Raw genomic sequence first — 70,635 nt, forward strand, 5'->3', positions numbered from 1 at the left:
TACTAAAGGTGTTGCTCTAGTCAAATGTGAATATTCGTTTGTTATGAATCTCACTGCTCTATTTGGTGACTGTGAGAAATTTTCCGTGCTGCCTTTAGGCGCTCAGCAAGCACGACTCAGCTCGAGTAGGGATTCGATAGGTAGTCAAGTGTTTTCTTGGCACTATTTTAAGTATTTCAACTATTTAAAGATGTTCGCGATAACTAAAAACTACCAACGGAAGAGCTTAACAAATTTGATTCCGCAGTGCACCAACATAATAATAGAACCATAGACATAAATATTTATGTTTATGAATAGAACTTTTACAAACATAGCTCATCAACATTGCACCAACATAATAATAGAAGGTTTACAAACATAGCTCATCAACATTTCCTTCATTCTGTACACCGGTTGCACCAAACATTTTGCTATTTAAGGATTTAGCTACATAGATGAAAATCTCCAACTGAGAAATGAAATAGCAAGCAATGATAACGTCTTTTAAAAAATACGGATTATCTCCCAAACTGGAGGGGAAAAAAAAGCAGCATTTCTTCGTCTCTATGAATTTACACCATGTAAATAAGAATTAGGCTTGCTGACTGAGCTCCTCGTTGTGCACTTAATAAGGGGTGTGTGGCAGAGTGCATATACCGCTGCTGTATTAAAAAAAAAACTACTGTCATTCAATAAATATTCTCATAATTAATTCAACTTTGAATATATTTTATTTTATATTTTCAAAAATTACATACCGACTCAACATTGAAATAATTACCGGTATAGCCTTTACTATAGTAGTTGCATGTTATCCAATACGGTACGTTTTTTTTTTTTTTTTTGCTTTTTTTTGTTTCTGGTGAAATATAGTGTTTAAAAGTATCTGAAAGCCAAATATAGCAGATAACAAAAGTAACTTTACATTTACAAACTTAGTCAGCAATTACAAACATTTCATTTTACCAGATGATAGGCCTATACAATTCATAATTTTTCTTTACATTTTTTAAATTGCTGTTATAAACATATAAATCGTCTGATGTTGACATAGTTAGCAAATCTGTTTAACTCAAAAATTATTTATATTTAGATCAGTAGCGTTTAAAATGTGCTCAGTAAAAAAAATGCATTGACGGTGTTAGACCAGTAAACTGGTTACTATTTCTAAGCACATACAAAGGCAGCTGGTACCTTTATTTGAGACCAGAAGTAAAAATTTCGACCTATGAAAGGCGTAACCAGAGAAAAGAAAACTTGAATTGACCTTCTGCAGATCAATGGCTTTATCATCGTTCAATGTAGTACACATAGAGCGGAGGAGCCAGGGGAGATAATGCACTTCTTCCTTAATCTACAGATTCGACGACAAGCCTTTATTACTTTAATATAAGCTCAATATTGATGCGTATTTCTTTCGTAGCAACAAGAACAATCATTAAGTTGTTTCAAACTGAAATTGTTTACCATATTTGTACAATTATACGCTAGAGGAAATGCTTTCATTCACCTCCAAAAGTCAACGCGTTATTTATATCTTTAATCTAAGAAGATGCAGTCCCGTCATTCGTGACACATAGACAGGAATTATACTTTTCTTCCTTCGCTGTGGAACATGGTTTTCTTGCTGTCTTTAACACTGACCAAAGTGTCTGATCGCTCGGTGAGACTTGCGTCTCTGGTACTTTGTTTTCTTGTTCCTTTGATTGGCTCTTCTTTTCCATCTGGCCCTGGAATCTTTTTCAGCACACTGGAGTCCCTCGACATGACCCGGAGCTCACTTCTGCTCTTTGACTGTCTCTGAGAGCTGCCTCTGGATGTGTGGCTTAAGGACCTTGTTGGCGGCATTGAATCACTGCTCGATTTGTTGGCCGTAGACACCGACCTATCAAAACCAACCGTACGTTCACGCGAATACCCGGATCTGTCCATTTTGGCCGCTAAGGTTTTTTCACGTTTAAGACACTGGCTGCAGACGTTTTTGACAATTTTTTTCCATTGCTCATTAGGCATCAGTCTCGGCGTGGGGGTCTCATTGGAATCTAGATCCCGGCCATATACGCTCCTATCTAAGAGTCCGTAAGAGTCAAATACGTCCGTGTCAATGTTTGATTTGGCACTTTTCGTTCGTGCAGAACTAGACACTAGCCCGGATTCTGATGTTCGCCCCGGCGGCTCTGCGTCAGTAGCGTCTTTACTTTCTCCGCGACTTGCATCCAAGACTGTCGGCGAGGATGGTGGGGAGACCTTGGTGTAGAACTTCTTCTTGAGAGGCATGTGGTGAATGTAGCATCGGTGGCAGATGACGTCATCATTTTTTTCGGCTAAGTAGTTTTTCTTTTTTCTCTGAAATATTTTTAAAAAATATGTTGTGCACTAAAAGGAACAAATAATATACACAAAAAAAAAAGTTTTTTTTTACAAGAATCAATTCCTATTGATTTGTTTATTCTTTTCATTTCTATCAATGCTTCACGAAGAGCAACGACCTTTCCTTCCTCTTTCAGATCTCGACTACCAAAGTTTTCACTTTGTGGCCAATTAGCTAGTGATTCCCCCCACCCCACCCCCCAAAGATATAGATAAGCTTTCAATTTCTAGAAAAATCGTTATGACCGTTTTTGAAACACAAGACATTTTTCCTTCCACCATTTTGTTCCCCACCAATGAAGAGATTTCAAAGTAATAATAGGAACTGCAAAAAAAAAAATTGCATATCGAGGCCAAATACTTTGTGATTCAGCCTATTAAAACACTGCGTCAGAAACTCTAGATTAAGAAAGAAAGAAACAAATACTTATTCTGCTTTTTAGGACATGGAGCATTAAAGAAAAACTAAAACATCAATAATAAATTAGGCACTTTTTAGTTTGAGACCCTTCAAATCAAACATGAAGAAACCAAAAGAAACCCGAGCCGTGAGGTATCTAACAATGAAAACTCAAAATTAAGGTTAGAGTTAAAATTAAGGTTAGAGTTAAAATTAAGGTTAGAGTTAGGATTGGGATAGAAGACTAATATGAACAGTAGAAATAATACATAAAAGGCTAAACCGAAACTTACATATGTAATAACAACCATATAAAAATACTTCGACACAAAAATATACATTTCAAATACCATATACTATAATCCTATCAGTAGGCCTACTCTTGTGCAATTAAAGCATGGAACGGTTTGCCCGTAAAACCAATGACTTGGTAGAGTTTGAGTCTATGTTGAACATGTACGACTAGATTAACACACTGGGCGTATTATCTCTCTTTTTTTAAAGCGAGAAAGCTTCTATTCTACTTTGTAGTCATCCAAAGGCCTGAAAAGAATAAATCCGTTTGGTATGAAATAGTATGAATACATAATAAGTAGCATTAATAGTATTATTTTTGTTTCTTTTGTAATAAATGTAAGACTGTATCAGAAGTTATACAAGATGTATACCTTAAATTTTCGATGGGATGTTGGTCGATCTGTACCACGGGGGAAAAACTGTTCATCAAAATCTCGGATCCGCGCCATCGCTGGGAGAGTTTGTGAGATTCTGTTCAAATCTTTTGCAACTCTTGTTTTCTCCAACAGAATAATTCTTTCAGCCTCGTTCCTGGGAATCCAAAGTTAGTAATATTGTTGCATAAATAAAGGGAAATGACTCTATTACATATTTTGTACAGATTACGTAAGATTTCAAGATTTCAACACATCATTAAATAATGTTCAATTATTGGTATATTTATGGTTGTACATTAAGCGGGTTTATTTGATAACAGTGAACGTGTTAACGATAGCCCACTATTGTGTTGTAAGTCCGACTGACGACATGATAGCACAGGATAGGGAGATTTATTCATGCTCTTATTAATACATTGTTAATATTAATATGTATTCAATGAACTGATAGTTATAAAGTTCAATGTAAACCTGGCCTGGTGCTATTGAAGGAATATCTGACTGATGTGATTTGTAAAGGGCTGAAGAAGGAAACATTTCTCTGGTTCAATGTGAAGGTATTTTTCGCGAAGTGTACCACTTGTACCACATATTACATGAATTTTTCTCTTTAAAACCAAAAAAAAGTAATCATTTAATTTAATTTAAAATACAATTAGCTTGATACAATTGAAAATACTTGATTTAGTAATACAAATTTATTTATAACATTATTTTAGAAAAAAAAAGTTTTTAATATTGTGTTTATGAAAATTAAAAAAAAAACATTTTCCTTATTAGTTGTTAAAATAGTGTAGTCTTTTTGTGAGAAAAACTGCTTGTGAAGTTAATTTAAAAAATATTTTTTTAAATTTCAGAAAAGAAAAAAAGTAGCCGTTGCAGCAGACCTTTGGAATATCTAAAATATTATGATATCGGATTTTCAATATCTTTTTTTTTTAGTTTTTGAGATTTTGAAATGGACGGCCGAACAGACGTACAGACCACACAAAACTATAAAACAATTAGTGACAATTCACCTTACGAGAGGCACTAAAATGCTTTAAAAAAAGCTTATACTGAATTAAATTGATTTATCACTATGAATCAATTATATGTGTACCATGGGCGGGGGACACGACAATTCGTTCACTGACATTTCGTTCACCGACAAATCGTTCACGACTTTTCGTTCACGCGACTATTCGTTCACCAGACATTTCGTTCACCCGACAATTCGTTCACTCGACTATTCGCTCACAGACTATTCGCTCTCAGACAACTTGTTCACCGACAACTTGATCACCGACAGTTGGTTCACGACAAATCGTTCACGCGACAAATCGTTCACTAACAATTCGTTCACAGACAAATTGTTCACTGGATATTTTCAAAAACAAAAAATTGCTACAGATCGGGCCTGATCCGAAATTCTTTGTAAATGTTTGTTTGTTGTTATGTATGTGATAAAAAATTATACTTAAAAGAATAAAGTGATCTTACAAGCAAGCTGAAACATTTAAATGGGACCTCACTTTACTATAGGTAACATGTTTACTTTCAACATGTAGGCCTTCTTTTACACTCATGGTGTAATGCACAAATTGTAAGACAAATTTCCTTACGGATAATAAAGATTATTATTATTATATTATTATTATTATTATATTTGCTTATCTTCTTAATAGCGGTCCAGATGTTTAATTAACATACCCATTTTATTGATATCTTATTAACAAAAACAAATCTTATCTTATATAATACAGACGTTTCTTCAAAAAAGAAGATGATTACGTCCTACGCGTCATGCATTCTGCCAAGTCACTGGTTTTCCTGGCTAGCTCAGACACACTAGTATTTTTTCCACAATCCTTTCAGTGTTTTTACGAGAGATAATTTAGACTTTTAACAAAGGTACTAGATTTGGTACAATATATGGTTTCACTGTTCAACTCTGAATGTCACATACTAGATACAGATCTAAGATTAAAACTTATCAATTAAGACATCTAAGAAAAAAAAAAAAACTAATTACATATACAACACTAGGAAATATTTTGGTTCCCTATCAAAAAATTATAATTTATCGCAATACAACAAAATAAAATTGTTTCAATAAATTTGTTATTGAAGTCCAAGCAATCAAATTAGTCTACCAATGGGTTGTCACATATAGAAACAAGTTAACTAAAATTAAAATAAAATAAAACTTCTTTTAAACTTGATGGAAAGTACTATACTAGTGTCTAGTAGATATTTTCAATGTTAACAGATTGAACATGTGTATAGGCAATGTCCAATAAAGTTGTATTACTTCCAGAGGAGCCAGTCTGTCTTGCACTCCACTAGGTGTTAACTAGAGTATCCAGATGAATGGGTAGATTCCCAGTAGATGAAAAAAAAAGAGGGGGGGTGTAAATATATATTAAAGGTGAAAGTAAAAATGTTACCTATAGTAAAGTGAGGGCCCGTTTACATTTTTCAGATAGCTTGTAAGATCTCTTTTTTTATATATTTTTTTATTTTAAGTATACTTTTTACCACATCCTGTCCTCACTAACAAAATATTAACAACAACAACGAAATTAAATAAACGCGGATTAAAGCTGATCTCTATACATTTTTTGCATTTGGAAATAATAGCTACAAAGGTTTTAATGTAAATAAATTAAACACGCGACGAGAATATATAATATTAACAATATGTTACTATCCAGTGAACGATTTGTCTGTGAACTATTTGTCCGTGCCGTGAACGAATTGTCGCGTGAACGATTTGTCGTGAACCAACTGTCGGTGAACAAGTTGTCGGTGAACAACTTGTCTGTGAGCGAATAGTCCGTGAGCGAATAGTCGCGTGAACGAGTTGTCGGGTGAACAAAATGTCTGGTGAACGAATAGTCGAGTGAACGAAAAGTCGTGAACGATTTGCCAGGATTTTTTTTTCGGGGGGGGGGGGGGGTTAGGGGGGAGCACTATTTCTGGTATTGAATGCCAACAAGATGCATATTCTGAGGTATATACAGTGCATTTTCCTGCTAATAAAAAGTCTTATTTCAAAAACCTAGTGTGTTATTCTTACTGACTTAGACCCTCCCGCACCGTTCGGCGCATTTGCCGTCAAGCTGTTTCCACAAAAATCTGTCACTGGTAATGTCTGAAGCTTCTTCCCACCTGCTCTGAGGACCTCCATGAATGTGTGGCGCCAAGTTGTACTAGGATGTCATCCCATTTCTTATTATGCATAATTCATTTTGTCGGAGAACATGTGCCGCAAACCTCATGCGACGCTCTGTCACAATCTTACTAAGGGGTCGACTTCCAGTTCGGCATAGGATTTCCTTGATTTAGACCCGATCTCTATAACTGACTCCTAAAATCTGTCTTAGCCATCTTTGTTGAGCCACATTTAGTGTTTTTCAATTTCGGCAGATGACTATTCACTGCACTTTATTAATGGAGCTGGTAGAAATGTGTAACCTCTCTTGAATACGCTCTTGGAATTAGGTGACTGTAGTTTGCTTTAGATTTTTTATCGTCAAAATCATCTGTTTGGGGTTTTAAACTAAAAAATCTCAGGACTTACTTGTATTTTTAAAAATTCAAAACCCCATTTAGCTACGATCATAGTAGTTTGCTTTAGAATACTTTTGAAGATCGAGATTTTCCACCTCAAAACGCTCTGTGGGGGGATTTTAAACTCAAAACCATCTGGAGGAGAGGAGCTTAAACTCAAAACCCCCCATTGGCTTGGCTACGCTCAAATAATTTTAGTGTGTAATTTGCTTTCTTTTATATTGAAGAAGTATTTTTTAGCATCAAACCCTTCTGAAAGGGGATTTAAACTCAAAACCCCTTTAGGCAACGCTCATAGCATTTTAAGTGCGTAATTTGCTTTTTTTTTTACATTGAAAACTCAAAACCCCTTTGGCTACGCTCATAGATTTTAGAGTGTGTAAATTGCTCTTTTTATTTTTTAGCTTCAAACTCCTTTGGAGGGGAGTTTAAACTTAAAACTGAGTCAAAACCCATTTAGCTACGCTTATAACATTTTGAGTGCATAATTTGCTTTTTTTTTCATATTGAAGAAGTGTTTATCGTAAATTAAATTTTGGAGGGGTTTTTAAAATCAAAATTTTTTTTAACTGTGCTCTTGGAATTTGGGGATAGTCGTTTGCATTTTTTTTGTTTTGTTTTATAGAAGAGGGGGATTTAACTGCAAAAACCCCTAGTAGGGGGTTTGAAACTCAAAACCCCTCTGGTAGGGGTTTTAAAATCAAAACCCCCTTGGCTGCGCTGGGGCAAGTGATGGTTTAGCATTAAAATCTCACCTAAAATAAACAAAATCAAAGCAAAAAATCAGTCACTAAAGTCCGTCTCCCCCCCCCCCCCGTGGGAGGGAATTTCATTTCGGAGGGGGGGGGAGTTTAACCTCCAATTCCCCCCCCCCCTGGCTACACCCATGATGTGTACACATTTTCGCAAGTTACTCTCCTGGTCCAGCGACTTTCAAGCGTCTGCTGTTTTACATGTTGACAAGAGCCACATTCGCTCTTTAAAAGGGGGAGAGGCACTGTTCAATTGCTGCCATAGCTTTCATAATTGCAAGGCTTATCTCCCGTTACCTTAGCGTTTTCCAAATGAAGCTTATTTAATTACAACTACTTACTTAATTAATTGGTTAATAAATAAATCAATAATTGTGCAAATTTTCAACTTGATCCGAGAATGGGAAGTGGGAGAAACAACGTCCAAAAGATTTTGACCTTACAGACAGACAGACAGACAGAGTTGATATAAGCTCGGTAAACACACCTGTATTTGTTGATGATTTTTTCCTCGAGAAGTAGCCGCATGGCCAACTGATTGTTAGCCACTCTGGTTCTCTCGATGACCTCCGCGTCCAGCTTGTTGTATATGTCTGGCTGAAGAGCGTTGTTGACTGGCGGGGCTGTAAAACTATTCAGGTTCATCTTCACTTCTGCGTCAGACAAGAGAGACAACTTTAGACAAATCTCACAAGGAATCTTTTTCAGACACGAGAGACAATTGGGACAAATCTAACACATAGATAGACCTATATAGCCTATAGATCTAGATCTATTTATTTTTTATCTTAGATAGACCTATGTAGCCTATAGATCTAGATCTTTTATATTTTCTCGAAATAAAACAAACAAAATCAACATTTTTATATGTTTTCATTTGTGTTTGTAAAAAAAAAATAAACGTCTTTTTTTTTGTTCTATGCACAGTTTCAGGTAATAAACAAAACAGTTCCGAAAACCTGACATTCCATAACCCGACAGTTCCGATAACTTTTTCATTCACTAAGGGAGACAAAAAAATATGTTGGCACTTTATTTTTATTTGCAGATACAACTTTATGCCTTCATAGAGGTCAATTACTGAACACTTAGTTCTGTAGTCAATACATTTTCATGTGGCAAAGCTCAACACCATAACCGATAACACTAATTCGGAAACTCTGCGATCCACATTATGCAGACTTATCGGGACAGTATTTTTACAATACCTCTATTCAACACGTACCCTCATAGAACCTTCCTGGGTGGAGCCCGAACACGGCTCTCGAAAACGACTCTAACGATTTTCCAAGAAATTTGACAGTTGATGTAGGCTCTAGGCCCTGTCGTTGGGAAAAGATTACTAGTCTAGCTCGTTAGACACACTGGGGAAACTCTAGTTTGACCGTTATATTTTTTCAAAGTATAAAAAGAAATACATTTAAATTTGACTAGAGAACGAGAAAATAGTTACTTTGAAAGGGATAAAATAGATGCTATCTTACTAGATTTTTCCAAGGCTTTTGACAAAGTTAACCACCATAGTTTGCTTAAAAAAATATAATATTTTGGCACTGATGGTCCATTGCATCAGTGGATTAAAGATTTTCTGATAGGAAGAGAACAAACTGTATAATAATTGGCTCTAAATTAACACCAATAACAGTAAACTCAGGTGTACCTCAAAGAACATTCTTAGGTCCACTACTATAGAGCAGTGAGATTCATAACAAACGAATATTCAAATTTCACTAGACTAACGTACAACTTTAGTATAATCACTAAATTTAGAAAGCCTTCAAGTTAGAAGACTTAGAAGCGAAGAAGCAATAATATATAAAACACTGAACCATAATCTTCAAATACAAAAACAAAATCCAATAAAATACTCAGAAAAGACACAAAGATAAAGGCACATTCCTCGTTCCATATGCTAGGACAAACTTTTACAAATGCTCCTTCTTCCCTAGTGCTATTAGAGTATGGAATGGGTTACCTGAGACATGACGCGTAGGACGTAATCATCCTCTTTTTTGTATCATATGCGTGTTCTGGTATTTTCGCATGTGAGTACTATTGATATATTATTCAAGCGTTTAATAAATTGATGTTCAGGAACATTTCACGCATCTTCTTCTAGGCCTAGATCTAAAGATCACAACAACGTAATAGATTTATACATTTGCTTAAGTTAATCAGCATTTTTTACTCGGGGGGGGGGGAGCTTGGTAAAATAATTTTACTTTAAAAAAAATCTAACATTTATTACATAATTGCTCTATATAAGTTGTATAAAAGAAGTATTGTATTGTCTTTTTAAAAAAAAGTATTATTTTTAAAAAATTGTTTTTCTTGTTATTTAACTTAGTGTCGAAGACAAAATATTGTCCTTTATATACGGTTGCATTTTAATGCATCGGTTCTAAAGATATTTTGATTACATGACCTTTGAGGACCGCTGTTTTAGACACAGCCAGTAAATACATGGCATCATTTTTAAAGGGACAATACAATCGTCTGCAGAATGAATAGTTTACTTAGTAGAACTTGTTGACAATATCGACCTAGTGACGTGATAGCTGATCAATAGATCAATACATTTGTTGTAGGTCTATATTCAGTTGATGTTTGAAGGGTTAAGCCCAATGATTATATGGCTGTGCGTTTGTTGTCTATGAGGCTGATATAGTTCTTTGGGTGCATTGTGAGGGATAGATTGATAGATAGATAGATAGATAGATAGATAGATAGATAGATAGATTGATAGATAGATAGATAGATTGATAGATAGATAGATAGATAGATAGATAGATAGATTGATAGATAGATAGATAGATTGATAGATAGATAGATAGATAGATAGATAGATAGATAGATAGATAGATAGATAGATTGATAGATAGATAGATAGATAGATAGATAGATAGATAGATAGATAGATAGATAGATAGATAGATAGATAAATAGTGGAGTGAGATTGGAAATTGAAAGCGTGGAAAGAGAAGAAGAGAAGAAAGAGAATGTACGACAAGGTGAACAAAGAGAACGATAGAGAGAAAGAAAAGAGAGAAAATAGAAAGAACGAGAGAAAAGATAATGGAAAGAGTGAGAAAGGAGAGAGAGATCATGGAGATGAAAAGAAAGAAAGAGAGAGAAAGACGAAAGAAAGACACGCATTTGCAAATGATTGTTAAAGCAGCGACATCCATTGAAATGACTTATACTATACAGTAAATAAATAAAACGTCTACATTACAGAAATCACTTGAACACTTGAAGCAATGACCAGCTAAGTTTTGTATTTGTACAATTCCTCTACTCGGCTTGCAAAATCTTCATTGGAAAAAAAAAACACAAAAGGTTGGAAGTAAAAACAAAAATCTGGGTGGACACAGTTCTCGAAAACAGCTTTAACGATTTTCCTAGAAATGTGACAGTTCATGAATATGTTGGTGAACTCGAAATGTTCTTCTGCACAAAACTTCAGTGCAAAGCCCTCAGCCGGCGCCTTCGATGACAAAGGTGGTCATCATCGAGCCACGATGGACGAACTATAGGCCTATAATAGTAACACACATACGTCAGTTGGTATTCCCGCTTGTCTTCATTAAAGAGTGATACACAGAACTAGACGTTCAGGAACAGTTTGCACACCATCTTCTAAGTCTGAATCTAAAGGCCTTGCACACCATCTTCTAAGTCTGAATCTAAAGGCCTTGCACACCATCTTCTAAGTCTGAATCTAAAGGCCTTGCACACCATCTTCTAAGTCTGGATCTAAAGGCCTTGCACACCATCTTCTAAGTCTGAATCTAAAGGCCTTGCACACCATCTTCTAAGTCTGAATCTAAAGGCCTTGCACACCATCTTCTAAGTCTGGATCTAAAGGCCTTGCACACCATCTTCTAAGTCTGAATCTAAAGGCCTTGCACACCATCTTCTAAGTCTGAATCTAAAGGCCTTGCACACCATCTTCTAAGTCTGAATCTAAAGGCCTTGCACACCATCTTCTAAGTCTGAATCTAAAGGCCTTGCACACCATCTTCTAAGTCTGAATCTAAAGGCCTTGCACACCATCTTCTAAGTCTGAATCTAAAGGCCTTGCACACCATCTTCTAAGTCTGAATCTAAAGGCCTTGCACACCATCTTCTAAGTCTGAATCTAAAGGCCTTGCACACCATCTTCTAAGTCTGAATCTAAAGGCCTTGCACACCATCTTCTAAGTCTGAATCTAAAGGCCTTCAAACTAGAATCTGTCTTTTAATGTTGCCATATTAAGAGCAAATCAATCGCTCTTACAAAAAGTCATCAGCTTCGTAAAGGAGGAATTGTTTTTAAATATTTTTTTTTATATTTAGTTGTTAAAGAAGACAAAAGAAAATCTTAAGCATATTCTTCATTTAGTATCAAGACCTTAAATAAATGAGCAGTGCATTCATTTTCCTAAGAATGCTAGTATTAACACGACCACTACTTCAACTAGAGATCTAACAGGCTGCCTTACCGTTTAAAATATAAACTACTTCAACTAGAGATCTAACAGGCTGCCTTACCGTTTAAAATATAAACTACTTCAACTAGAGATCTAACAGGCTGCCTTACCGTTTAAAATATAAACTACTTCAACTAGAGATCTAACAGGCTGCCTTACCGTTTAAAATATAAACTACTTCAACTAGAGATCTAACAGGCTGCCTTACCGTTTAAAATATAAACTACTTCAACTAGAGATCTAACAGGCTGCCTTACCGTTTAAAATATAAACTTTGTCCAGAGTTAATGTGAGCTACAAAGACGGTGTCGCGAGATTGACGTCCTTTGTGCGGCGTTACTAAGTGGCAATGCAAGGACTCGATGGCTCAGTTCAGTTAACACGTGGGACCATTACTGCATGGTCCTGTCAATTAACGAAAGCTGGGAACCAATAGAAATGCTGCCGTGGACTGAATGAGACTATTACGCCCTCTCTCGCAACAGTTAATTAAGCAACGCCGTTATTTTGTTTAGCGTTCAACATGGAACACGATGGATCTCAGACAGCATTCTAAAGCCCCAAGGCGTTCTAACAAAAATCATGGGTATGTCCAGTTTGAGTAATATGGACTTATGACGTATGTGTTTGTATGATCATGATGTACAAAATAGATTTTAAAAGTTTGTTTCATATTTGTATGTACGAAATCTGTTTTGAAAATCTCTTTGATATTAGGCCTAGAAGTTAGAAAAATCTAATTTTTTAAATCACTTATGCAAGCAGTTTTCATAAAAATTCACCACTTTTACAACTATTCACTATTAATAGTAACAGACATGGGAGGCTCTTTAGTAGGGGAGACTACCATTTACCAAATTTTTTACACATTTATGCAAACGGTTTCGTTTGTTTGTTTTTTTGTCAGAAAAATTATTTTACAACTGCATTTCAAAGTTACTGGTAAGTAAGTTCTGTCATACTACTACATTTAAAAAAAAAAATTAAAAAAAAAAGATAAAATCCATTTAGTATGCATATAAGTGGAACATAATTTAAAACAATAATTAATAGGTAGTTTTTCATGTTATCACATGAGCTGGAGAGGGTACAGTCACACATGAAGCACATAACTAAAGGAATTTTCGGAAATGTTTTTTTTCGTAAGGCTTTGAATAAGAGATTGACTCTTTGCAAAACAATTAGATCAATTAGATAATCATTATAACACATCAGTTAGGCCAGGTTCAGATCCAACTTCACATTCATTTTCCCATATTCCTTGGTCTGCTGGACCGTCGGGGCACCACACATGATCTGTCAACCTTCTTTCTCCCTTCTTCTCTGTCATTTGTCTTAAAAAATAATTTTATTCTGATATTCTTTCTGAAAATATTGAAACCTGCCTTTTTACCAGCCTGGGTGGACCACTTCGGGGGCAGATTTTGAGTTTGTGTTTCCACACAAACTGTCTTTGTAACCTTGTTTTAATTGGCATAGCATTTCAACAGTAGACCACTCCAGCTGTTATTGCTTCTAAGCGATCTCACAAAATTTATACGATGATTGATTAGGAAGGGAGGGGTGACACCTGACAAATTCTCCATTTGTATAGGGTATCAGAGCGGTGTAAATCGGACCAGGTTTGTTAATTAAATTTGCCAATCAATCAATGATTGAGTCTTAAACGCTGATGTAGCATGGGATTGCGTCCCCTCTCTATGGAAGCGCATAAGGACAAATTCACTCACACAAGCATCAAGCCTAAGAAAATTGGGAAAGAAGATATAAATAAATATTTAAACACTATGGCAAGTTACACAACAAATGTACAGTGCTACTCGGCACAGCAAAGTTTCAAACTACACAACAAATGTACAGTGCTACTCGGCACAGCAAAGTTTCAAACTACACAACAAATGTACAGTGCTACTCGGCACAGTGTTGAAACTACACAACAAATGTACAGTGCTACTCGGCACAGCAAAGTTTCAAACTACACAACAAATGTACAGTGCTACTCGGCACAGTGTTGAAACTACACAACAAATGTACAGTGCTACTCGGCACAGTGTTGAAACTACACAACAAATGTACAGTGTTACTCGGCACAGTATTGAAACTACACAACAAATGTACAGTGTTACTCGGCACAGTGTTGAAACTACACAGCAAATTTAGTTTCAAACTACACAACAAATGTACAGTGTTATACCATGGAACTATACTTCATGGTTATACTAATAATACTTCTACACATGCATAACAACTCCTATCTCTATTATCATTTAAGTTTACGACTATTCTTACTTTTCTTTTTGCAACCTACCAAGCAATAAATACCAAATGGCAAGTTTGGCTTAACTTGTCTCATTTTGACAGAAAAAAAAAATATACAAAAAAAATCATCATGACTCGCTGAGCAAAGCACAACCACACACGAGAACCACAATAAAGTAAGTCAGTTAATCTCAAACCTATATTATCGAGGTAAGATTTCGTTTTAAATGCCCCACTGATGGCGAAAAGTTGTCGAAAGCAAACAAGCACAATACGTCTTCAAAGTGTAAAGTCATAGCTTTATTATAAAGTCCATTTTATTTGGGAGATTTTCATTCATGACGGAAGACCTATAAATAGCAAACTTTTGGGTGTATCCGGTGTACAAATAACGGAAGCGTTGATAAGCTAAGTTTTTTAATAAGTTCTATAATTAAATATGTTTGCATTCTAAGCTCTCCTGTCTGTGACTCTTACTTAGTTGGCAATTTTGAAGTTCAATTGAGCGTCCTTGACATTGTTTAGTTAATCGTGAATATCTCCATTAGAGTGGTATTGAGTTTGGACAATATGATATTACTAGTCTAGTTAGAGTTGGTATTGTGATTCTTAATAAAAATAAAAAAAACTAGGTGGGCTTATAGCAAATAAGTGTCAAGTGTGTAAAATGATATGCCAGAACATAAAACAATAGTTGTTCTTCTTTGCTCTTTCTTTAAGCGCTCGGGACAGAACAATATACAATTTTAACCTTTTTTTTTTTTAAAAAAAAGATTATTATTTAAGTCCGGATTTATACCTATAGTGTTAGAATGTTGACATTCACATTTAATTCCGGCTCTGGCAGTGTTACTGGGTATAATTGGCCTACATATCTCTCTGGCAGTGTTACTGATTATAATAGGCCTACATATCTCTCTGGCTCTGGCAGTGTTACTGAGTATAATAGGCCTACATATCTCTATGGCTCTGGCAGTGTTACTGAGTATAATAGGCCTACATATCTCTCTGGCAGTGTTACTGATTATAATAGACCTACATATCTCTCTGGCTCTGGCAGTTTTACTGAGTATAATAGGCCTACATATCTCTCTGGCAGTGTTACTGAGTATAATAGGCCTACATATCTCTCTGGCTCTGGCAGTGTTACTGAGTATAATAGGCCTACATATCTCTCTGGCTCTGGCAGTTTTACTGAGTATAATAGGCCTACATATATCTCTGACTCTAGCAGTGTTACTGATTATAATAGGCCTACATATCTCTCTGGCTCTGGCAGTGTTACTGAGTATAATAGGCCTACATATCTCTCTGCCTCTGGCAGTGTTACTGAGTATAATAGGCCTACATATCTCTCTGACTCTAGCAGTGTTACTGATTATAATAGGCCTACATATCTCTCTGGCTCTGGCAGTGTTACTGAGTATAATAGGCCTACATATCTCTCTGGCTCTGGCAGTTTTACTGAGTATAATAGGCCTACATATATCTCTGACTCTAGCAGTGTTACTGATTATAATAGGCCTACATATCTCTCTGGCTCTGGCAGTGTTACTGATTATAATAGGCCTACATATCTCTCTGGCTCTGGCAGTGTTACTGAGTATAATAGGCCTACATATATCTTTTGCTCTGGCAGTGTTACTGATTATAATAGGCCTACATATCTCTCTGCCTCTGGCAGTGTTACTGAGTATAATACGCCTACATATCTCTCTGCCTCTGGCAGTGTTACTGATTATAATACGCCTACATATCTCTGGCTCTGGCAGTGTTACTGAGTATAATAGGCCTACATATCTCTCTTGCTCTGGCAGTATTACTGATTATAATATGCCTACATATCTCTCTGGCTCTGGCAGTGTTACTGATTATATTTATAATACGCCTACATATCTCTGGCTCTGGCAGTGTTACTGAGTATAATAGGCCTACATATATCTTTTGCTCTGGCAGTGTTACTGATTATAATAGGCCTACATATCTCTCTGGCTCTGGCAGTGTTACTGATTATAATATATATCTCGAGGTTTAAAAAACAACGTTCATTATATGGGCTTATGAAAGGTCAAACGTGACTAGAATTCTGATTGGTTCATTAATTAATTTCGAAATAGTTTATTCAACATCGGGTCCCAAATCCAAACCAGTTGTTGAATCAAATAATTTCAGCTGACTTCTGTATTTGTTAGTAAACTTAATTAGCTTATAATTATAGACTCAACTAACTAGAGTTTCCAGACAATTGAATAGTTATTGTAGACTCAACTAACTAGAGTTTCCAGACAACTGAATAGTTATTGTAGACTCAACTAACTAGAGTTTCCAGACAATTGAATAGTTATTGTAGACTCAACTAACTAGAGTTTCCAGACAATTGAATAGTTATTGTAGACTCAACTAACTAGAGTTTCCAGACAATTGAATAGTTATTGTAGACTCAACTAACTAGAGTTTCCAGACAATTGAATAGTTATTGTAGACTCAACTAACTAGAGTTTCCAGACAACTGAATAGTTATTGTAGACTCGGCTAAATAGATCTTCCAGACAACTGAATAGTTATTGCAGACTCAATAAGGTAGTGTTTGTTTTATGTGTCTTGTTTCGGATGTGCCTTCAGATTTACTTTGGCTGTCGGAAAGTATAGATTTAGAACTTTTCACTCATCAAAACTTATATCAATGGCCAACACGAACCTAACTGGTTATACTCGCGGCCATGCAGTGGCGTAGCTAGAGTATATGATGCCTGGTGCGGTACCTCATCTTGATGCCCTCCCCCCCCCCCAAAAAAAAAAAACAAAAAAAACAACTAATTAATAACATTGCAAAACCTTACTTTTTATTCAAAATAATATGTATTCATTAATCAAATATTGTTAATTCTTTCATGACCTTAATGACCTTTCATGACCTCAGCATTATCATATCCTTGACCCCTGCAGTCCATTATGTCTAAGCCATCCAAACGCAATTTCTCTAGAATCATCTCAGCGATTCCAGCAGCATGCTTGTCCTTTGTGTCGTTGAAGTCAACAAAAGACTCACGAACCTGCACCCCGTCATTATCCATGACAACATACCGTAAAATTTGGGGAAAAAATGTCAAAATAATAGAGAAATATTTGGCTTGTTTTACTTGATGTATGATTTGTTTTTTAGCGTGATGACCCAATATTGTAATAAATTTATTTTGTATTTGTGGAGATATGTATGTATTCGGTCTGGAACAAAGCTTAGTTCGAAGCACATGCTCCCTCAAGAGTGGATCGTATTTTGATAGTAATTTTACTAACTCTCCAGGTTTTCGTCTCTTGTATAATCTCTTGTATAATCAAATCTTGAGCCTTGTTGTCAATATTGTTCCCTACTCTCAGGCGAACTTCAAGTTCCCTCCAAGCAAGCGATGACTGAATGTGAGCTCTGCTGGTCTCATGTTTTTCTATTTTCGGGGATAACCTCCACCACTCATTGAATCCAACTTTGGATTTATATGAAGATTTGGTACTTGATCTTGTTGAGAAGAGTTTAGATCAAATCATTAAAAAGCCAACTAGATTAAACAACACATTAGATCTCTTCTTAACCAACAGACCTGGATTAGTAGTTGATTATGATATTATCCCTGGTCTATCAGACCATGAGATCATAAAAATACACAGTCAGATAAAAGCAGTAGCCAATATAAAACCCAAAAGAAAAATCTTACTCTGGAATAAATGTAACCTAACACAACTACACCAAGCTGCATTAAACTTTCAACAAACATTCTTATTAGAAAAAGACATTAACCAACCAGTCGATGACCTCTGGAATTTCATTAAAAACCATCTTAAAAGCATTATAGAAAATCAAATACCAACTAAATACACATCAAACAAAATAAATAAATGCTGGTTTAATAATAGACTAAAGAAGCTTTGTAAACAGAAGGAAAACCTATATAGAAAATTTAAAGAAACTAATGCAGAAAGAGTTTACAAAAAGTATATAAAAATTAAACACTTAACCCAAAAAGTAAGCAGACAGCTGCAGAGTGAATACATAAACAATGTAATATCTAAAGACAACAACAAAAACCTATGGTCATACATTAAGTCTAAGAAAATGGAAACAACAGGCGTAGCGCCATTAAAAGATGAACATAACATAATACATAATGATAATGAAACTAAAGTAAACATTCTAAACAAATACTTTGCATCAGCATTCTCATCCCCAGGAGACAAAGACATATTACTGAATTTGAACCAAGTAGACAACATAGAAGATATAGTAGTACAAGAAAATGGAATTCAAAAACTATTAGCCAACACCAAACCAAATAAAGCTTCTGGACCTGATGGTATTCCAGCTAGATTACTCAAAGAACTAAGTAATGAGCTAGCCCCAGTGTTCAAAATACTCTTTCAGGCTTCACTTAACCAGGGCAGAGTACCAAAGGACTGGAAAGAAGCTAATGTCACCCCCCTATTTAAAAAAGGAGAAAAATCTGACCCAGGAAACTACAGACCAGTATCACTTACCAGCATCACATGTAAAATCCTAGAACACATAATATGTAGCAACATCATAAACCACTTAGACAAACATAATGTCCTCACACCATACCAACATGGCTTTAGGAAATATAGATCATGTGAAACACAACTAATAGGACTAATTGATGATTTTTCAAAAGGTTTAGATAATGGTGAACAAATAGATGCTATCTTACTAGATTTTTCTAAGGCTTTTGACAAAGTTCACCACCATAGTTTGCTTAAAAAATTAAAATATTTCGGCATTAATGGTCCACTGCATCAGTGGATTAAAGACTTTCTGATAGGGAGAGAACAAACTGTAATAATAAATGGCTCTAAATCAACACCGATAACAGTAAACTCAGGTGTACCTCAAGGAACAGTCTTGGGTCCACTACTATTTTTAATTTACATAAATGATTTACCAAATTGCATTAGTTCAGGAACAAAAGTCAGATTATTTGCAGACGATTGCATAATATATAGAACAATAAAAACAACACAAGACACAGATATTTTACAAAGAGAATTAGATGAATTACAGAAATGGGAATCAAATTGGAGCATGTCTTTCCACCCAGAAAAATGTCAGTTGTTAAGAGTAACAAAAAAACTAAAACAAATTAATTCCACTTATCTTATTCATGGCAAACCAGTAACACAGACTAAAAACGCAAAATACCTAGGTGTTATAATAAATGAAAAACTGTCATGGAATCCACATATTGATGAAACTACAAAAAAATCAAACAAAGCATTAGGATTTATTAAAAGAAATTTCTATAAATCAAATAAGAACATAAAACTAAAATGTTATTTAACCTTGGTTAGGCCAATAATAGAATATGCATCTTCTGTTTGGGACCCCTCAACTCAAGAAAACATTAAGAAACTAGAACAGACACAAAATAGAGCAGTGCGATTCATAACAAACGAATATTCACATTTGACTAGAGTAACACCTTTAGTAAAATCACTAAATTTAGAAAGCCTTCAGGACAGAAGGCTCAAAAGTAAAGTAGCAATAATACCTAAAACACTGAACCATAATCTTCAAATACAAAAACAAAATTTAATAAAATACTCTGAAAGACACAAAGATAAAGGCACATTCCTCGTCCCATATGCTAGGACAAATTTGTACAAATACTCCTTCTTCCCTAGTGCTATTAGAGCATGGAATGGGTTGCCTGAGCTAGCCAGGAAAACCAGTGACTTGGCAGAATTTAAGTCATTGGTTAATATGCATGACTAAATGCATGACGCGTAGGACGTAATCATCTTCTTTTTTGAAGTAACGTCTGTATTATATAAGATAAGAAGATAAGAGTATGCAGGGGAAGCAAAAATAAGAATTCATTTTTTTTTTGGCGAATAACACATCCACTTTCTAAGAAATTTCTCGCCGTTTGACATTTGCCGGAAAAACCAAGCTTTTGAAAGCTTTCTAGCCTTTCCTTTTGCTGATTCTTGATGTCTATACGCCTCTCTGAATGGACTGTCCATACGCTGAACTGTTTCAGTGACAAGGTCTATGCGAATACTATCTGTGATGACATCAGGCCAATCTCCAATGTCGTTCAGTTTAGAGTTTATTGTCCTGCTTTTTGTATTGTTTACACTGTCTGATGGTTCAGCTTCTTCAGTATGAATTTTTGAGGAGTGTACTAAAGACATGCTTGTGTGCTGTCCTTTAGTCTCTAGAACCTGCAGTATTGAAGCATTTTCTTTTTTTCAGGATGTCGGCCTCATCATTTATTTCTGGATTCAATGATAACCGTCTCATCTTGCTTTGTTGCTTTTAATTGTTCAGTTAATTCATACCCAATAACAGCTCGCCTATAGTCGGTGGACTGTGGCAATGATGTGACTTGAAATTGTCTCGATGCTTCTTTAGACTTAAGAAATTTAAGAAACGCACCTCACTGCAGTCAAAGAAACTGCTTTATGCGGATGACATTGTCCACTGGTCAACCGGCAAGAAAGCCGACCAAATACAGGCGGCATTACAAGCAGACCTCCAAACCATCTCCTCGTATTGCGACAAATGACAGATTCAGATAATCGTTGCCAAAACGACCTGGTCCCTGTTCAGCCTAGGGATCGACATTCTTAAGGCTCCATTCGAGCTTCCACTCGGTGGGCTGCGACTCCAACGTGAAAACACGCCAAAATATCTAGGGGGTGACCCTGTATAGAAAACTGTCAATGCTCCAGCACGTCCAGGATGTTGAAAGAAAAGCCTCGGAGAAGTTAGCGTTACTAAGAAAGCTGGCCAGCACAAAGTGGGGTGCCAAAGCTTACATGCTACGCACATTGTACTTAGGGGCAGTTAGATCACAAATTTAGTACAGCTATTGTTCAAGTATATGCTAGTAAAACTGCCCTCGAATCACTCGACCGAGTACAATCACAGGCACTAAGGTTCATTTGTGGCACCTTTCGGACAAGCCCAACAAACGCTGCTGAAATCTTAATAAACGTGGCCCCTTTACAGTTAAGGAGGGAGAGGGCGGTACTTACAGCCTATGAGCGCTACAAAAGGGGCGACTCTATTCTACCCACCTCAATATTAGTGCAACAGTGGAGAGAAAGGAACCGCATAAAAATTCGATCGTTCCTCCACATTGCGGCCAATTTGTCAAAATCAGCTGGGCTCTCCACTGATAGAATTAATATTAGAAGAATTAGTACTTGCCCTACGTGGAGGAGAATGCCGGCCCCACAAATAAGCATGTCCCTTATATGGCAAGAGGGAGCCACCAAGAGGCGGTTAACACCTGCCATACTCCAAAACTTGGCATCAGCTACACTAAAGTCTTACCCATCAGATGGCATTTTCTGTTATACCGATGGGTCGGTTATGACTCAGTAATGAGGGACCCCGATAGATCTGGGTATGGGGCCCTTATAGTCTACCCAGACCGGACAGAACCAGAGATGCCGATTTCTCCGTCTGAGCTTAAAAGGGTTTTGAGGCGCAAGCCAGACTGGTTAGTCTTGAGCATTGTTCATCATTTTGTTTACGTTACAGTATTACAATTAACTAGTTAGTTAAAAAAAAACTCGTAGAAAACAAAGGTTAGTTTATTTAAAAATATTGACATTGCAATAGAATTATTTCCAAAATTAAACTATAAAGAATCATAAAGAAATGAATAAACTAAAACAATTGTTTAGAGCTAGAGTTTAGAAATATATTTGTAAACTCAATATCTAGATTAAACCAATGGACTAAACAATGAAGTAAAAAAAAAGGTTGGCCTATCTTCTTCTTCTTCTTCTTTATATTACAGAGCATCGATCAGTGTAGTAACAACATGTACCGTGTGTCCGAAATAAATGTAGTAAATTAGATTCAAACTGTTCTATATCTTACATTGTATGGAAGAAATAGTCAAGGAGATGAAACAAAATAGCGACATGACTAGTTTATAAATCGTTAGTTCATGTTTAAAATACAGTAGTTTATGTTTGCTCGTGTCCATACAATTAGTCGTTTTTACTGAAAAGCTCAGGGAAATAGGAAATTAATACACACTGGGGGAATTTTGGTGCCCCTCTCCACTTGGTGCCCTGTGCGGCCCGCACCACCCGCACATTGGTAGCTACGCCACTGCGGCCATGTTAATGCTGACATTAAGATTAAAGGCTCCAGTTATAAAGACTTCAAGCTACACATACTTGACAACCTCTGTGAGGATGTGATATTAAGCCATGACTTCCTCGAACAGCATGTAAGTGTAAAGATCACTGTTCAGGGGCCTAAACCAACAATGGTCTTAAATAGAGTGACAGCTGTTAACGTCGAACCCGCTCCTCTTTTCCAAAATATTCTTAAAGAGTGTCGACCTATCGCTACAAATCCAGACGTTATTCTGCAAATAACACTCAATTCATTAATTCAGAGGTCGCCAGACTCTTGAAAGATGGCATCATTGAACCTTCGTCATCTCCATGGCGGGCTCAAGTATTAGTAACAACTAACGAACGACACAAACGAAGAATGGTAGTGGACTACAGCCAAACTGTTAATCGGTTCACGCTTCGGGATGCTTATCCCTTACCTTGCATTGATGATATGGTCTCTCAAATAGCTAAATACATAATATTTAGCACTCTTGATCTGCGCAAAGCATACCATCAGATCTCTCTAAGCAAGACTGATCGCCCTTATACTGCCTTTGAAGCTGGAGAAAAAAATACCAATTCTGTAGGATACCCTTTGGAGCAACCAACGGGGTAGCTTGTTTTCAACGGACAATCGACATAATCATAGAACAATAGTCACTGGAGGGTACATATGCTTATATTGACAACATCACCATTTGTGGTAAGAACAGAGAAGACCATGATAAAAATCTGCATAAATTTCGTGGGCTTTAAGAAAATATGGACTAACTCTTAATGAGAAAAAGTATGCATACGCTTCTTCAAGAATAAGATTACTAGGGTATGAAGTCTCACATAATGAGATGAAGTCATACCCCCACAGACTACTGCCCTTGCGGCAACTTCCGCCACCCGAGAACCTAAACGCACAAAGGCGTCTATTCTCCTACTATGCCAACTGGATAGGACATTTCTTAGATAAAATCCATCATTTAGTACACAACAGAACTTTCCCACTCTCAGAGAGCGTCAAAGAGACATTTCAAGCATTGAAAGAAGAAATAGAAGTGGCGTTTGTCACTAACGTAGACCACAAAACGCCTCTGGAAGTTGAAACTAATGCATCGGATATCGCTATATAAGCTACCTTGTCACAGAACAAAAGACCAGTTTCTTTCTTCTCCAGAACACTATCTTCTAGCAAGAGACGTCAATCCTCCGTAGAGAAAGAAGCAATGGCTATCGTTGAATCAATCAAGAAATGGAGACATTTTCTATTAGGCTCACATTTCAAAGGTCCGTCTCCTTCATGTTTAACCCTCGACGTCACGGTCAGAGTAAAAACGACGAAATTCAGAGGTGGAGAATTGAACTATCTATGTACAGGTTCGATGTGTGTTACCGGCTGACAACATGGCCGCCGATTCTCTTTCTCGTGGATTCTGTGCAAGTACACCCCCCTCCCCCAGGTCTTTGAAAGAACTTCACAACACACTTTGTCACCCTGGCATAGTGCGAATGCTCCATCTCGTCTGGTCAAAGAATCTCACGTATGCAGTTGAAGAAATAAGAACTGTAACAAACAATTGCCCCATCTGTGCAGAGATAACAAACAATTGCCCCATCTGTGCAGAGATAACAAACAATTGCCCCATCTGTGCAGAGATAACAAACAATTGCCCCATCTGTGCTGAGATAACAAACAATTGCCCCATCTGCCGGCAGGTTAGTAAAAGCTACATCACCATTCAAGAGACTTAGTGTCGACTTTAAGGGACCACTTCCTTCTAACACTAAAATAAATATTTATTGACAATTATTGATGAGTTGAGTACTCTAGGTCTTACTTTGCATATGCATGTCCTGACATGTCTACTCAAACAGTAATTAGATGCTTCACTAATCTATTCAGCATTTTCGAGACGCCCTCATACATACATTCAGACCGGGGATCAGCCTTCATGTCTGCCGAGCTACGATCCTATTTAGAGGCAAAGGCATAGTAACAAGCAGAACCACCGCATATAATGCAAAAGGCAACGGGCAAGTAGAAAAACTGAACTCGACTCTCTGGAAGTCGATTCTTCTTGTCGTCAGGTCAAGAGGGATACATAATACACAATGGGAGCTAGCCCTAAACTACGCTCTCCATTCAATTAGATCACTACTATGCACTGCTACAAATATGACGCCTCATGAAAGACTATTTTCCTACAAAAGAAGGTCCGCCTGTGGTGCCTCTCTATCGACCTGGCTTTGTGTTCCAGGGCCCGTCCTGATGAGAAGGCACATGGAGCTTATTGAAGCAAATCAAAACTATGCCCACATATGTCTTCCAAATGGACGGGAAGAAACTGTCTCACTACACCATTTAGCTTCTAGAGGCGACTCATCTCCTGTATTACATGATTTCGCTCCGAGAGACATCGAGACATCTTCTGAGGTCTCTCAACATTAATTGGCTTCTGCGAACTCTGAGACTTCGCCATTCCCAACACCCAGTAGCTTCTAGGGGTGACATGGGGACACCTGCAGAGAACATGGTTCCACCTGCTTTAAGAACAAAGGAAAACACCATTGAAAATAGACAAAAATCGCTTGCCAGAAATATGCCCGTACAGCACTCACATAATCTCAGAAGTAGGGCGAAAAGAAACTAAACGGGGGGGGGGATATTGTGTATTTATGTTTCTTGTGTGTTGTGAACTGATCTGTTCTTGTGTGTCAAAATGTCTTGGTATCCAGGTCAGCTTGTATGTGTGTGTAATGTGTTATCGTGAACTGTTTTGTCATTATTATTCAATAAAGCCTAGAATCAAGACATGTCTTCCTGTAGTATTTTATAAGGTTACTACAATTACACCCTAGCCAAAACCACCCACAGTACGACGGGGGATAGTAGCGGGCAGCGTTAGAACCCGTGACCATCGAGACGACCGAACGACAGTCCAGAGCGTATACCACTCGACCAGGCAGCCATGTGTAGCTTAATTAGCTAGTGTTTGTAGGCACAATTAGCTTGTATTTGTAGATTCAACTAACTAGAATTAGTAGACTACTAAATAATGTTTGTAAGCTCAGTCAGCTAGTGTTTGTAGCTGGTTTAAAAAAAGAGCTTATCTAAACTTTACTGAATGTTTTTATTGTCACCTTTGTCATTTCAACGGCCATCGTAACTTCCCTATCACTTACTCTTCACGTTATGATATTGTGTGCTGCCTTTAAGTTGGTAACAGCCTGCGGCGAGTTCCTTCTCTCGGTATTGGAAGTGTTACAGGAATAGGTGGAGAATGTGAATACTTATTTAATCCTGTGTAAATATAAATAACCCTAGAACCAGAAACTATATAGCAGAAGATCACAGCTAGGACAACTCGTTTTGTTATAAAGTTGTTGGCAAAGTTACACCCGTAAACATCTTCTGGCTTCAGTCAAAAGCCACTTTTTTTTCTATACATACACTTTTAAATAAAAATGTAAAAAAATGTAATCAATGTGATACTGCAGCTTTTTAAAGAAAATAAAGTCTACCTTTTTTTTTTATTGCTCAATCAACTTATGTGTTTTGTTTGTTGTGTGTCTATCGCCTAATTGTTATACTTTTATTATTACAAAAAGTAGTAGCAGTAGTAGCTTTACAAATGAGTTTATTTTCTTGTTTGTTTTAACAAACCTAACATTTTCTTGTGTCAGTCATTCTGTTATAATATTAGGTTTATATTAAATAGTTATCTATAATAAAATAGTTTACTCCACAAAATAAAACATATTACCTATCGTATACAGACGAAGAAATTCAAAGAAGTCAAACAGAAGTCAGCCCCCCCCCCCTTTATAATAATTTAACTAGTAAGATCTAGGTCTATGTCGCCAGAGGGATATAAACAGATAAGTAGTTGTACACAAAGATCAGGATGAAATGTGAAGACCACTATTTGCTAGTCACTAGTTTATAAACTATGAACACAAAAATGACTTGACCCAGGACAAAAGGCCATAAATCTGCCAATGTCAACTTCCTTTCCTTTCTTTATTTAACAACCACTTACAGAACAATAGACCAGACAACAGCAAGCAACAAATAAATAAAGGGCTTTAAGAATTTTTTTTTATTTTGCTAACGTCACGTGAATGTAAAATGAGCAACAAAAGAAATTCCTCTGCACACTTGGAAATCTGACTGGCAAGTGAAATACAACAACAAAAGATTGAATAAATAGATTATCTGTGTCCTGAGGGTATTTTTTTTTTTATAAATTTAAGATTTAGAGCTGGCAGAAGATTGAGATATAATTTCAGAATTTTAGAATAAAACGTCTGCTAGACTTCTTGAGACAGGTCAAAGAAACAAATGCCAACTTTTTTTTGTTTATTCCCTCCCGCCCTTCCTTCTTTTCAATTAACACTTCGGTATAATATATATATAGGTCTGTGACTTCAATCTTTTTACTTCATTTTCTTTCAAACTTAATACAGAAACTTTAAACAAAAATGTTTGCAGCACAGACAAAGAGTGCGAAGAACAATAGCGTTAAGCATATCCTGGTATCTGATTTGAAAACAATGCCAGTTTTGTGAAGGCCAGACTTCTGAGTTGGAAAAAAAAATCTCTTTGTGTGTGTGAGCGTGCTAGGCTGTGTTATGCTGTAGTTTTTTTTTCCAGATAATAATTTCTGATTAGAACAATGAAAATAGTGTGTCAAAGAAATGAGTACAGGGATAGGTCGTCTGCGTTCTGGACTGTCGAAACGATGTTCCCGAGTTTGTATCCTGCCCGCGGCCATCCCCTGCCGACCTAAACAAGGCTGGACTATGACGCAACAATCTTCATCTTTGAACGGAACGTCCGGAACGTATCATCGAGACCAATCGATACAGAAGGTCTGAACACTGACTGCAACGTCAGAACCTGTGGCCAGTTTAGACCAATAGCTCGTTGCCACGTCACAGGTCTGTACAACGTAGAAACGAGCTATTAGTCTAAACTGCCCAAAGGTTGCATGTCAGTGTTGATGCCTTCTATAACGAATGGTCTCGGTCCAAGAGGTCACTTTCAGTACTCTAAAATAGGTCACTTCCAGTACTCTCCAATAGGTCAATTCCAGTACTCTCCAAAAGGTCACTTCCAGTACTCTCCAATAGGTCACTTCCAGTACTCTCCAAGAGGTCACTTCCAGTACTCTAAAATAGGTCACTTCCAGTACTCTCCAATAGGTCACTTTCAGTACTCTAAAATAGGTCACTTCCAGTACTCTCCAATAGGTCACTTCCAGTACTCTCCAATAGGTCACTTCCAGTACTCTCCAATAGGTCACTTCCAGTACTCTCCAAGAGGTCACTTCCAGTACTCTTTCATTTTAAAACGAAAATCGTGTACTTTTTTCTCGGTTTTAGCCCAGAGCTCTAGCTATTGATACTTAAAACACTTTAACTGAAACGGTTTTAGCCCAGAGCTCTAGCTATTCATACTTAAAACACTTTAACTGAAACGGTTTTAGCCCAGAGCTCTAGCTATTCATACTTAAAACACTTTAACTGAAACGGTTTTATTGAGATTTTCCCAAATCATAAATGTTTGTCAAAAGAAGTTTATTTTAATTAATAAAAGTAGAAAATGCTGGATAAGAACACTTTTTCGCATCTGGGCAGACAGCGCACTGGTGAGCACTAATCTTCTTAGCAATTTATCCAAAAGTTGGGCGAAAATCCGCAGCCGATGTCTAAATAAGACAACAAGCAACGGTAAAGGAAAGTCGATTAGTCCTTCACAGATGGAGCAACCAGAAACAAGGTCAAAATTAAGAATGAATGGAGAAACAGTATGCAGGCAGCAGGCAGCTGACAAATGCAAATCAATGGGAGGTAGAAAACATTAATAGTTTGAAAAGTAAAAGTAATGAAATTTTGAAAGTTATTCCGTAGCCGCCACAAGAACTCAGGAAAGAAGTGCTTACAAAGAAGTGTTAGGAAAAAAGTACTTTGGAAAGAAGTACTTAGAAAAAAAGTGTTTAGGAAAGAAGTACGTAGGAAAGAAAAACTTAGAAAAGAATTTTTTAGGATAGAAGTTTTTAGGAAGTGTGATTAGGAAAGAAGTACTTAGGAAAGAAATACTTAGGAAAGAAGTACTTAGGACGTGGTGTTTAGAAAAGAAGTACTTAGGAAAGAAATACTTAGGAAATAAGTACTTAGGAAGTGGTGTTTAGGAAAGAAGTACTTAGGAAAGAAATACTTAGGAAAGAAGTACTTAGGAAAAAGTACTTAGGAAAGAAGTTTTTAAGAATGAAGTACTTAGAAAATAAGTGTTTAGGAAAAATACGTAGGAAAGAAAAACTTAGGAAAGAAGTACTTAGGAAAAAGTAATTAGGAAAGAAGTTTTTAAGAAAGAAGTACTTAGGATAGAAATACTTTGGAAAGAAGTGTTTATGAAAGAAGTGTTTAGGAACGACGTACTTAGGAAAGAAGTTTTAAAAAAGAAGTACTTAGGAAAGAAATGTTAAGGAAAGAACTGCTTAAGAAAGAAGTATTTTGAAAGAAATACTAAGAAAGAAGTGTTCTAAGAGGAACCACTTTCGTCACTTTGGTGTGTCTCATTAAGTTTGGTGACGTCAAGTCTCTTCATGTTTTCTTTACATACCCAGCAAATGTCTGGTACATTGAAGAATGGGCGGACCGAGAAATAAATCCTGAAATTAAAATCTCACACGAGCTCCCCTTTCCTGGTTTACAACTCATCCGCCTCTGGTATAGTCCAAGCAACATATCCTCTCTCTCACACACACACTATTTATCGTTCCCATGTTATTGATATTTCCGTCAATTATCGATACCCGCCAGGAACACGGAAGCGAGATCAGCAAACTGCAAACTTTCATTATCGTAAATGTTCCTAGCAACCTTGCTCCCTTCCTCCCCCCCAATCCATCGTATTTGTCTTCCTCTGTTTAGATTGTTATATTTTGATGTAATAGTAATGTGCCACTATTGTTATGTTTTATTGTACCTTATCATTAATAATACGTGCTTAAATGTTATTTAAATATTTGGTGACGTCAATTAAATCAACACCGGGCTAACTGAATGACAAAGAAATAAATTAAACGCAGACATAAATGGTAGACAAACATCTAATCACTTAGAGCAGACGTGACTTCACGTGACCTACCAAAAAGGATGTTTTCAGTCCATGTGTTCTAGCGAAGACTACTGCCCAAAACAATAAAAGTGAAAAGCGTTGTTTTTTGTTTTATGCATTTATGTATTAATTAAATAATTTATTTATTTTTGCAAATGTGACCTTCACCACATACATGTCTATGCGTCTAACATATAAACAGAATATCTTTATTATCTAGATATATATGTGTATTCAGTGTTGTTTTCACTCAATCCTGTTTTTTACAATACCTCTATTCAAGTCACAACTTCATGAAGGATGGTACCTTCTGGGTGGGTAGAACCTAGACACGGGTCTCAATATAGGCTCTAACGATTTTCCTAGGCATTTAACAGTTGATGTGTACCGCTGGTAAAACTCTAGTATGACAGTTATAGATTTTGAAAGCACAAAAAAAAAAAAAAAGAAATTTAAATTTGGCTAGAGAACTAGGTCTAGATCTAGATCCAATATCAGTTTTGAAAGGACCATCACGTTCTTGAAAGGACTATCACGTTCTTGAAAAGAGTCTCGCGTTTGGAATTTCCGAACGTAAATTATTGAGTGAGAATGTAATAAATTAATGATCAGGAAAATTGTGCGTATTGTCTTCTAAGTCTAGATCTAAAGGCCTATCAATGGAATATTATAAAGTCTATTAGATTAGCCAGGATTCTTTCTGATTGGGGGAAAGGGGTGATGGGGAGGGGTAAACAAATTTTCATTGTTTTTAAAATCTAACATTCATTAGTGATTAAGTTAAAAAAAAAAAAGCAATCGCTCTACAAGTTGTTTGAAAAAGAGTATTGCCTTTTTTTTTGAAGTATTTTTAATGTTTTGCTTGTTTCTACCCTAATGTTCAGTAAGCTGCATACTCGTGTAGTGATATTTTGTTTTAGTTCAGAATGGACAAGTAAGAAAGAAAGTGTCAACGAAAAAAACAACAACACTTCAAAAGTCAAATGTTCAAATAGAAAATCAAAGAGTTACACGTCCTTCACCTGTAAAGTGTTCAATGAACATCAAACTTTAAGCACATTAACAGTAGATATACCGGCACACAGTGCGATAGAGCCTAGATCAGACGTAAAATATTGCAAGTAAAAAGAAGAGTAACTTACTTGAACTAATTTAGGCTCCCATGTAGAGAGACCTGCTTCTAGATCTCGATTTTTCTTTTGAAATAAAGATGTCGGTGTCATATAGTTTCTGACAGTTGAATATATAGCCCGTTGAACCAATGTTTGTAACTACAGATTGAACTGTGTAGTCAATACATGTGTGGTATATTGATCACCGATTGATTCTTCTTTTTTACTACTTTTTTTTAGGGTTCAATAAAAAGGGGAAATAATGACGATACAAGGGAAGTAACTTACAATCCAACATCACGTCACATCCTTTTTCCTTTTTTTTTTCAATATTTATTTCAAACCATTATTACTCTAGTCTTAATACCGACACTGACACGAGAAAATCAAAAGACGGACATTTTTTTCAAGGACAAAGATCTAACTAAAATTCGATATTCGTGAATAACTTTCTCTTTCCTTCAAATAGGTCTCGCTATTCCCCAACCACCGCGGGTTAATAGGCAGACTACCATCTACCTCCATTTTAACCATTTCCTTCTATCCCCAACTGTGACGGGAATGGCTTGCTACAGATCTAGCAAAATGATCACAGTTTTTTTTCTTTTACCGGCTCCGCCCCCTTTCCTTTCTAAAGTATCGTGTAGGTTTTCTTCAGTATGTGGACTTGTTTGTTTATAGAAAGTCTGTCAGCCTTCTGTCCAAACAGTTCAAAGATCGATTTCTGTTACTCTCGGAGGTTGACTTTAATCCATAGTCTATAAAGCTTGTACGATGTTTTCAGATACGGAAACGAACAGTTTCTGGTCCAGATTCAATTCTAAACATTTGCTGCAGCTGTTTCGGTTAGACTTATTGGACTTGACGTAAGCTCGAGCTAGGGCTTAACCTACATTACAAACATTGTCTGCAGCACGAACAGCGGCGTCGCAGGAGGGATGCGGACCCCACCGGGTGTCACTAATTAACTTTTCATTTCTAAAATTTCTTTTTCTTGTTCTTTGTTGAATATTATTATTATTATTATTTTTATTATTATTATTTTTATTATTATTATTTTTATCATTATTATTGCAAGTTTGTATCTTCATGTCTGTCCGAAAGTCTAAAAAAAAAAACAACAAAAAAAAAAAAAGCAAAATCTTAGAAATTCTTTAAAACAAATATCTTATATTAGGGGAAGAACTTCGTCATTACAACTGTATATCTCATTAATGTAGACACTATTTCCTTTTTTCGACATCAAACAAAATAATTAAATTACCAAAAATTAATTGACTAATTGGTTTATTCTTTTTGTTTATGTTTTATTAGAAATCATAAATAATTGTTTAAATTATCATCTTGATCCGAGAATGGGTGTGTGAGAAATAACGGGTACAAACATTTTACTAAACAGACAGACAGGTATTTAGCTCCTTGTATTATGCAGATATTCAGCTCCTTGTATCATGCAGATATTCAGCTCCATGTATTATGCAGATATTTAGCTCCTTGTATTATGCAGATATTCAGCTCCTTGTATTATGCAGATATTTAGCTTCTTGTATTATGCAGATATTTAGCTCCTTGTATTATGCATATATTTAGCCCCTTGTATTATGCAGATATTTAGCTCCTTGTATTATGCAGATATTCAGCTCCATGTATTATGCAGATATTTAGCTCCTTGTATTATGCAGATATTCAGCTCCTTGTATTATGCAGATATTTAGCTCCTTGTATTATGTAGATATTTAGCTCCTTGTATTATGCTTATATTTAGCTCCTTGTATTATGCAGATATTAAGCTCCTTGTATTATGTAGGTATTTAGCTCCTTGTATTATGGCTCAACAAAAAGAGCAACAAATCAATACTTTTTTTCGTTGAAGATTTTTTTGTAAGGGATGTTGAGGTGGGGGCTGACATGAACAGCAGCGGGTGATCCTATCCCACAATACCCCTAGCTACGACTCTACACAAAGGTGGCAAAAAAAAAAAAAAAAAAAAGGAAGTCCCTGATTTTTATAAACGGATTCTTCACTATTCAGGAACTAATCTTCACATATAGATTCCTCACTATTCAGGAACCAAGTCCTTAATATTGTCATATAGATATCAGACTCACACTGCATCGCTACTGTGAAATGATGGTATTACCTTTTTTCACGTACGTTGAAGAGATTTGTGATTGTTTCTTTTAATCGGAGCCTTGAGAGAGCCGATTATGTTTAAACAAAAATGAGAAAGTCAAATGATTTTAGACTTTGTTTAATTGCTTCAAAGATTATAGTTTCAAAATAAACTAGTTTTATGCATCTTGAACAAACTTATTTTAAATTATTACTTCAGGAGCTACATTCAAAAAAGAGTTTATATAATTACAAAGCCGCACTCCGAATTAATTTTCGAAGCAATAGACAACATGTCCGTCTGGGTTGTAGAAGTTATTCACACAGTCGACGCCAGAGCCATCTGCAGCCAAGGAGACGCAATCCTCTCTGTAAAATGAACCAAATAGTTACCGCACTTTGGAGACACTACTTAATAAGTATTTTTTCCCACTGATTAATGAAATCTGACCTCATGGCTGTGTATTTTTTTTTTGTAAGATCGTATAGTCTTTTTTATGTAATTTCTATTTATCTTTTAAATGTAAACAGACATTTTACAATTGTTTTTGTGTTAACATATACAGTGTTTAGCCACGGTTACAAAATTATTTCTCTGGCTAATCAAAGTTTAGCAACAGTAATTTTCTATTTACAAACTTATTCTTATGTTCTACTCATCTGTAGTTCTAATATCTGCGGAAAGGGGGGGGGGATAAGTATTTCATAGAGTAAGTTGTAACTCTAACTACCCTTTGAGTCTTACATTCGTGTGATTAAACTCTTTTTTTTTTATCACGTATTTGAATTTCAAACGAAGGCCTGGATTTGTGTGTGTGTGTTAATTCTGGGATTTTTCGGATACTCAGCTCTAATGGATACCTGGCATTAGTTGGGGAGAGTAAAGGTCGTGGTGCTGGCCACATGACACCCTCGTTAACCGTAGGCCACAGAATCGGATGACCTTTACGTCATCCAGCTTATAGATCTCAAGTTCTAAAAGGGGTACTATCTATCTATCTATCTATCTATCTATTTATCTATCTATCTATTTATCTATCTATCTATCTATCTATCTATCTATCTATCTATCTATCTATCTATCTATCTATCTATCTATCTATCTATCTAATCTCTCTCTCTCTCTCTCTCTATCTCTTGTATATATTACGCCTATGTAACGAATACAAACGAAAACGGAAACCCTGTAAGCCAATGGAGTGAAAGACTTCCATTCAAGGTCCCTCTATATGTGTTTCTATCAACATTTCTACCTTCCCCCCCCCTCCCATACCATTCCATCGTATTATATTTTTTTCTTTGTTAAGGTTGTTATAATGTGATGTCATAACAATGTGTACTACGTGTGTGTGTGACTAAGCCATTTTTATCTTTTCACTTTAGATCTATACATGTATATAAGACAAGGGGCTAACGCTAATGCATGCTAACAAAAAAGATACTTACTTGCAGACAGCGTGAGGGTGCTGGATGCATGTATCATCACAGGTGCCAACAGAGATGTACTTGGGCATGACGTACTCCTGAGGAGCACACTGAGTGTCAATCATTAGGCAGGCCAGAGCTGGGAGCAGACAGAAAGATCTAGAGTTAGAAGGAACGTAGGCTTGAGGTAAAACTACGACTTGTAGTAGTTTCTTTTTGCCCACAGGACAGTGTCAAGGGGAAAAGACGCTATTAGTTTTGCGTGGTTTGTTTGTCCGTCCGTCTGTCCCGTTAAGATCTCGGAAACTAGAAAGGATAGTGAAAATCCGACATCATAATATTTTAGACCATTGAAAGTTCTGATGCAACGGCTACTTTTTTCTTTTCTGAAACCGAAAAATCTATGCAAGCAGTTTTTCATAAAAATACACCTTTTTTAAAAACTATCCACTATTAATAGTAACAAACACGGGAGGCTATTTAGTAAGGGGAATACAATATACTATATTTTTAACACATTTATGAAAACGGTTATAGATTTTTGGTCAAAAAAAGATCTTTTACAACTTTTTATTTCAAGATAAAATCCATTTAGTATGCATATAAGTGGAACATAATTTAAAACAATAATTAATAAGTAGTTATTCATATTATCTCTTGAACTGCACAGCCACCCAATCTACATGGGATTCTTAACCAAAGGCATTTTTGGAAATGTTTTTTTTTTTTTTTTTTTTTTGTTTGTTTGTTCTGAAGGCTTTGAATAAGAGATTGACCCTTTGCAAAACAATTAGATCAATTAGATCAATTAGATAATCATTATAACACATCAGTTAGGCATTGATCTGCTGGACCGTTGGGGCACCACACATGATCTGTCAACCTTCTTTCTCCATTCTTCTCTGTCATTTGCCTTAGATAGAATTTCATTCTGATATTCTTTTTGAAAATATTGAAACTTCCTTTTTACCTGCTTGGGTGGACCACTTCGGGGGTCGATTTTGAGTTTGTGTTTCCACACAAACTGTCTTTGTAACCTTGTTTTTTCTGCATTCTTAGCTATCTAGACAAATGTTTATAAGAAGTCTTGCTACAAAATGACATTGGGGTATGTAAAAAAAAGTTTTTTTGAACAAACAAACTCTCTGTAGTTTCAATTCATACCAATGTTCTGGTATATCCGTTTTGACTTCATTTGATACTTACATTAAAGAGGGTGTAGGTTTTCCAGTATAATTTATGTAATTCATTCCAAGCCAGCAAATTAGTAATAAATAAAGAAATGTGAATGTGCTCTTGAAAGTTTACTGATGTTTCTATATACTCCTTGGTCCTCATCATCAATAAAGAAAAACTTTTTTTTAAAGACAAGAATGTTATGTTTTCAAGAATTACGTTGTACTTTGAAATGTCGAGTTTCAGCTTTACATTTCGCTTGATCTCTATGCTCCAAATAACAATTTCTGTTAGACAGATGACTCAAGGAAGAACATTAGAACCATAAAAATAACAAGTTTCTTTCATAAAAAAAACACAACTGTTATTGGTTTGAAATGCACACCGCTGTGGTTCAGAAAGGAAACACAAAACTGTGGTGTGGAAGGGAGACAACAAGAGTGCGGTCTATTAGCTATAAAAATATTTTTCTCTTTATTAAGTGCGTAGGTCGAGAAAAAAACTTTTTAGTATTTTAAATTATCATCAGCGTACTAAAACTTATGACTTACACATGACACTTTTTATTTCACTATTCGGACTAAACAATTTGATTGCTGTATAGTCATTGCCATACTGACGCGTTTACAGGACATTAAGATGAATGCGTGGGCATTAGCTGTGGTCTCAACCATGTCACCCACGCAACAAATTCATCCAAAGGAACGGCAAGTGCAAATACAGATTGGAGTCGGCGGCGTCGCATGGTCTGCCAGGGTGTAGCACTGGGTGCTTCAAACTTCCTAAGGGTCGCCGCCCCAAGCCCTTCCCATGATTGGGTATAGCGGCAAGGCAGCGGAGGTTTGAATTCAAAGTTTTCCTTCTCTTAGGTGGGTAGCCAGCTAAGGCTAACGAGCCCCTCCTACCCAAAGCTTAATAGTTTAGGCGCCAGTTACTCGCCTTCGCCCCCTGTCCTATTAGTAAAAACAGTTCCACCGACTCAATATCGGAGCCACACGTGAAGGCCAGGAGTTGGACTGGTTGTCAGAGGCTGTTTGAGACGCATCCCATTGGGAATTAATAGGTAGTGGAGTGCTTATATCCAGTACCACTTCCGGCAATGACAACCTTGACAGATTATTCCACTATGATAATACACACACTGTCTTGCTGGTGGTGCTAGACTTCATTCACAACCGGAATCACAATTCTGGGATTTTTAGGATACTCAACTCTAATGGATACCTGGCATTAGTTGGAGAGAGTTTATAGAACTGTAAGACTGCGCGTGATGTAGAGAAGAGCGAATATTGTTTCACTATTTATTTAAAAGAATTTATCTTCAGAAGTTTGGCAACTCCTGCAGCCATTTGACCTCTAATTGGGATGGCGTTCCATTCCCATGGACTCGGTCAGAGGAGAAGCGAGTGTTGACGTGTGGACAGCCAAGCAAATTGACCTCCCAGGCTTTCCCACAGCTATGGAGAGGTCACTCCATCTCTTAAAGTTGCAAGGAAAAAGATCATTGTTATGGAGTGTGTGTGTGTATGTTTCCTAGAAAAAAAGTATTTATTGTTAGTTGGAGAGAGAGAGAGAGAGAGAGAGGTAGGGCATTAATTTAATCTTAGTCTTACAGAATGATACAAGATAAGCCGCGCTTTCGAAAGTGTTTTAAGTATGCCTGAAGACTCCAGAATGCCAGAGTGTAAGGACATGTCTGTATAGCGAGATAGATTTCTATAAATATCAGCTCATTTCATTTCATCGTAAGTTCAACTTGTCTCTACCATAATAGAAGTTCTATTTAGTTTTGTACACAGAGAGGTATTTCAAGTGATTTCAAGTTGTATCACATACACTAAGTGTACAGCTGTTGAGTTGTCTACCAGCAGTTTGGTGCTTTCCTCAACGACTGCCAACAACAATCATCTCTCGAGACGTCAAATGCCCCACAGATTTTTTTTCATTATCATTTGCATGTCGTCTACTGTGTGTTCATAATAGAACATCTGCACAATGTTGTAGTCCGTGTCTTTCCAATGGAACAGCAAATTTACATAAAATAGCCCAAATTCTAAAATATCTTTTAGCACAAATTGCATTTTAAAATGAAAAGACCTGAACATTCAAACAGTTATGAAAAGAAAAGGGAGGAAATTGATCGAAGACAACTCACCCACAACGACCATAAGAGCGAAGCCTTTCATTCTTGTGGATACACGTGAGACTGATGCGAGTTCAGTGTTGCTAGGAGTTTGTTAGCGCAGTACAAAGCCAGCATCGTGAATGTAAGATCTTATATAGCAAAATATTAATTGTCATAAATCTACTCAATCATACCGGTCATTAAAAAAAGACACTTGACTTAAGCGCAACAATCAATAGTACTACTATATAGAACTATATTAATATGTTTTATGACACAACCGCCTTGTAACAGATATTTAGATTAGGAAATAATTTTTCGGTTTATGAGTTCAATAATGCTACATTTTCATAACATTTCGCATAAGTAGGCCTAATGAGGTTATGTCACAATAAAAAAAATTGAGTTGAGTGTTACTTAAGCTTTTTATTGCATTGAACTATCCAGGGATTTGAAGAGCTAGTGCTACGTCACACACAGCTCTTCGTAGTCATGACACATTTGTAAATTACTGGTCACGTTATCTTTATTTGTCTTTTCAAAGTTTGACGCTGAAAGTAATAAGTTACGAATTTTACGACTTTGTTACGACTCTTATGGGTAGAGTTTTCCCCCTTTTTATGACACTCTTTTGTAAGTGGAAAATTGACCTACAAAAGTAAGTTAATCAAATGCCTATATTTTATGCATATGATTCAGAGAATTGAAACCACAGAAAATTTTTTTCGGAACCTTACATATCTTACAGCAATTAGCTTACTATATAGCTCCTCGTTCGGGATCGAAGGTAAGAGCAAATAGTCATATCCCATATTATATTAACCTCTTAACTACTTAATTTATATTAGATGAATATTAAATATAAAAATATTTAAAAAATGTAATTTTATCACTGTCGATCTTACCATTGATACTAGAATCTCTCTTTCCTCTCTTTTTGATTGGCCATAGTGGACCCTGTATAGTGATATGATTAGATTATGTTTAGTGTGAATTATTGTAAGTACTTTAATCAAACGCATTGGTAAAGCTCGAGCAGCCTTCCATCAGCTAAAGAACACCTGGAGATCTAGGGTAATAAGCACCACAACCAAGATCAGGTTCTTTAATACCATTGTTAAACCAATACTACTTTATGGAGCAGAGACCTGGAGAACCACCATCATCACCATGAAAAAAATCAATGTATTCATCAATACCTGCCTGAGGAGGATACTTATGATCCGCTGGCCAGACAAGATCCCGAATGAGGAACTGTGGCAAAGAACAAATCAGCAGCCCATTGAAGTAGATATCCTTCAGAGACGCTGGAGATGGATAGGTCACACCCTTCACAAGCCTGCATCCAACATAACAAGGCAAGCCCTAACCTGGAAGTTAGAACCCCCAAGGAAAGAGGAAGAGAGGGACGGCCCAGCAATTGGTGGCGCCGCGATTTGGAAGCAGCTTCCTGGAGGAAGCTGGTTAGTGGCTTATGCCCCAGAAGGGACCACAGGCAGAGATGAGATGAGATGAGATGACTTTAAGCAAAAAAAACAACAAGTAAAGACAATGCTTTTAACTTTAGTTGTTTTAAGTTATCTCTCAGGAGCTGATACTATAATCCTCCTTCAACCTTTTTACAAAGCTTACATCAACTCTGTCTGTCTGTCTGTATTGTAAAAAGTTTGTACACGCTATTTCTCCCACACACAATCTCGGATTAAGCTGAAATTGTTCACAATTATTTCTTTTACCTGACAACACAAGAATCAATAAAAAAAAAACAATTAGTTATTTAACTATTGATAGTTAATCATTTTGTTTGGTATCGTGAACAAGGAAAGAAATCGTACTTGTCAGATGTGGTGGTATACGTTGAATTAGTTTCCTTGTGGAATCTTGAGACCTGAGGGAACATTTTTTTCATGCATTTAAAAAACGATCATGTAAACATTCACAAAGATACCCCCACCCCCTCCTTCCCCTTTCACAACTGGTTCAGACAAGTGCTAGGAGCATAACGCACTAAAGCTCAACAAGATTGGTAAACATGTTTCTGATTGCACAGATTTATTATGTCTTGGTCAATCATACCTACAATTACATGACTGATCCAAACTAATTGGTACAATTACACTTAATATAACCATTCGAAATAACTTGGAAAAGTCAATTGATTGAAATACCAACCAATTTCGATTAGACTTGAAAGACAGTTAATTAACTCAAATACCAACCCACATTCTCCCTACATGTACATGACGACTTTGCAGGTCAACACACTGCATCGAATCTGGCAGAACTAATTCTTAACTACAACTCAATCTCACAAAGTTTCATAAGTTTCCTATTTGACACCAGATCTTGAAAGTTTTTTGGTAATGTCTAAGTTAATTTTTTCTCTTAAGTCAATGTTATACTTTATTTGTATCCCCCTGTTATTACTTTAATTGCTTCCTTAAGTATTGCTTGCGTAGTCAAAATACACAAATGTTTTCACTCTCTCTCTCTCTCTCCTGTACTCCCGTACATGTCTAACTTTATGATATAAAATTATTTCGTCTTTTATTTAAATATTTGTATTTTTTTAAAAGAACACTCTACCAGTAGCTCGATAGAATAATTGAACGTAATAAAATTGTACGATGCCCTACTAGCCTAGTAGTCCACTTTAGGTCCAAAACTGCAATCACATTTCTTAGGCCAATAAGGGGCATAAACAATGATGGACGGTGTCTCTCAAAACAAATTTAATCACAGTAGTCTGCTCTTCATATACTTTTAAAAATTTAAAACATTTTAATGATACATCTTGATATATACACATGTATAGCGCAGGAAGACGGGAAATTAACAAGAAGATTATTTTTCGTTTTGTTATCGTGTGTTCAACGTATGACCTGGATAAACCAGCCTATTATCAGTCACACTCGTAATCATTGTGTCATGAATTCTAACGTAACAATGTACCAGATGGCAGTGCATCAGTGACATCAGTAGATACGATTGGTAGAAAGAGGGTCGTAAAATGAACAAATCACTATTAAACACACACACACACACATATCAGTAACTAAATAGTAGCTAATTGATGAGAAGTACTGGTAATATTAGGTCTGATTTCATAGTTTAACAATAAAATATCTAGAAAAAAAAAATTCATTGTGATTTCAAAGTAAATGTAAAACTTAAGTTTCTATTTCAGACCTTGCAATATATGAGGCAGATGATATAAAAGTCATCTGGTTCTGCTGCTCACGATTAACGAGGGTGTCATGTAGCCAGCACAACTAACCGTCCCAACTATTGTCAGGTACCCATTTGAGCTGGGTGAGTCACCCTAAAGATCACGAAATTGAAAATCGCAATCATCCCAGTCCTTACCAGTACCAGAATTCGATTCGAACCCTGGACCCGTCGGCTTGGAAGCCAAGCCCTTTACCACTCAGCCACCCCTAAAAAGAAGCCTTAGTGAACATGAATTTTGCAATGAAAACTATCGTTGTGTATTTAGTATTATTTCCTCTTAGTAGTGATTCATATCACTGACATCACTGACATTTTAAAAATAGAGTTTAATGTAGACCACTGATTCCCAAAAAGGTCTATATAGACCCCCAGGGGTCTACGAAGACTTCCAATGGGTCTACGAAATTGAAAAAAATAAATCTGGGGGTCTATGGGATGTCCAAGGAGTTTACTATAATAGATTTCATTGAAGCAGGTCGTGACTTTAATTTTACATTCCATTAATCCCTGATTAATGTAATTTTTGAACAAACGTGCCTAAGAAAAATCGAAAAAATCTTGGAAGACAACGGCCACCCGCTCCATCAGAACTACGCCAGGTCGTCGCAAAGTGGGCGACTGCTGTCAATCAAAACAAGAATGGAGCGGTACAAAAACTCGTTGGTACCTCACTCTTTCATACTCTATCACCGCCACTCATTGATCAGGGAACATGAAATGCACCAAGATACCTGTGTGTAGTCGCTGAATGAACTCTTTATGTTGTCTGTTGTATTTATGTGTATTTTTCTGTTGTGTTGTCTTTATATGACAAACGAGTCCTTGTAATCACAACAAATTTCCGTAAGGATCAATAAAGCAGTCTTAGTCTTTGTCTTAATTATTTCATAAACTAATATATGATTTGTACCTTAGTTAATGCTTTAAATATGTATCCTGCTATTCAAACGAAAAATTGTTGCATTTAATTTCAATACTATTTCAATATCTTAATTTTGTCTACAGGTAACTAATGTTTAACAGAAAGAAAGTAAATTGTACAGAGTTGATTATTTAAAATTGGGATTCATTCCTTCCTTATCAAACAAGCGTTTGCCTAAGTGCCTTTTTATGACGATATGAAACCAATTACGCTGGAGGATCATCTGAGACAATGCCACTCCGATAAAAGATAAAGATTAGAAAAACTTTCGAACACTCAAAGATAAAGTTCAGAAAAGACCCACAAAATCTCTCTTCGACATCATAAGAGAAGATAATGGTCTTACAATATCTCTTTACTTATAGGAAAATACGGAAAAAACTATAGGTAAAACATTGATTTTATCAGCCGTTGTAGTTTTAAAAACTGTTTTACACAAACCTATATCACATATTATTAAAAAAAATTCTTTAAGCAAGGACACATCGGTGGCATGAGTTATAAAATTAAAAGCTTTTTATGTAATTCTTTGCATACAGTTTTGGATCAGCGGTTTCACAGGCTCTGACAGAATGTAGTGCAGTGGCGTAGCAAGGTACCCGTGGGCCCGGGTTCAAGAACATCTTGGTGGGCCCCCCTCCAGCCAATACAACAATTTAGTGTATGACAAAAATGAGTAATCTAAATGCAAAGACATTCCAATGTAAAGATCGTACCTTTTCTTTTTAAAAATAGTAATTCGGATGGATGGTTCTAAGGTCATACGATATGAATGTGTGGGCATTGCATCGTATTGGTTTCAAAATCAACCACCGCTAGAAAAGAAAAAAAACAAACAAACAAACTTCGAATGGATGGTTTTGAGGTCATACGATGTGAATAAGTGGGCATTGCACCGTATTGGTTTCAAAATCAACCACCGCTGGAATCCGCTGTCAGAATAATTTAAATCGGCACTCGCTGAACCTCCAAGAAAACATTTAACATTTATATTTCATTTGTCCTTGACAAAAACTGTTTAGTATGGGGATCGAACCCAGGACTTGCGTGTCAACAACCAGTCATTCTAATATGTGCAGCATTTTGTTTTCGAAATAAATGATTCAGTCTTTTACAATACCTAGATCTGCATGTGACTAACATGTTGGTTCTAGAATCTATTTTATTTCTTTCTGTTCTGAAACAGATATTGAAAATATTGTTAAATATGAGTTAGTGCTTTTGGAGATTATGGCCTCATGACCAATCTACCCGCTGTCTCGCGCCCCCAGCCCCATCCCCATCTCGGAGGTGTTGTCGTTGATAACGTTTAGAAGCTTAACGTGTAGGACAAAAGGTTGGTTGACACCTGAAGCTAACGAGTTTCTCCTGCCCAAGGGAGATGGAAAACTCAGAATTCAAACCTCTGCTGCCTCCAGATAAATATGATTTTTAGATCAAGGCATATTTAATATGAGATACAGTCCGCGCTTTTTTTTTACTCGGCGCTATTTTAAAGACATCATTTTGTCAGCGCTACTTTGTTGTACGAAATTTTGGCATGTAACCCAATTTCAGTTATGTGTGCTTCTTAAAACAAGATTAATTATAGGCAGTTCTGTTTATTATTCAAGTCTATCTTTGTTCGTCCATCCTCGATATGAGCGTGAAAAGAAACACGTAATGTTGCTGTCTCTTTGTTTCAAGTCTAAAACTATAAAATCATATAGGTAATGTTCACGTCGGATCTATTCAGACAAGGGTTAGCAGGCAGGACCTTTTACTTTGATTGTAAGCTATCGCAGCAGTGCCGTATTTAAGGGAGGGCAGAATAGAGACGCTTTGAGTAGAAGACTCGACGACCATTTTCCCTGTAAACGTTTTAACGGTTTACTAAAGCGATATCCAGTTCTTTAAGAGCGTCTGAAAAGCTGTGCGACTAGCTTGTGTGTTATAACTCTTGATTGGAGCATAACAATTTATTCAATGTGATAGCAGTCTGGGTGAAAGCACAAACAGTAGAGACTGATTTAGACATAGCTTAAGGAACTATAAAGACAGGCTCGAACTATATGGGAGCTGGCATAAACACGGCTTGGTGTTGGACCGAATTAAGGTTGGAAATCATCAAGTGTCAGTGCTTCTTGTGACTGAATTAGAGACAGTATTACAAGCATGGGCGTAGCCAGGGGGGGGGGGGGGTTGGGGTTCAAACCCCCCCCCCCCCGAAATGAAATCCCCCCCCCCGGGGGGATCGGAATTAAGTGAATGATTTTTTGCTTTGATTTTGTTTATTTTAGGTGAGATTTTAATACTAAACCATCACTTGCCCCAGCACAACCAATGGGGTTTTGGGTTTAAAACCCCCTACCAGGGGGTTTTGAGTTTAAAAAACCCTACCAGGGGGGTTCGAGTTTAGAAACCCCTACCAAGGGTTTTGAGTTTAAAACCCCCTACCAGGGGTTTTGAGTTTTAAACCCCCTACTTGGGTTTTTTGCAGTTAACTCACCCTTTTCTATAAAACAAAACAAAAAAAAATGCAAACGAAAATCCCCTAATTCCAAGAGCACAGTTAAGGGAGATTTTGATTTTAAAACCCCCTCCAAAATTTACGATAAACTCCCTCTTCAATATAAAAAAAAAAGCTAATTAAGCACTCAAAATGTTATGAGCGTAGTTTTGAGTTTAAACCCCACTTCAGCGGGGTTCGAAGGTAAAAAAATACCTCTTTAATAATAAAAACAAAGCAAATTATACACTCAAAATGTTACGAGTGTAGTCAAAGGGGTTTTGAGTTTAAACTTCCCTCCAGTGGAGTTTGAAGCTAAAAAGTACCTCTTCAATATAAATAAAAGCAAATTACTCACTCTAAAATCTATGAGCGTAGCCAAAGGGGTTTTGAGTTTAAACCCCCCGCCAGGGGGGTTTGAGGCTAAAAAAAAAATCTTCAGTGTAAGAAAAAAGCAAATTACGCACTCAAAATGCTATGAGCGTTGCCAAAAGGGGTTTTGAGTTTAAACCCCCATTCAGAGGGGTTTGATGCTAAAAAGACCTCTTCAATATATAAAAAAAAAGCAAATTACACACTAAAATTATTTGAGCGTAGCCAATCCAATCGGGGTTTTAAGTTTAAACCCCTCTTCTACAGATGGCGTTTTTTTTTTAAAAGTTTAAAACCCCTTTAGATTATTTTGACGATAAAACTTCTCTTTTCGATATAAAATCTAAAGCAAACTACAGTCACTTAATTCCAAGAGCGTATTCAAGAGAGGTTACACATTTTTACCATTGGCAGGGCTCCCTTAATAAACTGCAGTGAATAGTCATCTGCCGAAATTGAAAAACACTAAATGTGGCTCAACAAAGATGGCTAAGACAGATTTTAGGAGTCAGTTATAGAGATCGGGTCTAAATCAAGGAAATCCTATGCCGAACAGGGAGTCGACCCCATAGTAAGATTGTGAGAGAGCGACGCATGAGGTTTGCGGGACATGTTCTCCGACAAAATGAATTACGCATAAGAAGAGTTGCAATGATATCCTAGTACAACTTGACTCCACTCATTCATTGAGGTCCTCATGGCAGGTGGGAAGAGGCTTCAGACATTACCAGTGTCACAACGTGTGTTGTGGTGCCGGGGATTTCACTTGAATTAAAATAGTTGAATAAATAGATCTAGGATTCACAATAAAAGATTCTTTGTTAAAACACAACTCTGGAACTTTATTTAAATATAAAACGTAAGTACAGCTTATGTACAAGTTACAGATCAACAAGCACAAATAACATTACAAAGGCTTTAAATCAGAGCTCTTAGAAAACGCGACTGTCTACTAGGAAATTCTTTCATCGACTGGCGTTCTTTCTACTCTCGTCAAATCTCTGGCGCTAAAATGTCTTTATTTATTTCCAAATCAGCCAATAGATTTGCAACATCGTAATTACGTCTCGGGTAAAACCTAAGGCGCTGTCAAGGATCTAGATTTGTGGGGTAATTCCTGAGGCTGAGTCAAGGGTTTATATTTTTATTTACACATAAGCTTTTAAATGTGAAATATACAAATAAATCTATAATGGCATCTGTGACATATTACCCCCCCCCTCCATTTAGCATTTGTATGGTAATAGAAATGCTCATATGTATTAAAATATTTAAATATACATAAGATACCATACATGAAATTATAGAAAAATGGTTGAGGTAACATATGACAATGCTCTGAAAAATAAAGTCAACTTGAAGATAACATAAAAAAAAAAGTAAATGCAGTGTCAGGTGTATGAGAACAAAATTATTGATGACTTAGAACACCTGTTTCACTATTCAAGTGGTTATGAAAATGAGACAATATCAAAAGTTGTACAAAGCATAATACTTGAATGAATTAAATCTTGAATTGAATGAGTTACTTCTCTTCATGGTGCTTCATGATAAAATTAAAATATGACAATACAAAACTGATATACTACACCTGTGGAAGAAAAATATATACACATTTATGTAAAGAATTAAATACATCTGGAAAGTGTGTCAGCGAAAACATTCTCACGTCCAGGAATTGTCTTGACCTCAAATTGGTAGTCTGTGAGTTGTAGACTCCAACGAGTTAAACGACTGTTCGCTAACTTCTTTGAGTTCAGAAATGCTAGTGGTGCATGATCAGTTAGGAGTGTGAAATGAGCACCTAGTAGATATCTGGAGAACTTGGCTATGGCCCATACAATGGCTAGACATTCACGTTCGATGGTTGAGTATCTGGTTTCAGCTGGTGACAACTTCCTGCTGATGAAAAATACTGGGTGCAAAGTCTCTTGGCATTTCTGTGAAGTGTCTTGGTATTTCTGCATTAGGCATGCATCTATAGCTGAAGATGAAGCATCTGTGGCGAGGTAAAATTGCTTCTCTGGATTCGGAAGTTTGAGAATAGTGTCTCTTGAGAATTCAGCTTTAATGTTCTCAATAGTGGTATGTAACTTTGTAGACCATGGAATCTTCGTTGGCTGTCCTTTCTTAGTGAGTTCAATCAATGGAGCTATGAGTGCTGTGTAACCTGGTATGAAATGTCTGTAGAAATTACACAGACCCAAAATACTTCTCACTTGCTTTTTACTGGTGGGGACTTTGATGTCTAGTATGCGTTGAATAATGTTCTCTTGTGGTCTCGGCGAATAGTAGCTGACTCTATAACCCAGGAAGGATATTTCTGACATGGCTAGTTCTACCTTACTAGGCTTTATGGTAAAACCATGTTGTTTCAGTATGCTGAAAACTTCTTGTAGTCCTTTAATATGTTCGTTCCATGTCTTATGGAATATGCAAATGTCATCTATATATGACACTGTGTCAGAGCGATTGCCTAGTATGCTGTGAATGGCTCTATTAAAGGTGCTGCTGGCGTTGACTAGACCAAATGGCATAAAGTTGAAATGGAATAGCCCATAAGCTGTGGTGAATGCCGTAAACTGTTTGCATTCTTGTCTGACTGGTATTTGGTAATAACCTCTGGACAGGTCTATTTTGGTGAAGAACTTTGCCTCTGAAAATTTGGTCATAAGATCTTCAGGACTTGGCATAGGATATGAGTCGAGTTGGGTTATTTTATTCAACTGTCTGAAGTCGACACACATTCTTGGAGTTGTCGTTTGCTTCCGTTTGACAAGAACTATTGGTGCGGCATATGGAGAGCTGGAATGTTCAATGATTCCTTGCTGTAATAGTTGGTTAATTTCTTGTTTAAGAAAGTCTCTGTAGTGTACTGGTAATGGGTAAGGTCTTGCTTTTGTAGGCTTGGAATCAGTAAGTATTATATTGTGTTCCGTAATTGACGTTTTGCCTGGAACGTCTGTAAATATGTCTGAATTTTCTTTGAGAATGGTAGTCAGTTCTTTCTGCTTTTGCGGTGTCATTGAATTGAGTTTGATGTCTTGCCAAAATTCAGTTTGTTTGGTAGTTGTTTGTGGCATATTGATGTCGTCAAATTCAGACGTGTCATTTTCATCTTCTTCTGGTATGACTGCAAGACATGATATGGCTCTTTCATTTTGTTCTGGGCTTGTGGTACCTTCTGTTATTGTGTTATATTTTTGTAACATGTTGACGTGATAGATTTTCTTTTTGTTGTGTATGTCTATCTCATAGTCAACATCTGTTATCTTTCTGAGTATGGAGAATGGACCTTGCCATTTGATGAATAGTCTGTTGCTTTTGTCTGGTAGTAACAGACATACTTGATCTCCTGGTTCAAATTGTTTCAGTGTTCTGTTTCTATTGACTCTCATTCTGGTATTGGAGTTTGCTATGGCTGTGGCTTTATTTGCTTTTTCACATGCAGATATGACTATGTTTCTGGTATCTTGCACATGTTGAAACGCTGTCTTGGTTTCTGATGAGATTGAGTTTTGGCGAATAATAGCTTCTTTGAGGATTGCCATCGGTCCTCGTGGGTTGGCGCCATAAACCATCTCGAAAGGTGAGAATCCTGTGGTTTCTTGAGGACTTTCTCTGTATGCAAACAGAGCTGCTGGTAGCAATAAGTCCCAATTCTGTGGATTGTCGTGCGCTATTTTTGAAATGCACCTCTTCAAAGTACCGTTGAATCGTTCGCAAAGCCCGTTGCTTTGGGGATGGTAGGGCGTTGTGAACTTCATCTTGATGTGGTACATGTTCATGAAGTCTTTGGTAATGTCAGCTGTGAACTGTGTGCCTCTGTCAGAGAGGATAACTTCTGGGAAACCAATTCTGGAAAATATCTCTGACAAAGCTCTGGTGATGTCAAGCGCCGTAATGTTGACTAGAGGTACTGCTTCTGTCCATCTTGTACATGTGTCAATCAATGTCAGGACATATCGATGGTTTCTTGCTGAAGCTACTGGCATAGGACCAATCAAATCAACTGAGACTTTTTTGGAATGGCTTGTCTGTCAATTCCATATTTTGAATTGGTGCCTGTGATTTGTTGTTCTTAGGTCCTTTGACTTGGCAAATATGACATGACTTCACGTATTTCTTGACGTCTTTAATGATGCTTGGCCAATAAAATTCTTTGAGGATTCTGGCTTTAGTTTTGACTACACCCATATGGCTGGCGTGTGGAATGTTATGTCCTGTTGCCAGTATTTCTTTCCTGTATTTCTGTGGCACTATTATTTGCTGAATGGTATTGTCTTTATGCATGGCATTTTTCACCAGGAGGCCATCTTGAAAATACGGTTTATTTGGTAGATTCAGCTGTTTGTTTGCTTGAGCCTTCTGATAAAGTATTTGCAATGTTGGATCTCGTTTCTGTTCTTCTTGAAGTCATCATGTGTGAAATATGACTTGTCTTGATGGACTTCAGTTTGACCAGTTAGAGTTCTTATATCATTGTTAGAGACTCTGGGCATGTAGTCTTGTTCTTCAAAGTTCAACAATGGACATTCGGGAATTGGAGGTGGACTTATGACCGGTAGGGATGGGCTTGGTGTAACTGGGGGTGTCCATGTTGAATGTTCTTGATTGTTGCTGGCTACTGGACTAGTAACTGGTTCTGTTGCATTCTGCATAACTTGCGTAACTGAGGTAGCCATGTGATTATTTTGGCTAACTTGTTCAGGTGCCAAATGTTCTTGTTGTCTGGACATGGATCTTGTCATTACTGCCAAACATTTTTGACCTTGCTCTATGGCATTTGTCCATTCAGTAAGTTCTTGAGGAGTGCATTCTTTAACTCCCTCTATTGTTTCCAATGATTAGGTCCACTGGTAGATTGGGTGTTAATTACTAATGCTTTTGTTTGACCACTGAAGAATGGTGTAGTAACATAAATGATGGCTTCAGGTAACTTGCTGACAGTTCCGTTGAAGGCAGTGGCTTGGACGTGGTTGCCTGTGAAACGGTTTGCGTGTACGAAGCGTTCATGTACTAATGTGGACGTGCTTCCGGTGTCACGAAGAACTTCCACCTTCTTGTCTCCTACAAAACCTGGATAAAATTTGAGACCATTGGACTTTGCAATGACTGTCATAGTTGAGTGCTCATTGTAATAGCTTCTGTTATATGAGCTTCTGTTTGGCATATATTGTGGTCTGGAGTCCTGTGAATGACTTCTGTAGCGAGGTTTGTTATCTGATTTATTATTTCCGGGTGCTTTGTTGAGATTGTATTGCTCTCTATTGCATTATCTTTGAGTTGGTGATGTGGGTCTATCAAAATTTTGATTTTTGGAGACTGCCTGTTTTTTCCAACATTCGTGAGTTTGGTGACCCTTTTTATGGCAATATGAACATTCTGTGGTTCTGCTGCGGCATTGAGACGTGAAATGCCCTAGTTTATGACATTTGTTGCATTTGATTTTGTCATCTGACTTATATCTTGCATTTTTGTCTTGAGCAAAGCAGACAAAATTTTCTTCAACAGATGGTTTGACTGACTTGTTTGGATAGGCTGCTTTATATTGTCTGATGATCTTGGTTAATGTCTGGATATCAGTAGGATTTCTCTCTATAATGTAGGATTGAATATCTTCTGAGTGAGCATGGGTGATGTTGTCGATAATAATATGTTGACGAAGAGCTTGGCAACTTTCTTCTATTTTGGCCATGGATACCCATCTATCAAACCACATTGACATATTAGCTACAAAAATTTGAGGATCATCATTTTGCTGTGGCCTTTCATTATAGAATTTCTTTCTATAGTTGGCTGAAGTTGCTCCGTATTGGCGCAGTAGAGCTTCCTTGATATCAGAGTAAGTGCTGCGTTCATTGATGGACAGTTGTGAGCAAATGTTGACAGCTTTGCCAGTCAATAGGGTGAGGAGTGAGCTCGACCAATGTGCTTCAGGTAGACCGGATGTTGTAGCTATTTCTTCAAATCTTATGAGATACGAGTCCATATTGTCAATGTTTTCGTTGAAAGCCGATATTTTGTTCATTAATCTGTATTTGTCAAACATATTTGAGTGACCTTGAGTTGGAATGCTTTCTTTATTTTCTTTATTTTGTTTTTCGAATTTCATTTTTTCTTTTTCATGTTGCCTTTGTTTCTCGGCGTCTTGCCTTTGTTTTTCAGCTTCTTGCCTTTGTTTTTCAGATTCTTGCCTTTGTTTTTCAGATTCTTGCTCTTGATATTCTTTCTCTTCTTGGCGTTCTGCCCACAGGTCTGGCTTAGGAATTTGCTTCTCTTTTGCTAATTCCATCAATTCAAGGAGTCGTTGTGTTCTAGAACCGGAAGCCATATTTAATTTTTTTGTTAGTTTCTTGTATTGGAGCAAAATGTACAATATCTGGATTTTGGCTTTATCTCAGATATAATAATAATATAGTGACAAAGTTCTTGAAGCCTCAAGTTGCTAATAATGCTTGACAGTAAAATTGTATTTCACTGGAGTCGTAAGCTTCGATATATAGATCTATTGAGCCGAGTACTTTTTTTAACTGGTTTAACAGTTGGTTAAATCTGGTCTTCTGTTTACTTTGTGCCAGACAAATGATTATTTACTGGTCTTCTTTATAATGACTACAATGCCAGTTATTTGCTTTACTGGTCTTTTATATTGCCAGTTATTTGTTTTACTGGTCTTTTATATTGCCAGTTATTTGCTTTACTGGTCTTTTATATAGCCAGTTATTTGCTTTACTGGTCTTTTATATTGCCAGTTATTATGTATATTGGTCTTATTCCTTTTGCCAATTACATATAATAATAGATTTCGTGAGTTAGACGTAACTCTAACGAAAATCTTTATAAAAGAATTATCGATAACCAACTGACCTGTTAAACACAGAAATTCTGTCCTCCGTTAAATAAGAATGAAGTTCCTTTGAAGAGTTTAGAAATTGGTCCTAGATCTTGAATAAATTTCGTTAGAAGTTGTCCATAAACTTGTATTAGTCGGAGTGCCAGATGTCACAACGTGTGTTGTGGTGCCGGAGATTTCACTTGAATTAAAATAGTTGAATAAATAGATCTAGGATTCACAATAAAAGATTCTTTGTTAAAACACAACTCTGGAACTTTATTTAAATATAAAACGTAAGTACAGCTTATGTACAAGTTACAGATCAACAAGCACAAATAACATTACAAAGGCTTTAAATCAGAGCTCTTAGAAAACGCGACTGTCTACTAGGACATTCTTTCATCGACTGGCGTTCTTTCTACTCTCGTCAATTCTCTGGCGCTAAAATGTCTTTATTTATTTCCAAATCAACCAATAGATTTGCAACATCGTAATTACATCTCGGGTAAAACCTGAGGCGCTGTCAAGGATCTAGATTTGTGGGGTAATTCCTGAGGCTCAGTCAAGGGTTTATATTTCTATTTACACATAAGCTTTTAAATGTGAAATATACAAATAAATCTATAATGGCATCTGTGACAACCAGTGACAGATTTTTATGGAAACAGCTTGACGGCAAATGCGCGAAACGGCGCGGGAGGGTCTAAGTCAGTAAGAATAGCACATTAGGTTTTTGTAATAAAACTTTTTAATAGCAGGAAAATGCACTGTAGATACCTCAAAACATGCATTTTGTTGGCTTTCAATATCAGAAATAGTGCTTGGCGGCGGGGCTACGCCCCGCGCTGGGGGAGCTCCTAGCGCTCCCCCAGACCCCCTTGGTAGTAATGGCGGGTAATCTACAATTTTCCCACTAATTCATGGAAGAACCTATTTTAGGGCACAATAAACGTCTTCCGAAAGAATGAAGGGTCAGAATGCAATAAAGAATATGTACACACACACACATAAATACATTTTAACAAATTTTGCGGGGGGGGGGGAATCCCAACCCCTCCCCCCCCCCGAAAAAAAATCCTGTCTACGCCCATGATTACAAGCACACATTCTTAAAAGCACGGGATAAAACGATATTATTAATTAATATATATTCGTTTTAAGACACATTAGGAAGTAATATGTAAGCGTATAGTTTATATATTGGACTATTAGTGTTAGCTTAAATTTTAATTTAGGGGATGGCCAGAGACGGTAGATCTATAGGACGTAACCACTGCCTGCTACACAAGTAAATATCACACCAGTAATGTGAGAACTATAGGACGTAACCACTGCCTGCTACACAAGTAAATATCACATCAGTACTGCGAGGACTACAGGACGTAACCACTGCCTGCTACACAAGTAAATATCACACAAGTACTGCAAGGACTACAGGACGTAACCACTGCCTGCTACACAAGTAAATATCACACAAGTACTGCAAGGACTACAGGACGTAACCACTGCCTGCTACACAAGTAAATATCACACAAGTACTGCAAGGACTACAGGACGTAACCACTGCCTGCTACACAAGTCCCAAATATCACACCAGTACTGCAAGGACTATAGGACGTAACCACTGCCTGCTACACAAGTAAATATCACACCAGTACTCCGGGTTCAAGAACATCTTGATGGGCTCCTCTCCAGCCAATAAGATAAATTTAGAAGAGTGACAAAAAATGAGTAAACTAAATGTAAATACATAGGCTACTAATGTAAAGATCAAACCTTTTTCTTAAAAAAGTAATTATGTCATAACGTTTGATTCAGTTAGGACTGCATATAAGTAATAGTGTCTTAAAAGTCAATGTTTTTACAACTTCTTAACAGAGTTAAACGACTTAAAAGTGTTTCAAATGAACAAACAAATGTTCTTCCTATGTTCTAATGTGGGCCCCAACTGGCTTTGAGCCATGGGCCCAAGTGTAATGAGCTCCTTTACGCCATGGTTGTTAGGCCACAGCTGTGGCGGCGCTTTCGACATTGGAGGTCACGGAGGTCACGGCTGTGGGCCCTATTGCTTGTGGGTCTGGGTTCATTGAAACCCTTCGCGCCATGGATGCTACGCCACTGGATGTGTGCTGCAAGCTAATGAGCCCTTCCTGCTTAAAGTTACTGGCTTAGGCGCCATTTACTCACCTTCGCCCCTTTTCCTGTTAGAGAACCCAATATTTGAGCCACACGTGAAAGATCAAGAAATACACGAGAAACTGCGCTTTGCGAAAACTTTTACAATGATAGGCCCTACATAAGGCAAATTAATTAATTGATTAATTAAAATTTAATGTTTGATGACTACATCATAGAACAACAAATTCCTATATGAAACATTATATCCGTAGCAACGTATAATAGACGTGCAAAAAAGACAAAACATTTCCAGTGTGTTTTGGTGATTCCGGTAATAAATATTAATTGTTATTTTAATTGGTTTAAATTTTAATTTATGAATAAAAAAAAGATAAATCTCTGTAACTTTAAATATAGCTTTAAATTACTTTTTCATTCTTCCACTCACTACAGTTAGAAATTAGTTTTAAAAAATGGAGTTGATGAATTTGCAAAAATGCAATATAAGTTAAGCAGGGGGTCTACCGAAAACCAGATAACATGGCAAGAGGTCTACGAGACAAAAAAGTTTGGGAACTACTGATGTAGACCATAGTCGGTCGTTGGTTTGTAGCTCCAAACAGCTAACACAACTAAACTGGTGTAAATGAAAAGCTTGAAATAAACTCGAATACAATTTGTATCAATAAATATACGAATTTTTCAACTTCACTGTAGATGTATGTAGAAACACGCGTGGCTCCGTTCATCAAACTAGATCCACGTCTTTCTGTTTTTCTTTCTTTCAACGTCTGTCGCTTGTTCTCCTCTCTTTCACCGCTATTTACTAACTTCAACCACCACATACCATCTCCTGGTTGCATCAGAATCTATTCAGCCTACACAACCAAACCATCCGCCCACCTTTAATCATGGTTACATCCTTCAGTGAAGTCCAGTAGGGCGTCGGCGCCGTAGGCGCCATTATCCCGTTGATGGTTAGAAAGGCTTTTATCCAACCACCATGCCTGGACATGGGGCTCTTCACCCCTGTCCTGTCTGAGGGCACCCAACGGTAGGCGACCATATCGGTTGACTGGGCAAAACACAGCGCACCGTCCCCGCTCTCATACCACTCGCTATAAGTGGTCGAGAACAATGCTAACTGCGGGGAGCTTGTCTCATATTCCTATACTGTAACCGCCACTGTTCCGTGCAGGGACCGCCACTCCAGCTAACGGGACACTGATGACGGCCCCCATGTGGAACGGCGTGGCGGACTTTTTGGACTGGGTTCCGGGCGTTCTTTCCATCTCAACCCCGAGTGAGAGAAAAAAAAAAAAAAAAGCTCACACAGGGAAGCCCGGCCGGGCCTGGTTCGCTACTCGTACTTAGCCTATCTAGTCTCCACCCACTAGACGTTTCCACCGGAGGGCCACGCTGAGGCGACGGGTAGCTGGAATTCCTCCGGCATGGTTACATCAGAATCAGATGTCCTTAAGGTCCGAGAATGTCCCGTTCCCTATTATGGACCTCTTGACCAAGGAAAGGCTTTTATCCATGGCCAGGATGAGACATCGGCTCTTCACCAATCCCTCTGTCCGAAATCCCGCCTTATCCGAAGTGATCATGTATTCACACCCGGTATGTCGCTAGTTACGACCCCCTTGAGCCAAGCACGAGTTCCCACTCCCGTGCGAGCCCGGAGGCCAAGCCGCGTGGGGGCCCTTCGTATGCCAATTATGTCCCACCGAACCCGTGCGAGGTTCCATCACAGCGCGTATGGCCCCCGTTAGGGAACGAATCGGTGGGGGGTTGGACTGATTAGCGAGCCCTTGTTACATCCGTACCACGTGCAATGTACAATCTCTCGGCCGTATCTGTGGTAGCCCACTGAGAGCTATGTGTGCTACCGTACTTGGCCTATCCGTGTCCACAGAAGGGCCACGCTGAGGCAACGGGAGCATTCCTCCAGGGTTACATCAGAAACACGTACACACACTCCATAACAGCTACATGTGTGTGTGCACCTATATTGTTAAGTTGAGGTGGATAAACGTAGTCAAACTGTAATTCTCATTTGTTTGGACAAATACAATGATCGTATTTTATCTTATCGTATGTAATAGGTTACATTTTGTTGTTTTTTCTGTATACATTTCGGACGTCCTCTCCACAATGAAGATCATTACGTCCTAGCTCATACCTCCTGGGAAGGGGAAGGCAGTGGGCAGGATTTGAACTCGGGACCATCGTAACGACACACCCCACCACATGAACTTTTAGATCTATGTCTCTAACACGAATGTTTGTTTCAATCCATGATTATCTTGTCAACGTTTCATGACCATTCAGATAACAACGAGCCTAGTAAGCAACAAGTAGAAACTGTGTGAGCACTTGATGTTAGCAAACATGCAGTTGACGTCGTATGTATAGGTTAGTGATAGTCACGACGTTTTTCACCTGATGCTAAACAGCTGTTGTTTTTGTGTATATTTTATGCTCTGCTCAAAGAGATGTCAAATGTGGTCGCACGTGTGTACGCACTTTCCCCCCTGTCAATCAACATTTGCCACGTAGTTTGCATACATGTTTTTATATAGGTCGTCTTTGTGTCGGATCAGAACTAGCCAATGAGAAGCTGCATCAAGGTCCACTACGAAGGTGGTTTCTATTTATTTACGGCTTAAATCAAGCAATTTGTTTAAGTGGACATTTCACATTTCAAAGTCCTAATTCTCTAGAACATCACATTCTTGTCTCAAAAGAAAACATTGAGGATCAGGTCCAACATGTACGGAGAAACATTTGTTATACAATAATAATGTACACGTTTTGTGAGGCTCGGGGGGGGGGGTGGGTTGAAATGGGGGCTCTACTGAATGGGGGCTCTACTGAATGGGGGCTCTACTGAAACATGTGGGTGCTGAAAGCATGGGAAGAATTTCTTGTTGGTAACCTGGCTACGTGTTTTTGGTTTCTAATATTTTATTTTTAGTTCGGCTAAATGTGTCAATTCGATGATAACTTTAAAAGTATATCTTATCTTATCTTTTCTTATAAAATGCTGGCGTTACTTAAAAAAAAAGATGATGATTACGCCCTAGCGTCATACATCTTGTCATGCATGTTAACCAATGACTTAAATTCTGCCAAGTCATTTTTTTTTCCTGGCTGGATGAGGCAACCCGTTCCACGCTCTAGTAGCACTAGGGAAGAAGGAGCTGCCTGGTCGTGCGGTTTGCGCGCTGGACTTTCGTTCGGACTTTTGGATGGTCCAGGGTTTAAACCCTGCCCGCTCCCATCCCCCGTCGTCCTGCTGGAGGTTAGGACAAGAAAGTAAATTATTTTCAACTCTGAAGGAACATCCGAAACATGTAAAACATTTTACAAAGAGCATTAGTATAAATTTGCCCTAACATATGGAACGAGGAATATGTCTTATCTTTGTATATGTGTAAACATGTAAATATTTCAATATGGCCATGGAAATTAAACAAACATTTCGGTTTATATAATAAAAAAAACACAACATTTTATAGTCAAATTGAAGTTCTAATGATTGCCACTATTTTTAGCGGCCCCCGAAAGGGGAATAGGCGTATTAGTTTTGTGTAGTCTTTCTGTCCGTCTGTCCGTCCCGTTTAGATCTCGTAAACTAGAAAAGATATTGAAAATCCGACATCATGATATTTTAGACCATTCAAAGTTCTGATGCAACGGCTACTTTTTTTCTTTTCTGAAAGCAAAAAATTTTATTTTTAAAATCAATTATGCAAGCAGTTTTTTTTTAATAAAAATACACCATTTTACAACTATTCACTACTAATAGTAACAAACACGGAAAGCTATTAGTAAGGGAGATGACCATTTACCATATTTTTTATTCCATTTATGCAAAACGTTTTAGATTTTTGTCCCAAAATTATTTTTTTTGCAAGTGTATTGCTAAATTAAGTAAGTTCTCTCATTCTGCTTTGTCATTTGTCTTTGATAGAATTTCATTCTGATACTCTTTCTAAAAATATTGAAATCTGATTTTTTACCTGCCTGGGTGGACCGATTTTGAGTTTGTGTTTCCACACAAATTGTCTTTGTAACCTTGTTGTTTTTGTTCCTATACGAAAACACATCCATCGCACTTAATTGTTACCCTCACAAGTTAGTGGACTTGGGTATTTCTTTACATTTGATCTGTTGATGTTATAGGGCCAAGTGACCCAGACGTATCAAGTTAAGAATCTTCGAACTGATCAGGTTACTAAATTAGAAAAGTAAAATTATGTAACTAGTTAGTAACTATTATAGTTTGGTTTAAAGAAATAAATGTGGTATAATTTTGTGCCAAATATAGAAGCACTAAAATCTTAGCTTTAGGACAAAGATAAAATTGTTTCACCAGAGCAAACAGTGTCCGACAGTGTCCGACTACAAATCAAAATATTAAAGAATAGGCCTATATTAAAGCATACTGCTGTAATTATGCTTTCTTTTTTTTCCTCTTTAGTGTATATTTGAAAGTAAACCTCCATATTTGTAAGTAGGCCTCAATATTTGTAAATAGGCCTTTATATTTGTAAGTAGGCCTGTAAATTTGTAAGTAGGCCTCTATATTTCACACTTTTTAAAACATGATTACGAAAACGTTCAATTATTAAAGGTTATTCTAAAGCTAGTGACATATTTAGGGCTGCCTTGAATACGAGCTTCGGACTGTCGTCACGATTGTGACGGATTGTCTCAAGTTAATTTCACACTTCCGCCTTCATCGTCTGCTATACTGTAGAACAGTGATGCCCAAAATGCGGCCCGCGAGGTGATTCAATCCGGCCCGCTGAAACGTCGGCACAAAGTGTAGATAATCCCTCGCCACAAAAAAAAAAAAAAAAAACTTTGAAAAAATAATCTTTCCTTAAGTTAGGGTAAATGGATTGCTACTAAGCCAACATATTTATTTGTAAAGAAAGAGTGGCTCTTTTGAAAGAACATAAAACAGCTTTATAAAACTCATGAATTAATGTAACTACTAGGTTCATGGATTTCTAATAAAAATGGTTCATTGTCTATTTCCTTTTTTTAAAAAAAAAACATTTCTTAATGTGGCCCGCGACACGAGTGTCGGAAATTAAAATGGCCCGCCGGCCGAATAAGGTTGAGCATCTCTGCTGCAGACTAGGATTAGGACTATGACGTAATAATCTTTATTTCAGCAGCAAAGTTTGAAAGTTACAATTGAAGTTCTAGAATAATGAACAAATGCTGCTAGTAAGATCATTGGCAACAAACAAACTGCACTTGGTCACGCATTCGAGACAAAACTAGCTAAGAAAGCTATACAGAATTTACACATACAAGAACACCCTCTGATTCAGGTTTTTAAAATACCATCACAAAGGAGAAATAAGACACTGATCACTAAAACAAATAGACACAGAATTCTTTTGATCCTTTGACAGTGTAATCATGAAGTGAAAAGAAATTTACTGTTTTTAATTTAACAAGTATAGTTTAAGAGATACTAGGGTAGGGTATAAATGTATATTTTATTTGCTATCGTACAAATTATTTCCTCTAATAATGTATTGCTGTGTGCAATGCACACTTTTCAAACAAATTTCCTCAGAAATAAAAAAACGTGTTTATTGTTATCTTATTTAATTTGCTTTGACTGGAGAGCTCTCACTAATGTCTCGGTACACATTTGAGACTCATAGAAAGGCCCTTGCCGAGGGCGACGACAACAACATTTCAAGTAGACTTTCCGCGGACAACGGTTCTGTCTGCATTAGATGTAGCAAGCTATGTAGGTCGCAACTAAGTTTGCGCGATCATATGAAATATTTCAATGATCCTTAATCTATGGAATCAAGGACAATGCCTAGAATTGGGAAAGAATGTGATAAAAACTCTTTATTGCTGTTATCTAGGCAGGTGCATTCATGATGGCTCAATATGTAAGTTCGTTGAGAAGCAAAATAATTGTGAAGACTCTATTTATATTTATTTACTATTATAAATTCATCTTGTTACATGTCCTACTATATTACACGTTTAAATAGTTTAAGCACTTAAGGATTAATATCAGAAAGAAAGCAAAGATGAATCATCACAAAATTGACAAAGTGACAACATGGTAGTCCTAATTAAGGCGAGAGTCGTCCTTTACAACCAGCAGCCATGGAAGATATTTCCGCTCTCATCGTAAAAATGGTTGATACAGTCTGTCCCAGACTTGCGGTCAGCACTAACATAGAGGCAGTCTAGCCTGAAGATAAATTGTATTAAGTCGTTTAATAACACGTTAATGTTTGGTTGGTTGTTTTTTTTTAATTAAACTTATAATTTAAAATCAAAACCTGCCCAGGTTAAAAAGAGGAATGCTTTTGACCATTAAGTTTGGATTTTGTTTGCTAATAGCAACTGTTTATGGCTTGTCCCCATTTAAATCATGTATGAGAACCTAATTTTCTCTTGCATACACATTAGCATAATTTATGCACGATATAAAATGATGATGAGAATAACTACTTTTTAGTTTTAAAGCAGAAGTAGTTTAATGTCTTCTTGAAATAATGAGGTCAATGGTATGGCTGGTTTTTTTTTTTCTCGAGAGTGAGGTGGGGGACCAGATCCTTGACATTTTTCCTTGTCATCAAAACACACGAGTCCATCGTAAAGTAAAGAGTAAAGTAACCCCCCCTTTGACATTTATAGGACAGATGATGTTAAGTAAGGTCATCTGTTTCTTTGGCCAACGATTAATGAGCAGGGTATCATGTGGCCAGCACAACGACCAGCCGCCTATATTTTCCATTAAAGTTGGGTGAACTGTGATCCCAAAATTTGTCTTCCCCGAGATTTCAACTTTCAACCCAGCACCGCAGGTTCGGAAGCCACCGCGAATACTAACGTTTAAACTTCTGATCCATGTCGAAACAATTATTTTTAAAATACTTGTTCTAGATTGAGATAGATGGATAGAGAACCGCCGGACAATGGTTCACGATCACAATGAAAATAGGAAAGAAAAGTCGATAAAAGAATTGTAGGCCTGTTCTTTGATATGTCTTTAGAATATACTAAACACCATAACAGTTATATCGAAATATATAACACACTTTAAAAATAACAAGGTTACAAAAGACAGTTTGTGTGGAAACACAAACTCAAAATCGGCCCCCGAAGTGGTCCACCCAGGCAGGCTTTAATATTTTCAGAAAGAACATCCAAATGAAATTATTTCAAAGACAAATGAGAGATAAGAATGGAGAAAGAAGGTTAACAGATCTTGTGTAGTGCCCCAACGGTCCCGCGGATCAAAGAATAGGTGAAAGTGAATGTAAATTTAGATGTGAACCTGGCCTAACTAGTTCCCCTTTTAGACCTTGTGGCAGATTATGTAAAGTTCATCTGTTTTTGTGGCCTAACGAGGGTGTCATGTAGCCAGCACAACGACCAACCGCCTTTACTTTTCCCCAACTAATGTCAGGTATTTATTTATTAAAAAAAAATAAAAAAATAAATGCATTCAAGAAATGACGGAGAGCCTAGACAGAGAGGCACCCAAAATTGGCCTCCGCATTAACTTGGATAAGACTAAAATTATGCGAGTGGGATATAAGGCAAAGGGTGTCCCCGTCAGACTTGGCGAGTTAAAGCTTGAAGAGCTGGACAAGTTGACATACCTTGGCAGCATCATAACAAATGATGGAGATGCTTACCATGATGTAGCGTGCCGAATAGGAAAGGCAGGGAGCATTTTCCAAAGGCTGCAGCCTATTTGGACTAGCCAAGCCATTGGACTCGAGACAAAAATACATCTTCTCAACACAATCGTCATTCCAACTGCTACATATGCATGTGAGACGTGGAAGTCATCTGTCAAAATTGAGAAAAGACTAAATGTGGCTCAACAGAGATGGCTGAGACGGATTTTGGGAGTCAGTTACACAGACCGGATCTCAAACAAGGAAATCCTATGCCGAACTGGAAGTCGAGCACTTAGTGAGGTTGTGACTGAGCGTCGCATGAGGTTTGCGGGACATGTTCTACGTCAAAATGAATTACGCACACCAAGAGTTGCGATAACATGGAAGCCAAAACGAGGAAAGCGCAAACAGGGACGTCCTCGTATTACCTGGCGACACACCTTCATGGAGGACCTCAGAACAGTAGACACCAGGTGGGAGGAGGCTTCAGACATTGCCAGTGACAGATCATTATGGAGACAGCTTGCCGCCCAATGCGCCGAACGGCGCGGGAGGACCTAAGTCTAAGGTCTAATGTCAGGTACCCATTAGAGATGAGTGGACTCAGAGGCTACCAAAGATGAAAATCCTTCACCAGGATTAGAACCCAGGACCCCCGGTTCAGAAGCCAAGCGTTTTACCGCTCAGCCACCGTGACTCCCCTGGCCTAACTGATGTCTTATAATTGATCTAATTGTTTTGAAAAGGCTCAACCTCTTATTTGCATTCTCATTAAAAAAAATGCTTAGGAAAATGACGTTTACAAGACTACTATTCGTTTTAAATTAGGTACAACTTATAATGTATACTAATTAGCTTTTTCTCTTTAAAAAACTTCTTGCATAACTGATTTTAAAAATTAGATTTTTCGCTTTTAGAAAAAAAAAGTAGCCGTTGCATCAGAACTTTGAATGGTCTAAAATATTGTGATGTCGGATTTTCAATATCTTTTCTAGTTTACTAGATCTAAACGGGGCGGACGGTCAGACGGACAGACATTTCGCACAAAACTAATAGCGTCTTTTCCCCTTTCGGGGGCCGCTAAAAATGAAATCAAAGTGACCGTTTGAATCTATCCAAACATTTATATGAAAATATTGCACAATTAAGTTTATCAGTGTCTTTTTTTTTTTTTTTTTGCTAATTTACATATATATAAGTACAGCCTATGATCAGTGTATTCCAAACTGTGTTCCGCGGAATCCTAAGTGTTCCGCGAGGCCTGAATAGGTGTTCCTCGAACTACTGGAATAATAGTAAGCGACCACGTGACTAAACCTCTCTAAAAAAAAAAGCACTTTGAATGTGCGAAGTGTTTCGTTAAGGAAAGGAGAAAGTTTTGGAAATACTGATCTATATAATTTTAGCATTTTATCTCCATATAGCCCAGGAAGAAACCCTAACCTAGATCTATATTATTCTATTTATATATAAAGACTTACAGCATCATTTTTTCGGCACTGGGATTAAATGATGAATAATCTTATAGATATATAGACCTATATGGAGGACACTTTAAATTTCAGTAAACAAAACAAAAGAACTGTACTTGCAAACCAGTTTCGGGAATCTCGGACACTTTTCATGGCAGATTCCTATCGTCATGTACTTGGGAATCTTGTGAGGCAGCTCGGCACTAGACACACAGACGTCCAGACTTGCTAGAACTATGAGGACATGAAAGCACCATTACTTAGTCATGTTTCTAATGACCATCGTGTGATGGGTAGGCACAGTAAGAAATAAACATTGGTTGTTGGTTGAATTATTATTGGTAGCATTCTGAATGCACTATCTATGAATAAAAATAAATTATGATCAAAGGTTTATTGTGTTATTCATTGCTTTCATTGTTGGCATCATAGCCTATTGCCGATATAGGTGTGATTTTTTCTTGCCTGCTTTTTTCTAGCATATTGTTAATCTAATGTGAAACCATTTACCTGTATATTGCTAGCATTTAAAATTTTTATAGTGTTGCCTATTGTATCGCCAACCTATTGTCCCCATATATAGGCCTATAGATATATTCCTAACCAATGTGTAGCTTATTCCCCACATATTTATAGCTAGATTCATTCCAATAATTTAGCTTATTGCCCACATATTTATAGCTAGATTGATTTCTACTTATTGTGTAGGTTACTTAAATAATGAATCGATTGACAACATTGTAACTCACCTATTCCCACAATGCAACACGCAGATGCCATAATGTTTGTGTGACTTTTTTACCAAGTCAAATGACATATATGTAGGTCTAAACCTACAAGCTATTTATATCTGACCAAATAAGGTTTTTCTACCTGGCGTATAATGAATTACGGGAGGTATATTTAAAATGAGGTTAATGGAAAAGCTGGTATGGATTCAAGGACCTAATAGATACCTCTCCCCCAACTAAACTTTAGCAATGTTTTGTGAACCATGTTCATCATAATCAGTTTGCTCTTATAATGTTTTGTTATGTGCAAAGCACATTTGTAAAATAAATGCTCTCAATTATAATACAGATGATTATTGTTGTTGTTATAGCTATTACTAATATGTACAGACGCTCTGCTTGTATATTGTATCATCGAAAATTGGCTTGCTATAGAGTTTGAAGTTCATAATTTCAAGGACTGTTTTTTTTGGTGGGGGGTGGGGGTGGGGGGTGAGGAGGTGTATATGTTGAGACCCACTGCAGACTCCTTCAGGACTTTGTCTCATTCCGGAGGTGTATAAGTTGAGGCCCACTGCAGACTCCTCCATGACTTTGTCTCATTCCGGAGGTGTATATGTTGAGGCCCACTGCAGACTCCTCCATGACTTTGTCTCATTCCGGAGGTGTATATGTTGAGGCCCACTGCAGAGTCCTTCATTACTTTGTCTCATTCCGCGGCTATTCTTGGAGAATCTTCACTGTTAAAGCCTTTTTTTTTTTGGTTTTCCTACAAATTATAGACATTAGGCCTATATAATAAGAGAGAGAAAGAGTGAAAAGATAAAGCTTTATATTCTCACCAACTGCAATACTTATTGGTCATTGTCAAAATACCCATCCTTAACCGTGGCTCTCTCGTTAGCCGTTGACAACAGAAGAGAACAAGGTGAACTAGATTATACTCTTCATCTACTATAACATCGAAATATATATAGAGAGCTCAACATCAAGGCTGCAATATTAATATTTTAATCGATCATTCCCCATTAGATAATTATTACTTAGAGGACACAAACACAACAAATCGATATGAAACCTTTATTTGTGTTTAAGTTTAAATTAGGCTATCTATTATTTTTTTGCGCATTAATTGTTATGTAGGTGTAATTTAGAAGATTAAGAATGAGTGCAGCATTTCACATGACCTCACAAAGCCAGTTGCGACCGGCATTTTTTGCCACATTTGATGCAGACAAAGCCATTGTGGCCGATGGTCTATTTTTTTTTCGTCTTCTGTGGCTATCTTCGACAAGGGATGAGTCTCAAATGAGTGTCCCGCGACCTTCATGAGAGCTCCCCAGATGTCTCATTCAGAGGTCTTTTGCCAGCTGTATTCTGTAGGCTACTAGTGAAGGCAAAATGACGCCTGAGTTGATCTTTTAGTGCTTCCGGAGTAAACCTCCTTTTTCGCAAATTATATTGGTACAACAAAATGACTAGATTCAATAGGATTATAATAGGCCTACTATATAAGAAAAGATAATAAAAAAAGGTTAGCTAAGACAATTAAGTCTGTTGCTACTGTCAGATGCTTCTTGCTTTCTGTATTTCTATTAAGAATATTAGATTTAACATCTGCTAGGTATTGAGTTTCTGTATAATTTTCAATAAACATGTTGCTTTTAATAAGTATTTATAACTACTAAATAGAAATTCATGAGTCGCATAAAAATATTTATTTATCAGCATACAAATGCTATGCTCAATTCTTTTAAATAAACTTCAGAAAGCATTGAACCGTAAGTGGAAGTGTTTGGTTGCCATGGTGACGACAGTAAACATCAGTTACAACCAACAGTCGTGAAAGATATTTCCATTGGCATCGTAGAAGTGATTGATACAATCAGTCCCTGAAGTGCCGTCAGCATTGACCTCAAGACAGTCCAACCTGAAGAGTAGATGAGTATTTTTTTTTTTAGAGTTGTTTTTATTCTAAAAACTTTCCTTATCAAACTTTGGGTAGGCCTACACCTTCACCAATACATCGATACTTAAGTAATGCTTTCACACTTCACTATAAACTTTAAGGTATACCTTCACAAAGACTTTGTTACATAATTTAAGGTATGCCTTCACAAAAACTTTGTTACATAATTTAAGGTATACCTTCACAAAAACTTTGTTACATAATTTAAGGTATACCTTCACAAAAACTTTGTTACATAATTTAAGGTATACCTTCACAAAAACTTTGTTACATAATTTAAGGTATACCTTCACAAAAACTTTGTTACATAATTTAAGGTATGCCTTCACAAAGACTGTTAGATAATTTAAGGTATACCTTAATAAAGCCTTTGTTACATAACTTAAGGTACACTTTCACAAAAACGTTATTACTTAAGGTAGGGCCTAGTTCACCCTTTCAGACCTTGTATTCTATAAAACAAATGATGAAAAGATCATCTGTTTCTGTGGCTCACGGTTAAGACCTTGTATTCTATAAAACAAATGATGAAAAGATCATCTGTTTCTGTGGCTCACGGTTAACGAGGGTGTCATGTGGCCAGCGCAACGACCTACTATATTTTTCGCCAACTTATGTCAGGTACCCATTACAGCTGAGTGGACTCAGAAGCGCACTAAAGATCCCGAAATAAAAATTCCCAGAATTAGAACCCGGGACTCCCAATTCGAATTACCACTCAGCCACTGCGTCTCCTAAGGTAGGCCTACACCTTCACAAAGACAGCTATAGTTTTCTTTTTTAATCAAAACAACCCAGGCAACCCATTCCATGCATAATAGTAATAGCACTAGGGAAGAAGGCGCAAATTTGTCCTAGCATATTGAACAAGGAATGTGTCTTTATCTTTGTGTCTTTCTAAGTATTTTATTAGGTTTTGTTTTTGTACACTTCACAATAGCAACACAACGAAATGAAGGTTTCAGGCTATTTACAAGGAAATAAGGAACTAGTCGTACTTGCACTCTAAATCAGGAAATCTTGGACAGGATTCACTGCAACTCCCGATCGTTTTGTAGAGTAGCGCTTGTGGTGCTGATAAAGTGAAGCTAACCAGGCAAGTTAAAACTGTCAAAAGATAGAGAATGAAGAATTCCAAAACAAAGTCTTTATTAAAATAACTAAGATAAATTCGTGTGCAGTTAGATAAATTCGCCATATTTGACTTTTCTGTTTCAAAACGACACTAGTCGACCGGCGGCGTAGCATACGCCGCTATTTTGCATGGTCGATCTTAGGCCACTGCAACCTATGCGACCGCAGTGGGCCCCCACTTTCAAAGGATCCGCACATTATAGGACCCGCTCTAATTCAAGGTGTATAAATTATTAAATTAAACCATTTTATAACTTAAAACAGATTTCCCGCGCCCTCATGTCGATTTACCAGTAGCTCCTGGAATTCTCCCGAAATCGCAAAATATACGAAAAAGTCCTTAAAATATACGGAAATATAAACACGAAAATTGTCATTTTGGGGTTTCATTCAATATGGAAAACGATTCTCAAAGATAGATTGAAACATTTGGTAATTCTTGCTATTGAGTATGTAGGGAACAGAATTATTATGATTATGATATAATGTATGACTTTGCTACACGCTAGGCTCGTAAAGTAATTCTGTACGTAGTAAAGAATGAATAAAATGCGTAGACGAATTTATTTTCTAATACAAACTCTTAAATTTTACTTATTATCCGCTTCCTTACCCAAACTTGGCCCCGCGAAATCCGCTTTGAAAACTAAATTAACCGGCCCCGCGTCCTTTCACCCCTATTATCAGCAAGTCACTCCCCTCAATTTGAGAAACGCCAGGCCTACTTAAAGACACAAGACTAAGACTAAGACTGCTTTATTGATCCTTATGGAGATTTGTTGTGATTACAAGGACTCTCTTCTCATATAAAGATAACACAACAGAAACATACACATAACAGACACAACATTGGAATCAAGGAAGATATTTTTGCTTTTGGTCTTTTTAAATTTCATAAAAAAATTACATTTAATCTATCTATAAATATACCGGTAAATATAGGGCCTATTATATGTATAGCTATCTTTATAGCTGATAGCGTGTGAGATTTGACTTCTGTTTATCTTCCTTATCATTTCGAGGACTATTCAATGAAATGCAGTGGTTCTAAAAGAAAACCTAAATACTTGTATGCTTGTCCTGAATTTCTTTTTTTTTTTTTTTTTTTTTGTAGAACCCGATACTGAATATACTCTCCTGACATCTGCAGGCTTGTGAAGTTTAAAAAAGGACTCACTATTGAAATGTGATTTTTTTTTTCTTTTCAAATGTTACATTTTTATTTTCTATTTCCCATTCTTTGTTGCTGGTAGGCCTGCATAATTTGCTTTTTGTGGAAACACATAACGAATTATGCAAAAATAAATAAATAACTGTTGATTTTGATACAAAAGTGCAGACTAGAAAATGTTTGTAAATAGGGACATCTCCTCTTGTCACCTCCTTCAACCAGCACATTTCACAGGAAGTTTGATTAGAGGACGTAAAACTTTGTGTAGCTTTGTTTAAGGGACGTAACTGTTACAATATTGAGTGAATCCTTTCCGTGACTCTAATTTTGTATTACATCCTCCTGTAGCTACTTTCACTATATGCAGTAACGCTCTAGCTTCTAATTTATATCAATGCAAAACGCAATCATTTCGAGGAGATGTTCACAATAAACTAAACAATGTCAAGGACGCTGTTGATTAACATGAACGAATAATAACAAAACTCTAGGTATAAGCTATTGACACCAAATCGGCTGTTTAATCTTACAATACCTTGGTTGACAACAACAGTTACAAGGGATGTTACTCCCAAACACCGAGTGGTGCAATCCTATACTCTTAAGCGAGCAATTCTTGTATATATATTTATATATATATATTTTTTATTTCGAAAACGGCTCTATCGATTTTCTTTAAAATTTCATGGTATTTGCATAATAGTGAGAAAAAAATTCTCAATTCATTGGCCACACCGGAAAAACTCGAGGTCGACCGTTATATTGGTTTGAAAATGGCTCATTATCGAAAAATTAATTTTGGCTAGAATGTTTTATGAATGAAATTTTCTATATGACGTCAATGGGAAAAAAAACTTGACACCGCTTACGTCACTAGGCTCACGGCAGTACACTAAAACTTTTCTTCACAAACAAGAAAAAGTTTTAATGATTCAATTGGCGTAATTAAACAATTGCGCACCATCGTATTGTACATTGATCCATTATGAAACTATGGAAGAAAAATAATGAAATTAAATATCTGTGTGTAGTCGCTGAATGAACTCTTTATGTTGTCTGTTGTATTTATGTGTATTTTTCTGTTGTGTTGTCTTTATATGAGAAAAGAGTCCTTGTAATCACAACAAATTTCCGCAAGGATCAATAAAGCAGTCTTAGTCTTTATGTATGATTAGTTATTGTGTTTTAAAAGCTTTATAAATTGTTTACATTTTAATTGCGTACACCCGTAGGTGGCTTTTACTTTGTTATTATTTTGCTGGTGAATTATTGCAATGTGTTTAAGCTTCGAAGTCTACTGTCCCATACCAAAACATAGGAAATGGTCATAACACAGCATATATATCTATGCCTTACTTGCACAACCAGGGCCGGCCCTAACATTTGCGGGGCTCTATGTCAAATGGATTGCGCGCGTACCAGTAGGCTAAGGGTAGGGATAAGGATAATAAGTGAAAATAAAGATTTTGAATTAGAAAATAAATTCGTATTTGCATTACATTTTTATTATATGAAAGCTGACGATGCCGTTTTTTTTTATATCACGCGTAGGACTGGCGTTTACCATATTGATTGACACCCCAAAATGACAATTTTGTCTTTTTAAGGACATTTTTATGGGTTTCAGGAGATTTCCAGGAGCTCCTTGAAAACAAGGAGACCACGGGAACCATATTATAAATTATAATGGTTTAATTTAATAATTTACACCTAGAATTAGCTCGGGGCTTTTGAACCTTCGGGGTCCACTGATATAAAGCTCGCGAATTTTCATCACGCTGCTTGTTTTTTTGGTTAACCTATAAACCTCGGTTAAACAGTTCCAGAAGTCACCCAATAAAACCTACTCAGTCCAAAGATCACCGCGCATAGACATCCCTTAAAGTGGTAGATAACTTCACATTATCTGGGAAGCATAGTATCAAATGACGCATTGTTTTAAAGAGAAGTTGATATGTGATCAGGGATAGTCGTGCTTTTGGACGCCTCCAAGCGAGAGTGTGGCGAAATAAACCGCTCAGCCTGTCTACAAAAATCAGTGTCAACAAGTGATTCTCTCAACCCCTCTATGTGGATCTGAGATATGAGTACTTTATAGAAAGCAACTAAGACTTCTTGAACGACTTCACCAAAGACCGCAATACAAACAGCGATATTCTTTCAAAACGGTATGAACTTCTTATAATCCGACAGTCACGCTTTGCAGGGCACTTATTCCGTATGGGGGACGAACATATTTTTGGCAATCTTTTTTTTTTAGTAAGCTGAAAGGTTGTCGGAGTAACAGAGATGTCTCACAATAACGCTTCTTTAGAATACTAACGCGATGTTTTTAAGTCTCTTAGAAAAAAATGCGCGATTTTACTTTGTTACTAGGTGCACCTTTTACACTATAACGTAGAGATTTTGCATCACTTGATGATTCTTACTAAAGCCATAATAATAAGGCTTGTCTTCGAGTCCGAAGATTAGTGAGGAGTGCAGTATTTCCCGTGGCTGCGCAGCCCCATCTGTGACCTACATATTTTGCCACATCCAGGGCAAGCATAACTAATGTCCGCAGGTGGTCGATTTAGATTTTCTTTTCGCCGTCTGCGTTTGTCCTCGGCAGCAGATTTTCTTTTGGTCTCAAATGTGTATCCCGCGGCCTTCGTGAGTGACCTCCAGCTGTCTCGTTCGGAGGCCGCATACAACCAGGTGCTCTCTTCTATGTCAGCCAAGGAAAGTTGACGCCTAAGCTGGTCTTTAAAGCGTTTCCGTTGGGCGCCTCTGTTACGTCGAACACCTTTTATCTCACCAAAAAAAGACTGCCTTT

At 37.0% G+C, this 70,635-nt stretch overlaps 1 protein-coding gene across 9 annotated transcripts; it reads right to left on the reverse strand.

Moving 5' to 3' along the window:
- Window positions 1-277: 277 nt before the first annotated feature.
- Window positions 278-31,395, reverse strand: LOC106057049 (uncharacterized). Of its 9 annotated transcripts, none has more exons than XM_056023803.1 (4): window positions 30,875-31,395; window positions 8,221-8,386; window positions 3,421-3,580; window positions 278-2,328 (listed from the first exon to the last, which is right to left on the reverse strand). In XM_056023803.1, exons 2-4 carry the CDS (start codon window positions 8,376-8,378, stop codon window positions 1,570-1,572), a joined length of 1,077 nt encoding a protein of 358 aa, XP_055879778.1. In that variant the 5' UTR covers window positions 8,379-8,386; window positions 30,875-31,395; the 3' UTR covers window positions 278-1,569. The 9 variants fall into 9 exon arrangements, with proteins under 9 accessions (XP_055879778.1, XP_055879779.1, XP_055879776.1 ...); XM_056023804.1 differs by lacking the exon at window positions 30,875-31,395 and adding an exon at window positions 14,662-14,740; XM_056023801.1 differs by lacking the exon at window positions 30,875-31,395 and adding an exon at window positions 14,495-14,564.
- Between the last annotated feature and the right edge of the window lie 39,240 nt (window positions 31,396-70,635).

The sequence above is a fragment of the Biomphalaria glabrata genome, chromosome 3 (genome assembly GCF_947242115.1).
Source record: "Biomphalaria glabrata chromosome 3, xgBioGlab47.1, whole genome shotgun sequence".
In the NCBI taxonomy this organism is placed as follows: Eukaryota; Metazoa; Mollusca; class Gastropoda; family Planorbidae; genus Biomphalaria; species Biomphalaria glabrata.

Coding starts and splice junctions, on each gene's coding strand:
- LOC106057049 (XM_056023801.1), bottom strand. CDS start 14,558: ATGAGACAAGTTAAGCCAAACTTGCCATTTGGTATTTATTGCTTGGTA. Junction 8,387..14,494: donor GGTAGGTTGCAAAAAGAAAA/GTAAGAATAGTC, acceptor TGTCTGACGCAG/AAGTGAAGATGAACCTGAAT. Junction 3,581..8,220: donor AAAATCATCAACAAATACAG/GTGTGTTTACCG, acceptor TTGGATTCCCAG/GAACGAGGCTGAAAGAATTA.